Below are 72,089 nucleotides of genomic sequence, written 5' to 3' on the forward strand. Positions count from 1 at the left end.
CCAACTTTTTATTATGTCTTCCACGCTAAAGTAGCATCCACTAAGTAAGAACTGTTTCCATATATCAAGAGATGCACTCCGTCCTCCCGAAAAACTGAAGAATCCTCATAAATTATTTCCTGATGCTCCTGCACCTGCATCTCCGCAGCACTACAAAACGTCCCCATCTCCCTGTTAATCTTCTTCCTTGTCCTTTCCACTGTCCCTTCATTCACCACCCCACTCCAAACTCTCCTCGGCAATAACTCTGTCCAAACCAACCTTACCAATGGCCATATCTTCCTTAACCAGTTAATGTCCCTTTTCATCTTCCTTAACAATGATACTCCTGTGACCATCTCAGTAAGGCAATGTTGTAGCTGCAACCCAGTTGTGTCCCAAAACTCCTTTTTTCTGCCTCCTTTTCTTGCCCATTTTACAATTGAATGTCCATAAATCCATGTCTGCGACAACACTCCACGTCTCTGTGCCACATTTGCAAAATAAAAATTGTTGTGAGTTTCTCTCTGCCACTTCCAAACCCCCCACCCCCTGCACTTGTCAACGTTCCTAACCAGCTCCTTTCCCAAACTCTCTGATGTACCCCTTGTACTTGCCCAACCTCCAGCGCCTCAGACTTTTAACCTTCTTCTCTGATAGACACATCCTGCTACCCTCCGATGCTGCCCCCATCCTGAAAGAATGAATTCCAAAAACATCTGCTCTCTCCCACAAGGCCCCCAACGCCCACCTCATAACGCCCAAGACTTGTGCTGCCGACATTGCTGACCCGTCCTCGTGCTGAAAGACCAACCCTCCTCTTACCCCACATGTCTCCTTCCAAGATAATCCTCACTGCCCCTATCCATAAGCACCCAACAGCCCTTTCATTTTTGGTGTGTCTTTGATCTCCTGATTTTAATATCCACACCTAACTCCGAGAAATAAACATCCCTCCCCTTAGACCTCCTTCCCCTCTTCCCCCCCCACCAGTTCGGACACCCTAAATGCCCCAAAGAATAACCAAGTGAAACCTGTTGAAAACATGACCCCGTCCCATGCTGCCCAGCACGCCCCCTCTAAAGCCTTACATATCCTCACCAACAAAGTCGCTGAGATCGGTCTCCTGTTGTCCTTTTCCCTCCTGTTCTGTCTTGCCCAACCCTCCAACATTTTACGTGCCATCTCTCCGCCACTTGGCTGAAAGCCCCAGAACCATTTCCCGTAAAAAGCAATGCCTGCCAGTTTCCCTGATATCGTTGCCCTCAAACAGCCCTTGTCCATGTAGTTGCCCTCGACCATCCCTTGTACAAACACTCCAGTAGAAAGTTAATCACATCATCCCTTCTTCTCTCCTGCGCGTCCTCCCTGCCCTTCCAGCTGCGCGCTCCCCCATTATAAATTCCGACCATTCCCTTTTGCATGCTGTCATAGACGCCTGAGCTAGAGAACCCTCCACTAAGGACAGTGCTCTCATTTTCCCATCCGCCACAGCTCCTCTGGGATCCGATGCCCACACCAGTCTGCTCCTGGTGGCAGTCCACGGAATCTCTGCCACTGAAAATGAGATAATGCATCAGCGATACCATTATCCTTCCCTGGCACATGCGTTGCTCTAAACACCACATTCCACTTCATACAACGCAGTAAAAATTCTCTCATTAATCTAGCCACTCTCTGGTCTTTTGCCGACTGTCTGTTAACCTCATTAACCACTGCTTCGTTATCGATATTGAAATGTACTTTCTTGTTCCTCAATTCGCCGCCCCACAACTCCATTGCTACCAACAAAGGGAACAATTCCAAAAAGGCTATGCTTTACCTCCTCTCTGCCACTGCTCTGGCCACCTTTCTGCGCACCACCTTCCCCCGCCAGAAAACTCCAAAACCCCCTGAACCTGCTGCATCTGAAATGATTTGCACTTCCCACAATACTGGATCACTCTCTTGCCACATGGACACCCCAGTGAACCCTTCCAAAAATCCTAGCCAAATCCTGCAAGCTAACTGCTCCAGACAACCTCACCCTGTGTGGGCAGGCACTTAGCTCCCGCCATAGACCACGCCAGAGGCGTTGCTAGGGGGGGGGCTAAGAGGGCTACAGCCCCTGGTCTTTTGGTTGTAGCCCCGGATAGAATCTCTGGAGCTACAACCAAAAGGCTAGCTACCCCCCAATCCCAACAATTTCGACATCAGCGTAGCCCCTGGTCTTTTCCAGATCTTGCAACACCCCAGGACCACGCCATGTTTCTACAGAAAGTGTTCTCCGGGGCAACTACCCTACACGCAAAATTGAGATGCCCCACTAGCCTCTGCATGTCCAACAATGTCATTTTGCGCTCTGTTATTGCCCTCTCCAGCAAACCTACCAGCCTGCTCACATTGTCATGCGGCAAGCGTGAGGTCATGGCCACCAAATCCAATTAAATCCCTAAAAAAGTCAACCGCACTGCCGGTCCCTCAGTTTTGTCCTCCGCCAATGGCACTCCCAACTCCTGCATCAGTGTCTGAAAGGTCCCTAGCATCCTTAGACATTCTTGTTCTTTGCCCGCCCCACTAGATAAACAAAAAATCAGCCAAATAATGTAACACTCCTTCAGCTCCTGAGCTGTATGTAAAAACCCACTGTAGAAAAGAACAAAAATGCTCAACCAAGGCACATGAAATTATGCAACCCATCGGCAAAGCTTTATCTATATAAATGTGTCCTTCAAACTGCATCCCCAGCAGCCAGAAATCCTCTGTATGCACCCGTAACAAATGGAACGCTGCCTTCATATCGCACTTGACCATGAACGCCCCATGACCTTCCTTCCTCACCAAATCCACCGCCTGGCACAAACTCACATAGGACACCCCGCAACCTTCAGCTGAAATAAAATCATTGACTGACATGCCCTCCGGCAATGATAAATGGTGTATTAGTCTAAATTCGCCGGCAACCTTCTTAGGCACGACCCCCAATGGGGACAACACCAAGTCTCCCGTCAAATCTTTAAATGGCCCTACCACTCCCCGCTGCCACCTCCTTGTCTAGTTTTGCCCTCACCACTTCAACATTTTCCCATGCCGACTTCAAATTTTCCACCTGAAGTTGCAACCTTGGACCTTGGTAACCCAACCTAAAACCCACGCGAAAACCTTCCCCCAAAATCATGCCCCCTTCTCTCTCTGGGTAATAACTGAGCCATATCTCCAAAATCACAACTCTAACTGGAGTATAGGGCTTTCCCCACAACTCCCCATCCTGCACCTCGCCCTCTGTCCCCTGGTTGGAAACATTGTCAAACCGGATGCTGCCCTGCGCATCTGCTGCACTTGTGCGTAAATTTGCACATCGTCCTCGTGCAGCCTTCTTTATTGAAAGCCCAACATGTTGCTGAAGACTGACCCTGCCTCCTTGCCCACCCTCTCCAAGGTGGGGCGGCCATGAAATGGCCAGTAAGGCACAGGTAAACCACTCGTATATGCAGCGTTGGTGCTGGCTGCATAGGCGCCATCCATTGCAGCCAGGGATCTATGTCAATCTCTCCCCACACTGCTTTACTATCCTTCGCCATCCTCGCTCTAAACTCTTCATCGTATCTCACCCATGCAAAACCCCCAAAACTCGTAAACAACGTCTTTATTTCATCCATGTATTTCAATAGCGCTACACACCTCTCAGGATGCTTCTTGCAGTAAACACTTGGATATATACTAAAAGCTGCCGTGAACGGCACCTTTGGTCTTGTGGCCAACTCCGTCTCTTCTTCCTTAGACCCTTCCTTCGCTCTCATCTCCCTGTGCAGGAATTTAAAAACATCCACAAACTCCCCAGACCATATCCTTTCTTTTGCCGTCCCCATCAAATGCGCGTCCAGTGGCTTTGTAATGCCCATATAAGGCATCCTTTTGTCCATCCCTGTACCTTCCACAGCCTTCTCCTTAGGAACCTGCATTACCTCTGGAGCCACGGGCTCCTCCCCCTTGTCTGTTTGTATTTCCACTGAGGATACACTCTTCTCCATCTCCAAGGCCTCCGTGGTCCGAAACCCTATTTCCCTGCCTATCCCCCGTGCCCCAGCTCCCTCCCTACATGTCCCCCACCTCGTACCCGACCTGTGCCATGCCACTGCCCATTCCTATTCCTGCTCACCTCTTTATGCCTCGCTGTCACCAAGCCGCGGCATCCTGGCCTCCACTCCGACACACCTCATCTCTTTTCTCACTGAGTTCTAAAAAAAAAACATCAACAGATTCCCCAAACCAATTTCCCTGCTGTCCTCTTGCACTTCTGCCCTCCAACCTGACCTTCCCCTTCAAACCTTAAACCCCTTCTCACTCTTTCCCTCCCCTGTAAACCATTTTGCTCTTCATCATCCCACTGTCCAACATTCTGCTCCTCCCATTCATCATCCCCAATGAAATACCATTGTTGTTGTGAGCGCACGCTCGGGTAGGGCAGCTCCTCTTCGGGTGAGCCCAGGGGGTCCGCCCCGCCGCTACATTGACATCTTCTCGGTGGGGCCGTGCGACCCCTGCCTGCTCCTCTCTTCTTGGGTGAGGAGTTATTTCCTCCACCCTTTGCTCCTCTCTGCTGGGGGCCGTGCTGCACCCTCTAGTCTGCTCTCTGCATTCTTCCAGTGGGGCCGTTCTCAAGCCCTCTCCAACCGCCTCCTCAGGAACCACTGGGGATGTACTATGCCCTCCGACTAATGCCTTCCTAGGTGGGGAGGACGTTCCGCACCTTCCTCTTTCTTTACTAACCGACGGGGAACACTGCCTCCTCCTGCCACCTGCACTCTTTTGCAGGTATTTCCCCCTCTACCCCTCGAAACAGCTGCCCCTCTTGTGTCCGAGCCACCCCTAACCTCGCCCCTAGCTTGCTTTGTGCCCACCTCTGGCCCCACTCCATTAGAGGCCTCCCCCAGACCTTTGGCTCCCGACCCACTGCCTGACCCTTCACCTACCCCTTGACCAATCCTGGACCCTCTCCTAGGTACCTACCTCCTGCTCCTTCTGAACCCTTTGTCGCATACCCCCCATACCTGCTGACTGGCTACAAGCCACCACTGCGGCGAGGGCCCCATCTGATGCCACTCTGCGCTGCAGCCTACCCTCTCCGGCCCCCTTCAAAATGCCTGTGCGTCTACCAAGCCCTTCTTTCCAGCTCCCTGTCCTGCCATCCTGTTGCACTTGAAATAGTTCAAATGAATGCTGCTGGCCCTTGCTGCCCTCCCAACTAAGCTGGCACACCTGAGCCTTGATAGTAACTCCCTGCGGGGCCTGACCTCAATATATCTGTTGAAGCAGTACCAGGCTTCCTCCTGCAAACCTATGGGACTCCCCTGCAAATATAATTAAAAAAAAACAAAGGCTGCCGGATGATCAGCAAACTCCTGACAAGTGTGTGTCGTGTGCTGGGCGCCATGGTGTGGCATGGCACTGACCATGGTAGAGGGAGGAGCTTTATTTACAGCACTTCCGAAATACTATCCGTAATTTTAATGATAGATATTCTACCTAAATAACTGCCCGCCCGCCAAATCCACTCCTTGACTATTCCCTGCCCTATGCCCTACCTCACTGACGCTATGAAAACCAGGCCCCAACACAGGGAAGGCTCAGCAGCAGCGACCTGGATACATGACAAATCCTTGTCCCAACTGTTGTTTGCTCCCGAACCTTCCCTGCCTCTTTTATGGAGTGGCGCACTATATGCAGACCAGCTCGCTGGCCTGTGCAGTGCCCAAAATCACCCCGGGGGGAAATGCTTTGCGTTTCTCCCGGGGCCCCCCTTCTCAGTAACATGTCAAAAAAGAACACATGTAGTAGAAACATAACTGTATGTCACTGAACTCACAGTTAATCACAGGCTGGGGTAGTTTGCCCGGGGCCCGGCTCCCTGGCTTCCTCTCGTGTTCGATTTCAGGTGTCTAAGTCATAGTCCCTTAGGTGTAATGGGGGCCCTGTCAGTTCACGGTGGGGTACTGACTTTCGGGTTCCAAGCTTGGGCGGTCTCTCACCAGATGGCCATTCTATGTGGGGTTTTGGGCCGTTGCTCCTTCACGGTGTGGTTCTCTTGGGTTGTGATCTTCAGTGTCACTCACATCTGGCAGATGGGTTGCGCTACCCTCACTTCGTTCATACCAGTTAGTCTCTAGCCGGGGTGGGCCCGAGAGCATCCAAAAGAAACTGGAATTTCTTGTTACCAGCCCACTGTCAACTGCAGCCGTTACCTGCGAGCCTTGTATTCGGACACCTTGAGGGGCGATGGCTCATGGGTGAGGGAGGTCTTTCCCATTGGGTGGTGAGTCCTCACCAATACAATGTCCCTGACCACCAGTTCACGTTTTCTTAGCCCTCTGCATGTGTTCTCCTTGTGGATGGCGACTTCCCTCTGGGCATGTATGTTCTCATTGTCTATAGTCCCAGGAGTTCTCCCGTCCAGTTCGGGGAGGAACCTGCACGGGCACCTCTGGAATATGGCCTTTGCGTTGGCGACTTCTGTGGATCAGTGTGGGGTGGTTCTATATTCCAGCAAAAACTGGAATAGTGCTCTTCTCTTGCAGGTACCCTGACCATGCACATTTTTAAATGTTTTATTGAGGGTCCGCATGCTCTGCTTCTCTGTTCGCATGTGGCCACATGGGAGTGATCTTCCTGTGCGTGATTCCTCTTTCTGTCAGGCACTCTTCGTGGCCAGCGCTTTGGAATGGTAACCCATTGTCTGAGCATACGGTCTTGGGGAGCCCATGGGTGGCAAATATTTTCTCCATCACAGGAATTAGATCTTGAAGGGACAAAGATGGGACGAATTAGACTACAGGGTAGCAAGACCATTGGTAGATCATAACCAGGAGTCCCTCTGTGTGGAGCCAAAGTCCATGTGGATGCTCACCCATGGTTCTTCGCTCCTGGGCATACATTGGATGGCAAGTTCTGTTCCTTTCGGAGCAGCAGCTTGGCACCACCTACAGCCACGGATTACCTCATCCACTTATGACTCTAGAGCAGGAAACCAGCCTTTGAGCCTGAGGTGACTCTTCATCTTTGCAGCTCCATAGTGACCATGATGAGCCAGGGCAATTGCTCTTTCAGTCAATTTGGTGGGGATCACCATGTGGGACCCTCTCAGGAGAAGGCCATTGTCCGCAAATGTTAGCCCATTCCGTACCTTACACAATTGCTCCAGTGTTACTTTTGATTCCTGGGTCCTGGTTCATAGATTTTCGAGTGCTGTTTTCCACTGGCCTGATTCCATTGTTTCTCATAAGATATGGAAGCAACCATCATGTCTTGATGCGGCCTTGAGCTTTGCAATGTCCATGGACTTGGGAATCGTGCTTTCCGTGACTAGTTTCATGTACTCTTCTACCTCGGCGACCTCCTCATGGGCGGCTTCGTTCTCCACCTGCGGGTGCCGGGACAAATACTCTGCAGCGTTGTTCTTTCCAGGCCTGTAAATGAGGTTGACTCCATATTCTTGGAGTGCCAGTAACGACTTTTCAATTTGAGGTGGCAGTTGGCTGACCCGCCCGTCATGATGGGCAGCAGGGGTTTATGCTCTGTGACCACACTGACTGGTTTTCTTTAGATATATACACAGAAGTGTAAGGAAGGTTGCAGTCAATGATCAACCAGATGGCGAGTCCAAATGAGACATCTAGATATCGTACAGTTGTCAGCAAAGTAGATGTCCCTATATTGTGGCTGCCCAATATTATTTCAAATAGTATTACTTAGATGGGTCATCGATTATGCGCCAGCTTTCTGTAATTTTGTAAAGAAGAGACACTTTCAATCTTTGGGGTGGTTACTGATCAATTTATTTCAAGTTTTCTCATTTTGGTCTTTAATTACAGTTACTAAATTCTCAGTCTTTAAAGGTATCAAATTAGTAGCAACAGTTCGTCTGTGGTTTCTATTGCTGTCTTTTCCACAATTTTTTCCAGTAAAGACTTTTCAGAGACTACACGTGTTTCTCTGCTTTAAATTCAGTGGATCATCAGGAGGATTTACTTTAGTTGTATATTTTGTCTAAAGAAAAATTACAAAAATGAAAAAGGAGGGACATGTTGCCATAAATCAAAATTGGGTTTAGTCAGTATTGACTAAAATAACTCTGAAATATGCTTGTTTGGGATCTCAAATATTGTCATATGTTGTGCCTTAAAATAGGACATAAATCACCCTTCGAAGGTTCCTTTACACTCTTGACATTGTTGTGCCTTGAAGTTAGGATGTGATTCAGGGTTTCTTACGGTTAAAAGGTAACCCTGTGAATGAATGAGTTTGTTACAATTAGCGATTTCTCATTTAGAATAGGGGATGCATTGAAGAAATACTATTCAATTCTCTGTGATTTTTTAGCTAGTTGGGGCGTTTCTAACCTTAAATATGCTTGTTAAGGGATTCAATTGTCCCATAGCGTTCAAAAAATCGATCCGCTTTTCGGCTCTGTACTTACTATATAGGCGTCCACGCGCTGACCTCATCACGCAGTTGTAAGCGATGATATCATCGCCCGAGTCGCAAACCGGCCATGTTGAATTGGGCTAATAATTTTCCTTTGTATGTATGGCTATAGCGATACAAGTGCTAAATTTACACAATTTTTCTCTCAAATTTGTTTCCCAACTGATACAATCTTAAAGCCGAATTGTGCAGTTGTGCATTTGTGGGCTCGCTTCAGATGTTCCGGGTCTTCTAAAGGCTTATGGGGGCACTATTGCAATTGTCAACTTGGAATCATAGTTGCATTGCAGGACCTCTGTTGTCTTTCAAGCTGCCAATGCAAAGAAAGGAACCTCAGCGGTGGATCTCACTTATTTCGCACACTAGGACAAACCTCATTGGTTCCCTTGCTTGTGATTGGCGGTTGTATTGTAGTATGCTATTTGTTTCACTGAAATTCAAGGGGTAGATGTGCAGAAAGTGTATGAACATCTCCATCTGGTTTATGAGGAAGTTGGATTTCTGTTGTCTGCATGGGATACAGTCCCAGGAACAAGGAGATGGCCACCATGGTTAGCATGTACTGGTCAAATCACAGTGTGGCAAAGAACTTACACATTACTCACAGTGGCTAGTTTTCCCAGAGCTCTGGACCATCACCAATTAGTCTTTAAACATGTGAGCCAGCAGCCGTTAGTTTCTGAATGGACTTTACTGTGCCCACATCTATGTACCCTGGTGCCGGCATGTTTGGGATCTAGAATTGTGCCATGGTGCATTCTTTTAGTCTAGCTGATCACAAGACATGTACAAATGGGAATATATATAAGGCCACCATTTTTTTTTAATTTGTATTTATCAAAAACCATTTGATTTTAACTAACCATAGATAGCTTTCTCTTTATCATAAAACAAGACATAGACAATGGGCCTCATTACGACCCTGGCGCTAATGGGTTAACGGCGCCGTAAAAGGTTGCGGCGCCGTTAACCCATTAGTGCCTTACTACGAGGTCCCTTTGCGAGACCCGACCTGAACGGCTGGTCTAGACCAGCCGTTAAAGTAGGGACCCGCAAAGGGACCTTGGTGCTAAGTACGGTACCACAATTTGCGGTACCGTACTTAGCGCCTTCCCCATTCTCATAGAGCCCTATGGGGTGAAAATGGGAATGGGAAAGGGCCATGGTTCAATGGGGAATTACCGCCCCGCCAACCTTGGAATGGGGTGGTAATTCCCCATTGAACCATGGCAGACCTGCTACAACACCGGCACCAACCATGGCGCTAATAGCGCCATGGTTTAGCGCCGGTGTTGTAATGAGGGCCAATATCTTTTGCCCTCCGTTGATTGTTGGTTTTCTTTATCCTTTTCCTTTATCCTCAATCAGCATGAAAGCGTATTGCAAAATGTTTACCGTGGCAATTGCCCAGGCGGTTTTTTCTCTGCTTATTAGACGGGGCCACCAAGTTTCTTCGTCGCGCATTCCCTAGGGTTCCAGGACAGTTGCCATGTAGGATTGTCTTATGTCTTGTAATATTGGACATGAGGTGAGTAGATGACAAACTGATTCCACAGCCCCTTCGCCATTGCATAACCTGCAAATGTTTGTTGAGCTTATGCCTCTAATGTGTAGAATTTCATTCAACAATAGAATTAACCTTGTTTTTATGAAAAGCTGTCTCAACGGTTTACTCAGGAATTTTTTGTAGATTGCCCCTGGATCGTTGTATTTCTTTTGTAGAAATGGAAGGTGCGACAGAAGTTTGTTCTTTGCTGCTTGATCTTGTGTATTGATCCAATCTAGTTCCTTCAATTTCCTTTTTACTTTGAGTGGGTGCGACAGCAGATCTTCTTGAGAACAGGCTATGGATTTTAATTTCTCCTTTTTTTCTGTAGTCCATGATGTTAGCATTGTAGAGCTGCCTGATTTGATTTCGTTGGCCATCAGATTGTACAGAGTTGATGATTCCGGGAGGAGAATTTTCCTATACAGAGACATTCTGTTATTGTCCACCGCAGTTTTTAATGAAATCAGTCCCAGTTCTTTCCTGATCGCTGGTAAAGAGGTTGATTTAGGGACCGATAGCAGTGATCTCCAGAAGAAGCCTTCAATCCTAGTCCAGATTTGGTCCGGAAGCGTGGGCATAGCTATTGTGCCGTATATCAGGCATGGAGTGGCTTTTGTCTTGTAAAAATTTAGGGCTGGCAATTGGGGAAAACGCCCAAATTTGTCGTCCAGCATTCTGGCTTGTGTGGTCAAAGTGCGTGCTTTTGACCAGATAAAGCTTTGCATGCGGCTTTATTGCCTGAGTTATCGATCATGACTCCTAAGTACTTGAACTCTTGAACTGCTTCGATCGGAGTATTTTCTAGGTGCCATGTCTTGTTCGCGCGTGCTTTGTTTTTTTGCCCATGACCATTATCTTTGTTTTTCCTATTTTGATCTGGAGCTTGTTGTCATTAATATACTCCCCTAAGTTGGTTAGTTGACGTTTGAGGCCAATCGGGGTTTGGTCCATCACAGTGATGTCATCCGCATAAAGGATTCTAAGCACTTGAATTCCGCCCACCTTCGGAGGGAAGGCTTTCACGGCTTCCATTGAGTTCTTGTAATCTCCAATAAAAGCGATAAATAAAGCCGGAGCCAAGGGGCAACCCTGCTTTCCCCCCCTCTTTATTGGGATGGTTTCTGATAAGGTACCGTCTCTGTTGAGCTTTACCCGCATAGATGTTTTGGAGTATAAAGCTTTTATGGGTCCCATGATGTTCTTTGGGCAATTTGCCTCTTGTAGCTTATCCCAGAGTAGTTGTCTTTCGACCTTATCGACCTTATTGAAAGCCTGTGTGAGGTCTATGAAGGCTAAGTAGATGTTGGATGACCCTTCCAGTGAGTTGCTCTTCAAGAGGCTGAGGACCAAGATGTTGATTGAGGTCCCAGAGTTTTTCTGAAAACCAACTTGAAAGGGGACATGTATTGGTGCCGATTTAGCCCATTGTTGGAATTCCTGGAGCAGTAGCATGCCATAGACTTTCCCTATGTAGTCTAACAGCGCAATCGGCCTGTAGTTGGATGGGTCTGCCCTGTCGCCCTTCTTGAAGATAGGCACCACCACAGATGTTGTCCAGGAGTTCAGAACTGCTTTTGTGTTAGCGCAGTTAGTAAAGACGTTGCTGATGAATGGGTCCCATTCGTTTGGGAATGTACTAAGGTCCACGTTTGTCACTCCGTCCGGACCCGGCGCTCGTGAAGATTTTAATTTCTGGATAATTGATTTTATATCGCCTTCATTTGCGAGATTGCACCATGAAGAATTGGATTCTAGGCTAACTGCCTGAATTGATTCCTCTGCACCCTGGAAGAGTTCTGAAAAGTGCACTTTCCAGGATTCTTCATGTTCCCAGTTTGCCTATGATGGCATCGGATGCGCCCCAGAGGTTTTAATCAAAGACCAGAATTCTCTTGTGTTTTTGCTTCCCAACTTTCGTAGCACATCTTCAGAGTCTGTTTGGTACATGGCCGCCCGATGGTTTCTCAACCACGCTCTATGAGATTTTACTTCCATGCTTGCTTCCTTTAGAGCCTTTGGGGAGTTAGTTTGTTTTGCTAATCTTTTTAAACATCTCACTAAGGCTCTTTTTGCTGCTATGGTCTTGTCGTGTTGATGGATGTTTGGCTCTTTTTCCATAAATTTCTTCCTGGTCTTGGTTTTATACGGGCTCAGCAAGGGCTGATAATCCCGTGTTAATGTCCTGTTTGACCCCTTTCTTTCCATTTTTTCTGATAGTTAACGTTTAGGGTCTTTATTCTTTCTGCTGATAATTTAAGTCGATTTCCTTGCGTGTTGGGTTCAATTTTAGCTTCCCAAAGAAAATGTGGACGATTTTGGATTGCCCATGTGGCTTTCAGCAGGTTATGGTCACTGGCTTCAGTTTTAACAATTTCAAAAGATGTTGCCAGTTTGGACAGTTGTTCTGATACAAAGATGTAATCGATAGTGGCACTGCAGGTGTCTCTTTCCCACGTTGGTAATCGGGTAGAGTCAAGGAAGGCCTTGTCCAAATTATTGCAGCCACGAGAAACCATCAATTCCAACCATCTAAATCCTCTTTTTTCTGCAGGGGTCTTTGGTTGATGTTCTGTATCCCTGGTAAGGGAATATCTAGCATTTAAATCTCCGCAAATTATCAGGTGGTCCACTTTTAGATCGACAAGGATGTGGTCTAGTACTTTTTCGATGGTCTTAACAAAGTCGTTGTCTTGTATGTTGCGGGGGTTCCAATAGACAGAGATTATTGCCACAGGTAGCCCCTTTGTGGCTTTGGTGTTTTGATCGCATATGGTCCAGTGGGTCAAAACTGCCAGGTGGCTTGGAGAAGCTGATACCGTTTTCTGAATACAGACCCCACTCCCTGATCGCACCGCTAGCAGGATCCCCGCAGATGGCGGGCCAAAGCTCCTTTTGTGGCAGGGGAAAATTCAATGGAGAAACCATCCAGATGCGGTTTCTCCAGTAACCATATTTCCTGCAGTGTCAGAATATCAAAGTTGCCCAAATTTACATTTCCCTTTTTCAACAGATGTTGGAAGCCCTGCGTGTTCCAAGAACCCATCTGCAGGGAGGTGGGGGGCTGTGTGTGTTCCTTCAGACTGCCCTGTGCTTGAACCTCCTTGCTATGGGTTGCGGGTTGCTATTTCTTAGCATATGCGGATAGCGTTTTGGGCAACCAGGCCCATATCTGTTTCATTGGAGAGCAGGCTATTTTTGTTGTGGCCGGGTGCTGCAGATTTCCGTCAGGTACTGGTGAACTTGCTGGTGGTTTTGGGGATCTTAACACAAATGTCCCCCTTTCTTCTCTGTTTTTTTAGCCCTTTTCCATAGTCTTCGGTGGAATTGTAAGACTCTTTGGGAGCTCGTTACTGTCTCTTGTCTTTCTTCCTTCGATCTCCCGGATCTGACGGAGTGTTCCTTTCTTTGGTTCCTTTATCGGAGAGCTTTGTAGAGTAACGAGGGAGTCTTTGGGAGCTGTATTGTTCTTTGGGTTTAGGCGTGAAGTGCGTTGACTTGAGGCATGGAGTCTTGTCTGATCCCTCTTTTCTTTTGACTTGCTTGAGGTTGGTGTCGGATATGACTGAGAGATGGAAACCTCGCTGCCAGAGCTCTTCTAGTGGTTTGTTGATTGAATATGGCTTAGCACCCACCTTTATGTGGATGTAAGCCTTTGCCACTAATCCTCTATGATACGGTTCTACCCTGGTATAATCTTCTGCTCTCAAGCATTTCAGTGTGGTTATGGTGCTGAAAATGTTTCTTATGGTCCTCCTATTTAGCACCATCTTCTCACGATTTTTGTCTGATTGTTCTAATTTCAAGGTAACGATTTCCTGGTCTTGTTCTTTCTTGCCTGATTTATATGTAAATTCTTTATTCTTTGTTGAAGGTCTTTCCTTTCCGTGTTCTTTCTCCGTCCACTCAGACTCCCTTGGCTGTTTTCTCTGAGCGTGTTCATAGTAGGCCAGTGAATCTGGCGTTTTGTCTTTTCTCATACCCTGCTCTTTATTTTGTTCCTTTGAGATCTTCAATTCTCCATTCTTTGGTGTCTTCGGTGGATTTGCCTGATATAAGTGCCTTCTACTTGCTGGCTGCCCTCTCTGGTGATCTGCCAGCTTTCTGCATTTTGTTTTTTCCTTTTCCCCATAAAGGGCTTCGGGTTCTGCTTCCGACTCGCTCTGCAAAAGTTGACTGGCTTGCTGATCTGGTACCTTTCTGTATTCTGTCACCAATTTCCTTTGAAAAACTTCTGCTTCTTCTTCCGACTCGCTATGCGAGTACTGGGAATAGTTCATTGCAGATTGATCTGCTAGGAAGTTGCTGGCAGTTCTTGGCGAGTTTATCACATCAATCTCCTCTGTGATTTCCTCTGTGTCTCTTCTCGTTTTGGGCAGCTCTTTCGTTTTTCTTTTTCTCTTGATAAGTTTGTGTCGCTTTCTAGTTTAGGACCAGAGGACCTTTCCTGATTCTTGGCTAGTTTCAGTAAGACTTCTTTACTTGGCGTGTTTGATTTGCCAATTTCTTCATTGCTTACTTTTGAGAACCTTCCAGTTTTTTCTTTTGTGGCATTTTTTCGTGACCCAATACCTTCTCTTGAACACTTTTCCTGAGTGGTGGACTACTTTGGAGAACATGCCTTGAAGAAGAAGACCTCAGGTAAGTTGGACTTTACACCTTCGCTATTGTGGAGGTGGTTGAATATGCTATAGGTGCTTCTATTCAGGTCCTTCTGAAGGGTTGATTTATGTCGAGATTGCTCCGTTTGCGTGGATTGTGAGCACTGCGTCGCCTTAGTTGGTGGCTCATTGTTTGCGTTTTGACTAGCTGTTCTTATAGGAGATGCACATTCGCGTCTCAGTCTTTGTACCAGATTTTTCTCATTTCTATCACCCCCTTTGGTTCTTTGGTCAACCGCTGTTACATACCCTTCTAGGTATATAAGCTTGGTGTGCATCATGGCTATCATCGTCACCTGATTTCTCAAGCTTTCGTTAAGGTTCTCGTAGAGTTTACAGAAGGGATTCAGTGCGATGGTAAGTGCAGACATCTCTGTAGTCATGTAAGGTTTCTTTGACAGAGTTTCCTTAGCCATTTGGGAGCATTGGTCTCCGTAACTCTGACGCCTTAGGGATGGAGTTGTCAAAAGATCCTGAGTATTTGGCCTTGTTGGCGACAAGTTCTTTGAGTGGTTTGTCCCACTCTTTCGTAGTCGCTCCCCAATGTCGTCTAAGGTTTTGTCTTTTCTTTGTCTCTGCAGAGTTTCAAATTCTTTTTGCTTATGTGAATTTTCCGCCATTAATGAGTGTTCATTTCTGGTTTGGGATGGTCTTGCCTCAACGGTCTTTACCTCTGTGTCTTTGTTTGTGCTGCTTCTAGATGCTTGGGCATCACTTGATGGTTGATCTTGAGGATTTTTTGAAAGCTTTTGCCCGTCATCACAGCCTGAGTCTTTTTGTAGGGAATCTTTACTGTTCCTGCTTTCCCTCTTGGATGCCTCCATTGGGGATGCAACTGATGAATTTCTAGTGCCCACATCTTGCGTGCACATCACTTTGCTGCTTGGCCTCTCCTCTGATGGCAATTTTGGTGGATTTATGACTTTCGGCAAGGGGTAAGTGACTGCAGCTAGAAATTCGATGGCCGTGCTCTGCTTTGTCACAGAGCTGTCGGGTACTGCAGGGGTACATGTTTTCCGTATTTCGAGAGCTGAAGATGTTTCCTTTATAGTCTCAAGAATTTCACCATCAGAGAGCTCATCAAGGTGTTCGTGGTTCCTTTTGCCTTGGCTCTTGGGGACGGAATTTGCCAGAGTACGTTGCGTTGTCTTTTGAAAGAATTTTCTAATTGAGGATGCTTGCAGTTTTTTGTGCTTTGATAAACGCATGTGGGCTGAGTTTGTTCTCCCCGGCACCCTGGCACTTGAGGCCGTTTTATCTGATGATTGGCTGTCTTCGTTGTTATTTATCAGCTCATTTTTTGCCCTTTTCTAAGTTTCTTTTTTTCTTTTATGCAGGTTTTAGACCAGCCCCCTCCAGCTTCTGTGGTTCTGGATTTTTTGTGGCCTCTCAGTCCGTGGCGCCTCCCTCTGGAACATGCTCCTGTGTGATCTCTGCGTCTGGACCGGCAACACAGCCATTTCCACACGCTGCTCTGGCATCGCTCGTCCCTCCCAGCGGGCTGAAACCTTGCCCGCCCTGCGCACTTGCAGCTGGAGGAGTGGCCGCGGGGGGGCAGCAGGACCCGGGATATGATGTTCAATGGCCTGGGGGAGCCCGCAGGTAAGTGCGACGGCTGGCATTTTAGTGATGCCAGAAAGTCTTTCTTGTGGCGTATCACTGTTTACCGGCGTTGGTAATTGTGCTTCTAGGACTTTCCGGGGTGATTCCGGTGGGGGGGAGTCGTGAGCGGGTCGGACGGGGAGTTGCTCCCTGGCGTCAGCCCTCTGGCTGCCGACGGAGAGAACACGCTTCCCGTCAGACTCCGCTCACTCTCCCCAGAAGCCGGAGATATGTTTGCTTCTTCCTCCTCCTCCTCGGCATACATGAGCCTCGACTGGACCTTAGTGGGGTTGTTTGTCGCGCCATTTATCTGCGCCACGACTTGTAACTTTGCGTGTGGCTTTGTTGACAGCAGGGGATCTCCATTTTGTTTCTGCCGGTTTGGGCATAACTTCGGGGGTGCCGACTGGAGCCTGTTTCAGCTCTGCTGTCACTTCTTTTATGTCAAATTGTAGATTTGTGCTACGTAAACATCTTTTATCACCCTCTTCGATGTTTGCTACAATGTTTGAGTTGATTGAACTGATTGCGGTCATCGTTTTAATCCTTGTCGCCATGGTTATGGTTCCAGGCTGGCTGGACCAGAGACTGAGAGTGTCAAAGTTTGGCCCTTTGAGTCTCTGCAGCTGAGGTGGACTTGAAGCAGACTGGACTCACCACCGGACTCCGCGCCGCGCTCCGCGTGCCGGAGGGGTTTATGAGGCACCAGTTAGTGGAAATTAAAATAGGACAGCAAAACCGCATCGTGCAGCTCCTCTGACTCCAAAAGAAAAACAAAGGCTGGAGGCAGACTGGACTCACCACCGGACTCCGCGAGATCATTTATCTGAAAGTGAGTCCCATAATATTGTATTTGTTTCCACTTCGATCTGATGCTTCATCGTGGTTGGAAAATAATCCTTTCCTTACTGGGTGAAATCTATGATCATTGTTTTCGTGTCAAGGGTTTCAATCCCATTAAGTGCAATGTATGCATGAATAACATCCATCTGTCTCCGGCAGCCACCTAAGGTCTGGTTCATGAGGGGCGTCCCTTGACCCTTTTGGATGATGAGTTGGGGTTCCTCAGGGGTTTGCCAATACATAAATCGGCCCAGGTGTTATTCATTAGGGAGGCACTTACCAAAAACACTGATCAAGTCCAATGAACTGTTTTCTTTAATGATTCATCTCTCAACCAGGATGAATGCCACCTGGAAGAACATGAATCAAGGGTAGACTGGGGCTTTTAAGACAGTGATTTATTCGTGCCAGTGATATAAGTGACACAGTGGGAAGCCACAGTCCATGGTGGCTTGCCTAGGGTGAATCGCGCCTGTTTGAGATGCTTCTTGAAATTCTAAGGTTATTTGGGCTTGTTTTTCACACTCCTATTTTGTCTTATAAAAGTAAATGGTTGGTACATTTCCCTCTGATGTCTTATGGAGATATGGGACAGCAGTTGTTGCATTCCCGATACCCTCTCTTCTAAGTGTTACGTTATGTTTAAAAGCTTTTATATTGCACCCATCACCACATTAGAAACCTTGTTCAGATAGGGGCTTAATCTTCCCCTGCCCAGATTAACTTGACAGTGGTCTTTGGGAGGAAGAGGGAAGGAGAAAAGGCGAGAGGGTCAGGGAAGCAGACTAGAGATGTATAGGCAAACAGGGACATGTTGGTTGAGAGGCATGGTAAGAGGGTATGATGTGTAATCAGTGGCAGTGGATCAAACAAATGTTGATCAGGAAAAGAAGGAATATAACTCATGGTTGATGTCAAGACATTTTCTGTGAGGGCAGTTTCTAATTGAATGATAGTGTCATACTAGAGCTAGTCTGCGTATGTCTGTGTGAGGAACCATGAATGTGCTCAATCGTTTTCTTGAAAAGTGTAGGCTTCTTCACCAAATAGGGTTTTGAAACATTTCTCCAGGTGAACAAAGAAGATAATCTAGGGGCGCCAAGACAAGTGCCAGACCAAGAGTTGGCCATGTGCATGTGAATGTGGGGAACACAAAGCATGAGAGGGAAGGGGAGGAGTAGAAAATCGTGATCCTCCATTCACCATATTGGACCTTTACAGTGAAATAAGACTGAATGACCAACGTTGGTGTAGTATTTGGGAGTAAGCAAGCAAATCCAAGTAATATGCACGTATCTAATAGTAGTAAAATAGACCCTGAATTCCGTACCCAGGCTGTATTCAGCATACAGTGTGAGAGTCTCCTCTATCTAATTACACAGAGGGATGCATTCAGAACGTCCATCGCTGTCGTTGGTGATGTAGAAATCTTGGGCTCAATATAAGTATCCTCTCAGAAAGAAAGTAGCCATTCCAATATTGGCGAGCTGCATAGAATATGGAATTGGACTGGCTACTACACATAACAGAGAGCAGAACAGAGGACATAGGTTCCGCCTACTGCATGCATATTTGTAGCTATGCTTATTGCTGTCTAAAGGATAAAGACTTGAAATGTAGCTTAAGGTATAAATGAGGTAATGTAGTTATGGAGATACCCATCGGCAATTACAACACCTACTGGTAAAATCAATATGAGCACATGTAGGTGTACACTATCAAGAGTGAACTCCTAGAACAACAAGAGTAGCCACATAGTATGATTCAAATGGTTTGGCTGTGTTTCCTCAGTGCCTGTGGATTACCAGAGGTCCCTCTGACCATGATTCCTCCCCATATGTATTTCTCGGGTCTTCCGATAACCCCAAGAGATTGCTGGGACTCGTGTACAAGCATGGAAGAGTGTCTAGGGGTGGAATATGGTGGTTTGCGAGTGCTGGGAAATCTAGATATCTAAATGAAGGTCTTGCAAATCAAAGTTATACCATGAGCAAGACTTTAGGTGAGATGCTTTCTAAAGCCCATTGAGTGTGGGCAGAGGGATCATAGAAAAAGGGGTCTTCCCATGAGCTCCGAATTGCTGGGCATCACCTCTCCTGTCATAGAATCTAAAGAGTTGGCATCCAACTAACTTCAGAGCTACAGATCTGGCCATTGCTTCCTTGTCTAATTCCGAAGTGGTAATGAGAAATGTTGGCAAGAAAAGCCGGCCTGTAACACATGCCCCCACAAGAACAAATGCTCCTATCATAACTTCCCTACACCTGTCCAGATTCAGCCAACCAGCTGCCACATACAGCAAAAAAAGTTTCCTTGGTGACTTGGGCCATGGTATACTCCCTGCTTCGTTATCAGATACAGGAGAAACTCCCTACATTAACTCTCACTCAGACACACCCTATCCCCATTGTGTTCTCTCCTTTACAATGCCTTCCTATCTCTTGAAGCTTCTACACTTCACTCACTGCACCCTTCATTCTTCAGCCATGCCTCATAATGTGTTATACGCACAAGCCTCTCTAGTTCAAAGGTACACACCATACCATGCATCACATCAACATTCCATCAAGACATACCTGTGCTATGCTGTGATGACCCACAGTGTGGTAGGGGTCTGATGACGAGCTCCCAATCCAAATTCATCACCAAGAAAAACCCTCAAAGGCGCTTGAAATATCAGCCCACCCTTCAAAGTGGCAACCCTGCTGCAAGCTGCTTCAATGGACGTGGCTTCTCATCTGGTCGTTATATGGGAGGGAAGGAGACATGACATCTGGGAGTGGAGTCTGGCAACCGGAAGTTGCATTCTTTCTCGGTCCTTCTCACCTGGGAAAATTAGAACTGGCCCAGATAAGTCACGAAAGGACTTATTAGACTTCTGTTTAGCTGGGCTATGCAGAGTCGTTTGTCAAACAACCCTTGCCACTAGGTTTGCTACTCAACTATCACCTATCCATTTCTCAGCAATATTGCCCTAAACACCAACCGCATAATACCGCATAATACCCACTCCCCCCTCATGCAGCACACATCCAATGAGTATCAGGGGCCGGCGGAGTCCTGGAAGTTTGGGCAAAAAATGCGAAAACCCTAAAGTGTTAAGACATATTTCCTCTACACTATAGCTCAGTGAGTTGAGCACTCTCTCTGTGTTCATCCTGCAGGACATATTTTCAAATACTGGTATTGCTTACTCAGCCGTTCATTCTTCTGAGGTCGATAAATCAAGTACCATTACATTCTGAAATAATAGCAGCTATTGTTACAGAGATTTGAATCACTTAAATGTGTGAAGAGACAAAGGGGGAAGAAGAGGGGATGAGAAATTAATGTGTTCAACTTTTGGGCTGGAAGCAAGTAATAAACATACTAGCCATTCAGAGTCCATCATGCCAGTGCCGAATCAATGTCCTAGAACAGATGTAAATAGTGCCGCACTCATACATATAAGAGGCTGAACTCTAGGCACAGGTCTTTGGCTCCAGAAGACATCCCAAAAAACTGATTTTTAGGGCTTTCCTGAATTTAAAGTGGTTGTCTAGGCGCCATTTTTTAGGTAAATTGCTCCACCATCGCGGGTCAGTTTGGATCAGTCTGCAACACACTTGTGAACTCAAAAGCATGTTGAGCAATACCAAAATTGATCATTTTAGTGTGTGCAGGGATGAACTGGGAACCACAAGAGGCCCTGGAAATAATTTTCAAAGTGGCCCCATATTAACATTTTCAGCAAGCCCAATTGTTTTCCTATGAGAAAATGTGGAAATAAAATAGGTTAGCACACAAAAGAGGCCCAGGGTGCAGAGGCCTACTGGGAAATCTCCAGAGTTCCCTGTAGGCCAGTTGACCGCTGCTATTGAGGTATCGGTGTGTAGCACCTCTGCTGTAAATTCCCTTGTTTTTACCCTATTCTCACATACATTATATGTATTATATATTATTCCTAAATTGATTGCTTAATATACAAACATGCCCCTTCTGAAAAAAATCTGAAATGACAAAATATGAATCAATGATTCTATACCTTTACTTTACGCTACAATTACATTGGAGGCAGATGTTATCCACAACTTCATCTCGCTATGTAAGCATGCAATACAAAGGCTATTAATCTTATTTTACATTAGAAAAGTGCACATTGCAAAAAAGACTAAAATATTCACTATACAAAGTCCCACACTTTTGTGGTCAGCCTTAGTATTCAGCACTACTTAATGAAGATGTCTAAGAACTTCGAAAGTAATGGAATGTGTCGTCTCATCATAATATTTTAGCTTAAACCCACAAAAAGGAATACAAATTTTAATATTGAAAGTGTAATAATCTAGGATTTTATCTTTTGATCCTTCCATCTGTTGGACAAGTCATTTCGTATTTGTTTAGGGTTAAAGTAACAAGTTCAATATTTCAAAATACTGCTTAAACATTCAACTTCTCACTGTGGTTTTAAACATACTTCTTATGAAACAAAATCTGCAGGCTGTGTGCTAACTTCATCAAAATATACTTTTCAAGTCAATTATTTTTGTAACGTGCTTTGGAATGAAGGCAGGTGCATGATGATGCGGAGAGAATGTTGGTGTGCCTGAGAGAATGTTTGTGTGTGAATGCAGGAATGACTGTCGGGAGATTCCCGGAGTTAGCAGTTAGGAGAAGATAGCCTGGGTGATGGGAACCAATGGTTCATTGTTACAGCTTACCTTGTATCTAAGAATAAAGCTTACCCGAGGAACCTTGCTGAAGTGTCCTAGGAATCTGCTTTTCTGCACTGGTGACGAGGAAAAGGAACCCACGTGTGCAAAGTGAAAAAAAGATGATCAGCCTGCTGAGGGGGGAGTAGAAGAGAAGGAGAGGAACCACTGCCACCCATGTCAAGTAAGTCCCATCACCCAAGGAAAATAGAAGGGAAATTAACCCCAGGAAAATAAGCAAAGGAAGCAGAGCGGAGGAAGACTGTAGAGAAGGGCCTGCACTCCGAGAAGAAGACATTGGGGAAAAGTATAAGAGGAGTTGCGCAAGCCCCATAGCAGCATAAGGGCCAGGACATAAGAAAACCCTACTGTGATGAAGAAGGGAACATCTGACCCTGCATAAGTCCGAGAAGGGGGAGAGAAGCCCCAGTGCAATCCCCATGGCAGAGTAAAAGGGGATTTGTGTGAGCCGTGTGCAAGTCCCAGGGCACTTCAGAATCGCCAGGGCAAGAGGTTGAGATTCTGTTTATGTGCAGAGGAAGATGTGAAACAAATGGTCCCAAAGGTAACTTTTATCAGGGTATGCTGGTGTACGTTATGAGACTGTTAGCCTCCCAGCTCTGAGTGGGCCATGTGTTGCTCTGGTGAGAAGCGCTGTTTAGCGAAAGCAATTAAGGCGATGAATCACGGCACAACTTCATGGGTGTGAAGCTACATGTGCCACTGTTATCCTACCGAGGGTTAATAAGTCCCAAGGAAGCACAGGATTACGTGAAGAAGGTGGGGATGGCTCATCGTATGGGGGTCCGACGGTACTCTGAAGGAGTTCCGCAGTCAGCGGCTGTTGAGGCTGAAGTGGTGACGTCACTGTGTTGGTGGAACTATTGGTGAACAAATGGATCACTGTTACATGGTGCCTCTATGGGCGAGAGGTCCACTGTGTTCTAAAAGCTTTGGATCCTGGCCTTCTATAGTATTTGAGAAAGGGACCAAGGAACGTTAATTGTATTTACCAGTGTGTAGCGGGGCAAGATAAACAGCAACTCAAGAAACATGGTTGACGCACTGCAAAGGAGGCAGAGTTTTTTTCTTTTTCAAGCAATGACTTTGTCTTTTATTTCTGTATGCTGCGTGGGAGGACGTTGAAATGCCAGGTTAAGTGAGAAGCACACGGAAGTGAAGGGTGCAACAAGGGGTGTCTTAAAGGTACGTTAGAACACAATTAAACGAGACGAGGGTCAAGACAGGAAGAAGTTGGTGAAAGTAACAAAACACCAAAAAACACTTGCACACCAATTTTCAATCAGAATTCCACAAAGCATGGGTAGTAGTCATTCTTAAAGTAGGTTAGTGATATTTAAGGTGCAGGGGAGAAAGGCTCAGCCTTGGTATCTAGGCCGGAGTACAATAGAGAACAAGAAGAAATCCAAAATTTGGAGAACTGCGTCCCCTGCACACTTTCAAAAAGGCCAAAGGCCTAAATGGATTAAATGAAAAAGATTTTTTTCAAAACAATTACTCAGCAATGCAATTTAGTGTCTCTTTAGGATTCAGAGTTCCAGTGTGTAAAGGTTCAAGAAAGAAGGAAACCTTCCAGAAGTCGGTTTTCTTTAGAGAAAGATGGGCTTCTCTTATTTATTGATTTTTTCTAGTTGCCCAACGCGTCTCGAGATATCATTCTCTCTTCATCAGGGGCTTATGTTTCAAAATCAAATGTCACAAGCATCTACAAAAAACATATATAGGAAATAAATCAGATTCAATCATTTTATCCAAAACATTTTTTTACACCTAAATGGTAGAAAAAACTCATTATGCCTCAAACAGTTTAACTTGTCCAAGCAGAGCTTAATTTTAAATTGTTTCTATTTTTAAAACCTAGGATTATTACAAAATGGATAACATATCCTTTGTGTCATTGGCTGTCTAGAAATGCCTTGATCTCAAACATTTAGTAATCAAACGTTGTTTTTAAAGAAAATAACAGTGTATTAACAAAGGCCCATCTTGTGTTAGAAATGAAGATGGAAAGATAACAGGGTAAGATTTAAGTTGTACTATCTCACTTAGACTATGTGGGTCTAAAGATATTTTTGAAAAGGAGTAAGAGAGAGGGGGGAACTCACCCTTCTTCAACGATCTAAAAAAGGGAAGCTCTGTGCCAAGGCTGGGAGCTGGTATTCTCCCTGATGAATATGGTTCAGTGGAGACAGACAAGTCTCAAGTAATGAAAGCCAGTATCTGACTCCTAAAAAAAGGGAGTGCGTAATGTTAAAGTGTAAGAAAGAAAGTCAGAGTGTGCAAAGATCAGTTAATGATGGTAAAAGGATAAAGGGGCATCCATATTACCTTGTTTGTACAGACGGCTGTCCCAGAGCAGCAGTCGGGAAGCTCAGCTTTCCGACTGCTTCCGCTGCGGCTCTATTTTTATATGTTGAGTAGGTCCTGTGACGTCATCTGCGCGCGCAAGCGGCGTCACCCACACGTGCGAGCGGCGTCAGAGGTGATGACGTCACTCACGCATGCGAGAGCGGCGTCAGAGGTGAAGACGTCACAGAGACCCCACAATACACCAGATAGCAACACCGACAGTAGTGAAGTACTAAGCGGTGAAGTTGAGGACAGAAGCCATCCTCCAACAGCAACAACTTCGACTGGCAATTTGAACTCAGAAACTCTTGAAGACTCAAGACCAGGACCTGCAACGGACACACAACCACGTCCTTTTTTTAGGAAACGCAAAACAAGACGAGAACAGAAGAAAACTAGGGCAGAAAAAGAAATAAACAAAAACCTGGTCATCAACATTTCATCTAAGCAACTCACCACGGCACAAATTGAGACATTAAACTTAGGAATTTCCTTCATTCCAACCAACTCCACTACTTTCTTTGAAGAGGAAGTTAATTTGTTAAAATTAATAAGAAAAATGGAGCTAAAAGTATTCTTTAACAACATTGAGGAGAATCTACTACCCAGGGAAACTCCTAGGTATTTGGAAATGAAAAACAAGAGTACCTTTCACCCTCAAGTGAACCACCCTCTTATAAATCTGTTCAAACAAAAAACAATGAAGGATCTAAAACGTATCAAATACGTTCCCCCCAAAAAACATAACATTAGGAAACATGTGGAATGTTCCTGGTGTGTCTGTTCCCTTTCGTGGTTTTGTGTGTGAGTGTAAGAGAGGGAGATGTGTTGTAATGTGTTTGGAGTGAATGCAGGTGCATGATGATGCTGAGAGAATGTTGGTGTACCTGAGAGAATGTGTGTGTGTTAATACAGGAATGACTGTCGTGAAGGTTCCGGGTGTTAGCAGTTAGAAGAAGATAGCCTGGGTGCTGGGACCCAGTGGTTCATTGTAACAGCTTAAGTTGTGACTAAGAAAGAATACGGCTTACCTGAGGAACCTTGCTGACTTGTCCCAGGACACTGCAATCTGCTTTTCTACAATTATATAAAAAATAATGTCCATTAAAAGAAACCCAAACACTTTCTCTAAATGAATGGGGTGGTTAAACCCTCTAAAACGTACCTGTAGGAAGATCAAATGTTTTCTGGTGGGGATGTGGCAACATGTGAGATTCCTGCAGGTTTTGCAGAAGGTCCAACCTGGCCTTGGGTCTCAAGGCGAGGTTTGGATCGTGCTGTCTAATTGCCAGACCAGTGCTTCGATACAGTAATTCGTCCAGCCAATCAGTGGTCTTTGACATTTAAAAAGGTTTGAGGGTCTTTATAATTCCTAAATAGCAGTTTTGTCAGGAGTGCTAATTGAAATTAATACAGGGCTTGTTTTTTCCCAATTTTGCTTATATTTTTTTGAAGTTGTGTCTAATTTCTGTTTGTCTTTTCAAGCCTGTGAATTTGCTTCTTTTGGGTTTCTTTCAAAGGCTGATTCCAGATTACCTGCATCTTCTTTGAGCGATACTAGTTGCTTTAAAGGCCTCAGCAAATAGGAATGTCCATGAAAGAAGGATTGGATAATCCCAGCCAGCAGCAGATGTTTAGGAGGAGCCATAATCAGCATGTTAAGGTCTTCTTTTGAAAGGGCATTGCACTTGTATTTTTCTAATGACCTGGCACAACACATTCCGTCTTCCTTTGTATTTTTTTTTTTTAGCTGTGTTGAGAGGAGTAAATAGGGTAGTCTCACAAATTGGCGTTTTTGCAGGTGTTTTGGGGTGCTTTTAGAAGTTGAGAGTGTTGGAAGAGTTTTGTCACTTATGTTTAATCTTGGTGGTGTTTTTTGATCCATATTTGAACCCCTTTTGTCTTTTTGCGTATGTTTGTTATGCCCACTCTAATCTTCCCTTTCTGCCCTTACTCCCTTAAATAATTCAATTCAAAACATCTTTCCTTTGTGAAACTTATGTTTGAACCTGAGAAGTTTTCCTTTTCCTTGTCTGTCACCTTCCCTACGGTTTGTGCACTCTGATAACCGTTTCCCATTGTGTGAGTCTTGCATGAATCTCTTTGTTTGCATTTGGCACTTGTTTTGTGTTTCAGCTGATTGACTCGTTAGGCAATCTTAGACACATTAGGCTTCCTAAACACATTAGGCACCCTATGCACATTTTTGCTTTGCACATTAACAGCTAAGGCAACATATGCTTTCTCGGGGGTCGGGGGAGCTGAGGGTTGAAGATGAGGAGCTGGACTACTCCAACCTCTGTGTCAGGTGTGGAGGCAGCTAGCTAGGAGAAGGAGACAGAGGTGGAAGGGGTATAGATGGAGGTTGGAGTGGTGAGCTGCAAGGGGAAGCTGTAACTCACAATGAGAATGAGGCTGTTGTAGCTACAGGTTTACTCCACAAGTGCCTGCAGAACACAAACATGTGCCTTGACCTTCGAGTTAGCAGAGGGGAGGTGGTATCCCAGCAGGTAGAGACAGCCACACAGGTGCAAGGTGATAATGGTCAGAGGAGAGAACATGAGATAGTCGTGCAGCAGGAGACTGAAGAGCACCAGGCAGAGGAAACAGAGATGATCCTCACAGGTGACAGTTTAGCAGGGGGAGAATGGTGACTGTGTACCATTGTGAGATTGTGTGGAGTGGGGCTGGCAGGCTCAGGCTTTCAAGAGGTTGAAGACAGGTCAGAAGACATCCCCATAACATCACCACCCACGGGGTAATGGGTGCAGGATTACTTCAGTTTACAGAAAGGAAAGACTGTTGTGGGGAAGCAGGCGTTGTAAAATGCAACCTGTGCAAGAAAACGGTACAATGGTGTAATCCAAGCAAGGGAGTCATGGGCACCTCCTCGATATTCATCCACTGTATTTTGTGGCAAAAGGATGTGTACGGCAAGTGCACATTAAGTGCCACAGACAAAGTTTCTTCAGCATCCTCCTTCCCCGGTCACAGCAGCGACCATGGAGTGCTTGAGGTCACTAATAACTGGTCACACTGCGGTAAGCGACCCCAGCCTGCCCTAACTCTTGGTCAGCCCAAACATCTTAATTCTGCTTCCTGTCAGGCCCAACACAAATTGACCCAGCAGCACCATCAACTATTAGAATCACCTTACCACCAAGAGCAGCACAGCCGTGTGTTGGTAGAGGTAGAGTTTAGGGTGTGGCACCATTTGGGCATGAGAGGAGAGACAGCGTGATGAGGAATGAAGGCACATACAACCTGCATTATATAACGCTGGTGTGTACCTAGCTAACTACAAACTTGCTGAATATACATAGTGATTTGTTTGGATGCTGCAAAGGGCAAACATGTCATAGGCAATCCATTATTTATTTTTTTAACACTTTTACAGTTTTTCACAAAGTATATTACTACCAAACACTGAGCTTGAAGAATAAATGGTTACATTAAAAAAATAATATGCAAGAAATATAAATATAGAACCATAGTAGAAAATCTAACATCTAAACACCAAACTCAGATTCTCTAAAGTACAATTTAACACCACATAACAACAACACAACAAGACAAGTCAAGACGAAGGACAACACATAAAACTCACACCCACAGCCCAACCCCCCTACCTTTTCTTCCTAATTAAAATACACAACTCACACCTCAATATTCATTCATCAATTTCCATAAAATTCATTGAAAGGTCCCCAAAGTTCCTCATATACTGCTTCCTTTTGCTGCCTACACAACAAGCATTTCTCATACTTTGAAAGAATCTTCATATCATAAAGCCATCCCTCAATAAGAGGCTTCTTCCTTGTTTTCCACATCTTTAACACCTGTCTAATCGCTACCAGTAAGTTTCTGTTAATCCAATTCCTAGTTACATAATCAATATTTCGCCCGCATCTTGGAGATTGCAGAATCACGGATAAAGGGCTTCATGGAAAATTAATGATCCAAATTGCATCAATCCTGTCCAGCACATCCTTCCAATAGTCCATCACTCTATCACAGTACCATAACATGTGCAACAGAGAACCTTTTTTCCTTCCGACACCCCCAGCAACAATCATTTCCCACCAATCCTAGACTGCACATACGGATAGGAGTCCAATAAATTTTACTCAACACCCTTTGGTGAATGTAACGCAAGTTTAAGTCAATTTTTGCCTTAACCGGGACCTTCCAGATTTGTTCCCATTCCTTCACCAAAATGTCATTGCCCAACTCTTCAGACCACATCATTCTTAGCTTCTCCCATGAGGTCAACCAAGCACTCTCCAAAGGTATAAGGCTCATGATATCCGACACTTTCTGCTGCATTACAGAAAACAACCCACATATCTCTGGCTTCTGCACAAAGCGTGAGTCTAACATCTGCTGCCGTTCAGAAAGCAAATCCTTCAGTATTCTATACCTTCGCTGTTGCCTCCCACTCAGTCCACATTTATTGCTCAGATTATCAAAGGAAACCATTTCTTCATCATCATTCCAGACATCGCCAATCACCAGAACACCTCTATTACTCCAACTTCTCAAATTCAACATTTTATTATTAACCTGCAATCCAGGATTACACCATAAAGATGCATATTTATACATATGCAACCCCTGACCATTATCTGTTATCAACAAAACCAATGCATCTTCACATGATGTGGTTCCAACATTTTTCTCTCTAACTGTACCCACCAAGGCACCAAGTCTAAATCATCATTTGAAAAAATAAACAATTTGTTTAGTAGGAAACCTTTACAATAGATCCCAGGATAGGATAGCCAAACCCACCATCTTGAAACGTTCGAATCATAATTGCACATGGAATTCTAGCTCTTTTCCCAACACCCCACAAAAAATCTTGAAAGACTTTGTCAACACGCCCAAGAATTCTCTTCGTGAACTTTAGAGGACTCGATTGTAAAAGATATAATACCTTCAGAAGCAACATCATTTTAATTGCACTAACTTTTGCCCAGACACTTAAGATAGTACAACGCCATTTCCTAATGTCTTTTTGGAGAACCTCTATTATTTTATTCACATTATATTCAACAAGCTTATTAATATCCCGAACCAAATAAATCCCCAAATACTTCACACAATCACTTTCCCATTTATAATCCCAACCCAACAATCGATCACAATTAGCAGTAACTCTCACTGGAAAAACAACAGATTTTCCCCAATTGATTTTATAACCCGACAACCTCCCTACTTCCCCAATCATATTCTTCAAAACAAGTCCACATTCCCCCGGATTATTCAAGACTACCACCACATCATCTGCATATGCCAAGACCTTAATTTCACCACCTCCTATACATAACACTCTAACATCAATATTCTGTCTGATATAGGCCAACAGGGGTTCCAGAGCCAAATTAAAAAGGAAAGGAGATAGAGGACAGCCCTGTCGTGTACCCCTAAATATCTGAAAGGAATCAGAAAACCCCCCATTCACCCAGACCCTGGCTGATATATCTGATTGCAGAGCCCCTATAGCATTGATAAATAGTGGCCTAAATCACATCTTTAATAGAGTATAATTCAGAAATGTCCAATTTACTCTATCGAAAGCCTTCTCTGCATCAAAAAAAATTAACAAGATCTCACTAACTTTAGACTCTGGCAAATTCATAATATCCAAAAGAGTCCTAATATTATCATACCCGTATCTATGTCTCATAAAACCTGCCTGCGATCTGTCAATCAGCCCTCCTATATGTTTATCTAGTCTGTTTGCCAAATTCTTAGTAAAAATCTTCATATCTTCATTCAGCAGCGATATAGGGCGATAATTGCAGTGTCCTTCCCCGGTTTTAGAACAACTGTTACTACAGCCTCCCTCATTGATGGACACAAAATACCTTCCATTAAGAACCGATTGTATAACTCACACAATTCCGGTGCTAGCTGTACATCAAAACAATTATAAGATTCAGTTGGTAAACCATCTCTACCTGGGGATTTTCCATCTTTTAATCCACTTATTGCTAATAATACCTCTAATACAACAATTGGTGTGTCAAGTAACTTCCTACCCTCCTCGGCAAGGATGGAATATCAATCGTCCCAAAAAAACTCTTCCAGATCCTGCAATTGTGGTGTAAGCTCATCAGTGTATAATTCTGTATAAAACAAATGGAAGCATTCACCTATCTCTTTCCTCGTTACTGCTACACCCTCAGTGCCTTTATCTATTTTACGTAAATGAGATCTTTCCGAAAAAACCTTCAGTTTGTTTGCCAACAGCTTACCCCCTCGATCTCCTCTTTCCCAATACTTTTGTCTCATATAAAACAAACCTTTCTCCATTTGAGATTCAATCTCAAGTTTCAGGGCTTCTTTTACCTAATTCAATTCTACTCTATCTTTATTATTTTTTGACAAAGAATATTTCTTTTGCAGACTTCCCAAGTTAGTCTCATGCTCGAACAATGTTGTTTCCCCTTTTGTCCTCGCCCTAGCAGTCCAGCTCATCAGTTCCCCCTCTAATGAAAGCTTTAAAGGAATCCCAAACCACCAGACTATCTGACAAACTTTTATTATCAATGAAATATCTTTTTATGGAATCACTCAACGCTTTGGAAGCGTTCTCTCCTTCAAAATGAAGGGCTATAGTTGCCACCTACAATTCCCTTGTCTCCCACCATCAAAATTCAACTTAATTCCCACAATCGAGTGATCAGATAAATTACGTTCCCCCACACTTGCTTCCACCACAGATTCCATCAATACGTCAGAAACTAAAACATAATCCAGTCTCAAATATGAATCATGTCCCCGGGAATAAAAAGAAAAATCTACATCTCTTGATGTAGGTCCCTCCAAGTATCTACAAGGTCATAAACATCCAAAAAGTCATTAAATTCCCTGCTCAATTTTTGCCCAGAAAAATTACACACAGAGGATCTATAAGCTTTACAATCTAAAATACAATTAAAGTCCCCGCCCAAGATAATAGATTCTCCTCTAATATCACGTAACATTGCTTCCAAAGACGCGAAACCTTTACCACTATTAACACATGGACCATAGACGGAACCAACATAGAGTAATCTTCACTCATATTATAAATCAACCAATAGAACGCGACCCTCCGTGTCCATACTCACTCTATCCACACATATATTTAAACTCCTTATAAACAGAATCCCTACACCTCTTGACTTTGATGTGTGACAATTCAACAGTATCTTGGCATATTTTGAGTTAGTCAACAAATCCTCAGATCCGGGCAACAAATGCGTTTCTTGGAGAAAAACAATATCTATCTTATCTCTCCATAGCTTAGATAACACTTTTTTCCTTTTCTTTCCCCATTACCATTCATATTATATAAACCCCCCATCTAGCATAACCTCAATACATGTTTATCAATAACACTCGCAAAGCACAAATTCATAAATGTCAAGTGCGCTTTTTCCAAAATGCTGATATTACTTTTCCTATCGCACAGGAAAACCTCCATTACAATAAACGAACAAGGTATGAGATAATACCGCCCCTCCCACACAGACAAACATAAGAACAAGAACAACACAAGGAAAGCATTGTTTGATCAAAGTCCGACCAACTACTGACCTAACTATTAGTCTATTATATACATTAGAAACAGTATTCATAACTATACTCCCAAAGATGTGCACCTCAATATTTGAATCTAAACGTACTTCCCTCCAATTACTCGCTGTGAGATAAGCACATTTCAAACATAGAGTACACAAAAATAATATAATCTTTATGGTTCCCTAAAAACCTCAGAACATTACAAAGATATTCTAAATCTGCATCCAGAGCCAATACATCAACAAACCCTCTGGAATAATCAAACACATTGCACATGTACCGTAATCCCATTCTGTACCCTTCTACCATGACCCAACCTCATGTCTCCCCGTTTTACACATTAAGTTTAAATAACTCCGTACCATCCACTCACCTCCACCCTAATTCAACAATACCTTCACACATAGCTTTAATTACTAATCAAGATGAAGACCTAAGCACTCCAATTTCAACATCTAAACCATTGCAATTTTAAATTATAATATGCACCAGGTACTGAGTATTGTATCGCTCAACCTTATATATAATTCATATTATCAAAACAACATACTAATGCATTCCTTCCCAAATAGTGTTTATATATGCTGTCAGCATGAAGTATAGATTGTTTACCAGAACCATCAGTCGTGTTACGGCCCATAACCTTTCATATTATCACCACAGATGTCCAGTACAAGTATTTTATTTCAACACAGGATACTGCCAAAAATAGATTGTTTCTGTTGAAGCAGCCATCACTTCATTTACCTTCACACACCAACTCTAAGTTACAAACTCTCAATTGTAGTGGTTTTCTACATGAAACAAGCCCCTATTCAATTGAGGTGCCACAGATCGGTATACAAGAGACAAGTTCCACCCATAATTCGGAAAACCACTATTCGACCATATTTCTATGACTCCCTCCTGACATGTACTGAACAGATTGTAATTCAATTATAACTACAAACAGTTATCTTCCTGCATCATTGTCTCATTGTCTTCTGCCTTGCCTATCATCATCAAAAAGAAGGCCTTTTTAAATTCAAATCCCAGTCACCAGAAATATAAGAGCACTCAGAATCAGAGCTGTAATATTAGTTGCACCAGCATTCTTTTGATCTCTGAAATCAGTTTTTTCAGAAGTCTGGTAGGTACTCCACAATGATTGCAGAGGGCCTCATTGGGCACAGTGACTGTGACCCATTCTGAAGAGTCTGGTATAAGGAGTCTTGTTGTGCAGAGATAGTGCAATCACTTGTCCCCTTTATTTACATTGTTCTTCTCACCAACCTGCAGAATCACATAGTGCCCTCCTGGTGCTATGGGTAGCGATAGATGTCTTTCTGGCATCGACACACAATGAGGGAAAGCTCAATGGCCTAGCTGGTCACTCATATACCTGGGGCGCCTAGGACTGAGTTTCTTACTGTTGTGGTCTGTGATGTGCTGGCGCAGTGGGAACCCAGGGCATGAACAAGAACAAGACTCTATTAATGTTTAGTGACGAAGGTATTTAAACTCTCTTACATTTGCAGAGCTGCATGTGTTATTGGAAGAATGCGAATAGAAACAGAAACTCAGGTCCAAGAGAGGTCTACAGGTCTACTGACAGGTCATACACAGAGGGAGGACAGCCTCCAGAGGACAGAACTCCCCTAAGAACTCTCTCGCCAAAATGGCTCGAGCCATTTTTATTTTTCCCAAAAGACAGGTTCAAACGTGCTCTGGTGCTGTGACTGGGACAATTCCGCTTGGATTCCATCCAGGACAAGGGTGGAAAACAGCAGCCCGTGTGAGTGGAGTTACACCCCATGTCGTCTGCCCCAGCTGCTCATGCAGCGACAGGTCTACAGTCTGGCTCCAGGGTAGAGAGGCCCAGCATTCCAGCCCATACTATGTCATTCCATATTCAGAATGTAGTTTGTTCGTATCACCGCCATCCCTGAAAGCGCGTGTCCCAATAATGTAGCACTCCATTGTAAACGCCAAGTGCATGCGCTTTATCTGTCAGTAGTGTTTCAGCTTGAAATAACAGGAAACTAGCGCTAAGTAGAAGCGGGGCGATTTAGATGGTCGTACATCACCAATGTACGGGATGTATTCAAACGAGGCAAATAAGCCTCCATTTGTAGGTAGCAGCAGAACAGTATGTTTTAAAAAAACGTAGTTGTAGAGGTGATCTGTACATTATGATATCACATTTCCAAAATAACGTTTCACCCCAGAAGTAATCAGAGATGAATCGGACTACAGCACTACTACTTCGAGTATCATTTACAAGGGAGCCATACAGTTGTAGTCATTTGACTATAACGTATAAACGATGTAGCGCTCGATTGAGCCACGAGTCCCAAACAAAGGCAGTCTCACCTCACAGTCTGCACATTCCGTTGTCCTCTTCATACTGTATGAACGCAGAACAACCGAAGACAAGCGGCACATGGGTAACATCGCTACAATGTTATTCAGAACCAGCCGCCATTAATATCTTTCATGAACGATCCAATGAGGTCACGTAGCACATAAGTCTGGCACAAGAAATCACGTATGTATGGGTCCCCTTTTCCAAAGTTTCGGAGGACAACAAGGATTTAAAGAATGTTTGAACCGTTAAACTAACGGAATCAGGATACCAAAAAATAACAAAACGGAAACAAATTTAAATAAATTTTGATATTAAACGTGAAACTGTGAGAAAAAAAAATAATAATAATAAGGAAGTCCACAGCAGCTCAACTTTTCTTCTTTATCTGTGCAGACCTTTGTGAGGAAGTCAAGGCAGTTTCCATGGGTTCCAAGTCTAAATCAGTCAAAAAAGCTCCTGCATTTTTACAATCATTAAACGAATGAACCTGACCTTCAACCACAATCCGTAGTATTGCAGGGTACATCATATAATACATGAGTGTGTTCATCCTTGCCTTTTCTTTTGCAGTGTTGAAATATTTCCTTTTTGCCAGAACATCTCTGCAAAGATCATTATTTTGCTTCCACCCCACGACAGATCTCCAATTTCACGAGCCCTCTTGAGAATGAATTCCCTGATGGGGAATCTTAGAAATGTAATGATGAAATGTCTGGGTCTCTGGCCAATGGCTGGTTTTTGGCCCAAAGATCTATGCGCTCTTTCAATGTCCAATGATGTTTTTGGGTCCAAGTTGAGCATGGTAGTCAGAGTTCTTTTCTAAAAATGTTATAGGGTTCCCCCCTTCTACATTTTCAGGAAAGCCAGCAATCCTCACGTTAATCCTCCGAGAAACAATTTCCTGCTCTGACAATTTTAGAGACAGTGGGCCTCATTACGAGTCCGGCGGTAACCACGGCGGTAAAATCACCTGGTTACCGCCGGACTCGTATTACCATTCCGCCTCTGTGATTCCCGGAATTACCGGGGCATTACAACCCCGGTTTTCCGGGAATCACGGAGGCGGAATGGTGTTGATCTCCATTCCCATCGAGTCCAATGGGGATCATGGAAACACCGGCAGCAGGTCAGACCTGGCGGGAACATCACCTCCCGCCTGCAGGAGTCGGGATCAGGCGGTCCAGAAAGAACGGTGGCGGCGGGTTTACCGCCACCGTTATTTCCGGGCTGCCTGAGTTGTAATGAGGCCCAGTCTCTCATTTTGAAGCTCCAGCTGTCTCACTTGATCAGCAAGCCGCAATGTTTTATCATCAATAGTTGTAAGATGATCTTCAACAGCTACAACTTTAGTTTGCATACTCAGGTTTATTTCTTCAGCACTTATCATTCTTGCTCTGATATCAGCAATATCTGCAGTCACTTGGATGAGCAACTCAAGCAGTTTGTCATCCCTTCTGCCACTGACACGATCATCTCTTCCCTTTTGCCTCTTAGCAGGTTGGGTGGTTTTAGTGGAGCAGGGAGTCTCAGCCATCATTAGGAAGTTATATCTACACAGGTGCAGGAGCTCAGCACTTAAGCTGCCATCTCTGGTGCTGGAAGTTCCGGAATTTACTCATAAATATCAATCAACATAAATTCATAGTGCTTCACTAAAATCGATTTCCAATCATTTATCAAATACCCTATATGGCTCTGGAGCTGCCTCCTGTCAGACTGACTGGAGCCTTCCCAGGTGTTGTGTGTTGTGGGTACACCCTATGGGTGGGAACTGCATGAATGGAGATGGGAGTCAACTCACATTCGCTGTTGTGGGTGTCTGTTTCTGTGTGTGTGACACAATGAATGAGACAGTCCTGACTGAAACTGACATGAATGCAGTGTAGTGTGCGAAAGGCTGGGAGCTTACCCCAATCCACATTAATTGATATGGGTGTCTGGTTGGGGTGAATGGCTTGAATGCCTGTGAGCCCGATTGGCTGCCTGCCTGCATGAATACCCTTTTGCGTGATTGGCTGACTGAGCCTAGCTCAGGCAGAGTGAATGGCGAACAGATGTGTATATCTGAAGACACTAGTCAATTCACGGGGAACACCAGGGTTTATCAAAAACAAACCGGTCTTCCCTGGATTCGAAACTCAAAAAACATACAATGGGACCAGTTGTACTTATAGTCTTCCTTTTTGCAGGGTACACACTTAGAGACTAGCAAGCTTCCCACTGGGAGATTAGTAATTAAATAATCTCCCTGAACCTACTTGTTTTATTTCGCATTATTAATTACAATCATACATGAAAAAAAAGTTATACTACAAAATGCATATCAAAAGTTACATTTTTAGTTTTTTATCAAAGGTTAATACAGGGTTCTCAACTAACAATAATGCATTCATGACGTGATTTAACATTTTATTCAGCTTTTACCTAGATAGGCAACTTGTACATATGACTCATACAAAAAACCAACAGACTAGTTACTACAACTAGACCTACATAGTGCAAAACAGAAAACAAAACACACATTAATGTACAACAATATCTTCACACACTGTAAACATTAAATAGGTGCCAAAAATAAATTATCAATACTAAAATATACCCAACATGTCTCTTTCCCATATAAGGCAAAATAATTTGATTTATTTAGGGGAAATTCTTCAGGGGATTTTACTGATAGGGTAGCTGTGCTGCCAGCATTACTGTTTCTTATTAGAGTAGTTTTTGAAAGGTTTACTTCTCTTGCTGTGATTCTCTGAGTTACTATTTTGACTCGGTGAGTGGCGCAATAGTGGTCTTAATCCGCTGTCCCTTCATGACATTGAGTTAACAGTCCAATGTGTACAATGGTTCTTCTACCACTCGTCGTTATCAACCTTTGTGGTGGCTGTGATGTGCTAATAAAATAGGTGCTAGGATCAGATGGAGTGCGCATGTGGTGCTCATCTGGACTCCCAACGGTTAGTCTGTATGAGCGATTTACTGGTGCCTATGGAGGTATGCAGCGTACAGGATCCTTTAGCCTTCAGGCTGCAAATTCGATAATGTTGATCTCCGACAACTTCTCAGACCGGCGTTTCACCCATTTGCGTCTGTGCCGTGGCTGCTCTGGTCCTGCTCAATCAAGTGTATGTCTGGGGACCTGTCACATTTGTTCAGAAGCTGAATTCAAAAGTGAAGCAAGAAGAAGCTGTTCCTTGAAGCCCAGCCCAGAGAGAATCTTCAAAGGAGACCTCTCCCCGAGCTATGACGGACCATCGTGCAAACTGCTACTCTTCATTGAGGTACTCTGCAAACCAGTCCAGTGTGCCTGCCATCTGGAGAAGGGGTCTTCGTGAATCCTGAATAGGAGTGCCTGGACATCTTGAGTCAAAGAAGTCCATTGGTGTTGCCCAGGGTCTGGAGGTCAGTTTCGTGACTTCTGGAAGCCGTTGTTGTTTACAACCCAGAAGATGGGGTACTCTGGCATAGTTCTGCTGGACACCTGGAGCTTCAAAAGTTCCAAACTTCCTAAGATCGTTTCAAAGGACATTCTTGCCATCACCACTGAACACCTTTTCCTACTGGAAAGAGTCCAGAGTCGCTGAGTTCCGAAGAAGGTCCATCATTGTGTTTCCCACCACTAAAAGCTAAGAAAGATGTCTGGAGGGTCCAGACTAGGAGAGGGACCGAGGACCTCTCCAGTGGTCGAATCCAGGTCACCAGAAGTCATCCAGAGGTCCATACTGTGGCTGCAGCAGTGATGAACTGAAAGTGGGAAAACCACGATATTCCGAAACCTGACACCAAAAGTGAGCTATGCACTGTCACCACCATAAGTCATTGAAGGGTTGCAGGGTTCTTACACACAGCTGCCATGCCTTTAAGGAGCCCACAGCAAGTTTTATCTTCACAGGACTTCTACAGTTGGAGAAATTGTTGACCAAAGGAGAGCAATGCGAAGAGCAAAACTGCTGTACTTCAGAAAGACTTTGGTTCAATTTTTCTTGTGGACTCAGCATCTCAGTGGCTCCTTCTTCCAAGGGGGGGGTCCATCATCGGAGGGTGTAATCAAGTGAAACTGAGAAACTCTGCTACTTCGCCTGCCAAGGCACCAAAGGTACTGTGATGAGGAAGAGCATCTTCTAGCTTCAGAAGTCGTCAACGGGTCACAGATTCGTCTTGGATCCTGTTCTCCTGCGGCCTCTCAGGTACGTTGGGGGGTAAAGCCTTTTAAAAGAAAGCAGAAGGTAATTGAACATTATTGGACCGGGCTATAAAAGACAAGATAAATTACTCCCTAACCTTTCCCTTACAGGTTTCCCAGGTGGGGGGATCTTCACACAGAATTGTATATCTAGTCGAAAGAAAGATAAAGCTAATGATGGAAATATAGGTTCAGTCCGCAGATCCCCAAAATTCTTGTTAAAAGTTCAAAGGACAAGTGAATCTGGCTTCAAATCCCAATTTATTGGTTACTAGACAGCCGATACGTGTTTCGATCCTTAGGGTCGTTCTCAAGGCTGTACATTAGTCAGAAATTGATATATGCAAGTACAAATTCATCGCTTTGGCGTAAAGCGTTTAATAAATCAATAAATACAAATACAAAATCATAGAAAAAATGAAACATCCCAACCACAATGAAACCATTGAAAAGAGGCAAAATGACATACCAGTATTAGGTGCACAGTTGAAGCCAATATAAAGTAAAAAAAAAAAAGGAACAACAACAGAAATAAAAAAACAGTAGACAAAAAGATCATTGAGGTTAGTATGGCCTGTGGGGGCATCATTGCTGTAAAGAGTCAATTTACACAGTATATATAAAAATGAGCATGTGGGAAGCTGCTACATACCTTCACTCAAAATATATGATGAACAGATTGTATTTTCACAAAAGATTTGTTGCTTGCAATGATAATGGATTACCCCTTAATGCTAAGCACCTTACTAATGGAAATGGTTTTCAGGATTGATCTATTAATACACAGTGGAAATACAAAATGAAAGAAATGAACTAACTCACACTCGAATGGGTATGTGTTGTTAACAAAGTAGATGATTAGCTAAAAGTGAAGTGATGTATCAACAAATTAGAATCTTGCTATGTGTAAATTGTTTCTATTCAATGGATATGTTAGTCACAAAATGTACAATACCTGAAGCTAGTTAGCCCGTATGAATTAAGAGGAAAAAATCCCCATGGCTGTTTGTGAGGAAGAAGTCAACAATAGCGCCGTGTGGCACATCCATTGTTATTCGCGGCAAAATGCGTGACGCGCCTGCGTGCGTGACGTCATGAGCACGTTTTACGGGTGATGTCACATGCGCACGGCCCGTAATTGCGTGTCATAGTATGCGGCCTGTGTATGTCATAGTATGCTGCCCGCTAGTATTATATGTAAACATTACATCTTAAAGGTAAGCATAGGAAATGACCTGCAAGTACACAAGTGCATACTCCTAAATACCTATGCCGTTGAATAAAAAGTCATCTATTTGGATGCACAATAGGTGTAAAAATCATATTGTATAAGGTGTCCAAAACAAAATGTTTATTCGCAATTCGAGGGCAAATCAATAACGCAAAGATATTCGTGTATACCTAGACACTAGTTATATAGTACTGATGTGTGGTACGAGTATACTAAGGTGTGCAGATTCCCACATCTCATTTAGGTTATAAGAGAAAACTTCTCAATGCTTTACATTGTAATGTGACAAAGGAAAGGAGGGGCTGCAAGGGTAAATGTGTGGCATCTGAGAATACCAGCTTGTTCCATAGGTTTGAATATTATACAAAAAATATTATACAAAAAATATATGTATATTGTGCACATATTTTACAGGGAAAGAAATTTAAATTAACCCTTGTTAGATGCGTGGCCATTAACTGATGTATCAAAGGGCAAACATTATAAACAAATAAATAAACAGACAAATCCTTGTTCCTAAAGTTCAACTGTTATACAAATACATTATGCACATATTTCACAGGAACAAAGTCAAATAAACCCTTATTGGATGCATCGCCATTGTCAGATGTATATAGGATCAAATATTATAAGCACGTACATAGACAAATCATGTATTTTTTGAATCAACACTATCACAGCAAATATATAACCAAAATTGCTGAGAGATAAAGCATATGTTGTCAAGTGGCAAGGCAAAGCGTTTTACAAATGACATATGGATAGCAATGTTAAGCAAAACCATCTAGCACAACCTCAGAGAAAGACATGCATTTCATGGTCCGAATTTAGTCCAATTGAATTACATCTGAAATGACAGATAAGTTTGCATTCAAGTCTCCTAAGTTTCATGCAAAGATTACCACCAAGTTTATTAGTAACCTAGCCAATCCCAAAAATCGTATGTCTGATTAGTTAGCTAATTGATGCTCTGTTTGCCAGTGTAAGGCTAGTGGTAAATTGACACCGGTTTTGCTGAGACTTGATAAATGTTCTCTAATACGATCCTCAATTGCCTGATTGTACTTCCTATGTATATTTTCTTACAAACGCAAATAATTGCATAAACCACAAATTTAGTCTTGCATTTGATGAAATCTCTAATTGCAGTATGTATCCCATTCTGATCTACAAAAAACTCAAAGAGAGCATAATCGAGTTCTATCAGCTATAGATTCTCTCAAAGAAGAGATTAAATCTATGCCAAATCCTGAAACTACAAAAACAAAAAACTTTGACACAATGAATGAGGTTCTTAGGGAGTATCAGGACGAGATTAAATTAAGAAAATTTTGTAAATATTTTAGGGATGACCAAGATTATAGGCAAGATCGTGTGTATACCTTTCAAACAAAATATGACACGGCTCCATCCAGATCATGAGGTAGTACAGCTAATACTAGTCCTACCAGTTCTGACCCTGATTCCGATACAGATACCCCGCCAGCCAGCTCTAAGACTTCCAAATCAGATAGTGCCACTGCTAGTGGCAAGGGTTTTTTAGAACAAATCAGACGCTACAAAAAGGGCAGCCAACCTATCACTTATACCAAACAAGAAAGATTTCAAAATCCGCCAGTACAAAATATGCAAACACCTATTTCCATGCCAGGGGCAGCAGGGGAGGCAAACACAAACCTAGAATCAGGACGAACAGGAATTCTAACAAGAGCAAATGCCAAGAAACAGCTGAACAAATGACTCAGGCCAATCTAGTTGTTAATCTTTCTAACTACAATTTGACAAATGATCAAATGTGGGTTCTTAATAAAGGACTATCATTTGCACATTCTAAGTGCACAGACTTTGTCCAATTTCAGATTGACCTTTTCAAGTTTATCAGGAAATTAAAATTACATTTTTTTTTGCAACACAGATTAAAACATTTGTCTCTAAACCACAAGTACCTCGACTCAGCCAACATACCATGCTGGATATAGATCATATTGATACATTAGTATCTCTCACCACAGACTTACCCCCAACTAGAGAACAAATTATGTCAGACCTACATGTCCAAACTAGGCACTTGGACATTAAAGAGCTCAAACCGACATCTAAATTTACACCAGTTTTTGGGAGTGACACTGTCATAGACACTTTCCACAAGGCAATGACCAAGGATCTACATACTATTTTGGATAATCCATCAAATAAAGCACGACACTCTAATCTGGACGCACGAGAAATGCTAGCTTTGAAACAACTAGAGGAAAATTCCAATATTATCATCAAGGAAGACGACAAGGGGGGCAACATTGTGATACTTAACACAGAGGACTATATTCAGATGGGACTTAAACATTTTGAGACACCAGATTGTTATATCAAACTCAGCAGAAATCCCACCAAACAAATTGTACTCAACTTACAATATTTGATTGATCTATGGTACACATTGGGATACTTAACAGATGACGAGAACAAAATTCCTTATTATCACTGATCCCACAATGCCGACTCTGTATTTTTTGCCAAAAATACATAAGCATTTTGACAACTTGCCAGAGGTAAGGCCGATTATGAGTGGTATCGGATGGGTGACTGAAGCCATTTCGCAATACCTTGATGAGATTTTTCAGCCCTTTGTCACTCAAATGAGCACTTTCATTAGGGATAGTACACAAGTTTTGCAATGTTTACAAACCATTACATGGCAACCCTCTTTTCGTCTGGCCACCCTTGATGTTGCAGCCTTATATTCTAACATCAAACATGACTTAGCCATTCAAGCAATTGACTGTGTTTTTCGTAACACATCAGCGTCTTACTATTGCCATATACAAATAATTAAATCTTTTCTCGCATTTGCCTTGGCAAACAATGTATGCCTTTTTAGCAATGTATATTACCTTCAGAAAAAAGGTGTTGCCATGGGTGCTAAGTTTGCGCCGTCTTTGGCTAATTTGTTCATGTCACATTTCGAGGAAACCCATGTTCTTGACAAACTTGAATTTAAGAACCAACTGGTATGTTGGAAAGGATACATAGAAAATGTTTTTATTATCTGCAAGGCACCAATAGCTCATTTGAAGATTTTGTTACCCACATCAATACTAACAGTTTGGGAATTTCTCTGTCCGGGCACTCAAGCCCTACTATGATTACTCTTCTTGATTTTGAAATTTTTATTGAGCATGATACACTGCATACAAGAACTTTTCGGAAACCTACATCTGTTAATGCCATCTTACCTGCTAAAAGCTGTCACCAAAAAGTGACTATACGCAATATCCCCTGTGGTGAATTCTACAGAGCAAGGAGAAACTGCTCAAAAGATATAGATTTTCGTACTGAATGTACACAGCTTACTACTCGTTTTAAGCAGCGTGGTTACTCAGTTTCTTCACTATGCAGGGCATCTCATGAATATCAATCTGCTAAACAGGTGGATTTGTTGGGTACTAAATCCAATGTGACCATTCAACAGAGACCTGTATTGTTAATTACCCAGTATACTAGGCACTCTTCAACTCTGTACAAACTTGCTTCTAAACATTGGAATCTGTTAAAACTGGATCCAGACCTTATACCATATGTCTCTGACAGGCCCAATTTCATTTTCACTAAGGCGAATACCCTTCGAAACAGACTTAGTCCTTCTTTCCGTGATCTTCCTGACACAGAAAGACAAGCAACATGGTTGAATATAACAAAAGTTTTTTTACAAATGTGGTAATTGCAACCAGTGCCAATATGCCCATCCCAGCTGTCAGTTTTTTGTAGATCCAAATGGGATACATCCTGCAATTGGAGATTTCAACTTAGGAGACTTGAATGCAAACTTATCTGTCATTTCAGATGTACTTCAATTAGACTAAATTCGGACCATGAAATGCATGTCTTTCTCTGAGGTTGTGCTAAATGGTTTTGCTTAACATTGCTATCCATATGTCATTTGTAAAACGCTTTGCCTTGCCACTTGACAACATATGCTTCATCCCTCAGCAATTTTGGTTATATATTTGCTATGATAGTGTTGATTAAAAAAAATACATGATTTGTCTATGTACGTGCTTATAATATTTGATCCTATATACATCTGACAATGGCGATGCATCCAATAAGAGTTTATTTGACTTTGTTCCTGTGAAATATGTGCATAATGTATTTTTATAACAGTTGAACTTTAGGAACAAGGATTTGTCTGTTTATTTATTTGTTTATAATGTTTGCCCTTTGATACATCCGTTAATGGCCACGCATCAAACAAGGGTTAATTTAAATGTCTTTCCCTATAAAATATGTGCACAATATATATATATATTTTGTATAATATTTTTTGTATAATATTCGAACCTATGGAACAAGCTGGTATTCTCAGATGCCACACATTTACCCTTGCAGTCCCTCCTTTCCTTTGTCACATTACAATGTAAAGCATTGAGAAGTTTTCTCTTTTAACCTAAATGAGATGTGGGAATCTGCACACCTTAGTATACTCGTACCACACATCAGTACTATATAACTAGTGTCTAGTTATACACAAACATCTTTGCGTTATTGATTTGCCCTCGAATTGCAAATAAAAATTTTGTTTTGGACACCTTATACAATATGATTTTTACACCTATTATGCATCCAAATAGATGACTTTTTATTCCGCGGCATAGGTACTTAGGAATATGCACTTGTGTACTTGCAGGTCATTTCCTATGCTTACCTTTTAAATGTAATGTTTACATATAATACTAGTGGGACGCATACTATGACATACACGGGCCACATACTGTGACATGCAATTACGGGCCGTGCGCGTGTGACGTCACCCGTAAAACGTGCTGACGTCACGCGCGCAGGCATGTCACGCATTTTGCCGCCAATAAAAATGGATGTGCCACACGGCGCCATTGTTGACTTCTTCCTCACAAACAGCCATGGGGATTTGACCCCTTAATTCATACGGGCTAACTAGCTTCAGGTTTTGTACTTTTTGTGACTAACATATCCATTGACTATAAAACATGTACACATAGCAGGATTCTAATTTGTTGATACATTACTTTACTTTTAGCTAATCATCTACTATGTTAACAACACATACCCATTGGAGGGTGAGTCAGTTAATTTCTTTCATTTTGTATTTCCACCGTATATTAATAGATAAATCCTGAAAACCATTTCCATTAGTAAGGTGCTTAGCATTAAGGGGTAATCCATTATCATTGCAGGCAACAAATCTTTTGTGAAAATACAATCTGCTCATCATATATTTTGAGTCAAGCTATGTAGCAGCTTCCCACATGCTCATTTTTATATATACTGTGTAAATGGACTTTTTACAGCAATGATGCCCACACAGCCCATACTGACCTCAATGATCTTTTTGTCTACTGTTTTTTTGATTTCTGTTGTTCTTCCTTTTTTATTTTTACTTTATATTGGCTTCAACCGTGCACCTAAAACTGGTATGTCATTTTGTCTCTTTTCAATGGTTTCATTGTGATTGGGATGTTTCATTTTTTCTATGATTTTGTAATTTGTACTTGAATATATCAATTTCTGACTAACGTACAGCCTTGAGAACGACCCTAAGGGCCGAAACACGTGTAGGCTGTCTAGTAACCAATAAATTGGGATTTGAAGCCAGATACACTTGTCCTTTGAACTTTTAACAAGAATTCTGGGGATCTGTGCACTGAACCTATATTTCCATCATTATCTTTATGTTTACCTGTACTGGTGTTTACTAGGGGACACCAGTGGAAGTCTATCATTGCAGCAGGCCATACCCCTGTATCTTTGTGGTATAAACTAGTGCACTGTCTTAACTACAACCCCCAGCTCTCCTTACTCTCTAGTCGAAAGAAAGCATCTGCCACTGTTCACAACTAACCTGACTTTTTTTCCTATTCTATGCTGATACACCTCACTTAAGAATTCACATGCCTATTTAAAATTGTCTGCAGTTAATGCATTTATTACTGAATTTAAATATTGTGTGGTACCACACAAGGTGTTTATATTTGCCATTCTTTGAAGAAGTATTACAAGTACAAAGTGTTATTATTTATATGTATGGTAGAGTTAGCAACCTTATTTTATATAAAGAAGCTCTGTTATCACCTAACATAGTGTGTGGACATTCCTTTGTGGGGGCTTTGGGGAAACACTGTACTTAAGAACCAGCCTATATAACCTCCTGAAAGCTTAAGCCTGGCAGCTGATCCACCATTACCAAATCGAGAGCCTTGCTGGGGTGTTATGTGCCTTTAATCTACCATATAGAGGGCAGAAGTACAGATAGCCCCCTCCAGTCTACACAGTTACATTGGAAGATGATATAACCACATCTACAACCCAACACTGAGTGCCATCTGGGGTGTGATGGTGTTCCATGAAGTGTGTCACCAAGGGTACTGCAGTGCTTTTGCACCTTATCTTAGACTGATGTTCCGAGGATCTTTCATGAACATGTCTCATATTCTGGCCCGCAGGGGGTGTCAGTACAATAGACCACCTGTTGAGTTTTACAGTTGGTAAAATGTTCAATTAGCTGCTCGTTGGCACCTAAAGAGAATGATTTCATTTTTGTTGTGAAGTGACAAACAGTATATGTTCCATAAGGTTAAAGTCCCAATATTGGTGTCATGTTTCAGAGTGCTCTTCCGATTGGGTTTTTTCTAAACTGCAAATGTACCAAAGATTCACACAGGTTTTTTGATCAGTTGAGTGCCATTCTAGTTACAGGTTCATCAGGGAGATTGAGTTGGACCAGGGGCCAGAATGTTTTAATTATGGATCGTAACAGAGAGATATTTAGTGTCAGGGGTTTTGACCCATGTTCAAGTTATTATGCTGCAACATTTGGGGCTGTGGGCTCGGAAAATCCAAAATGGCTGAAAAAGCCCACATTTGCCTCAGAATCCAGGAAAACTGTGCAGTTTTGCGCACACCAAAATGGTCGCCTGACCTGCCACCCACCAGTGCGAGCGTGATGGGCCAGAAGCGCCATGAGTGAAGCGTGGTGCCAAAGGAAAAACAGCAGTGCCTGTTAGCTCAGAAAGCGCTTTGAAATCACCTTTGTTTCTCTGAAATGCAAGCAAAAAATACCTATTTTAAACATTGCAAGATATTCAAAAATCTCACTGAACACCAGCAGACATTTGGCAGAATGTAGTCTTGTGTGCATACAAAATCTGGGAAAAGAAAGAGCCTAAAATAATGTTAATAATGAAACTGGCTGAGCTGTGGATGTCAGCAGCTTATGTTAAATTGGACTGAAAGCCACTAAAATCTAAATGTTTAAAATAAATGAGTGACCTACTGTTGAGTGTCACATAGTTTGCAACTGTTAAATGTTATTGTTTTGAACTTAGAATCAGCATTCTAGCTGCATGTGTAAAAATTGTAAGTTTGATTTGGATGAAGAAAAACTGGGAACAAAAGTGACATTTAGCTGAAGCCTTGCTTAAAGAGATTGAATTCTGCCTGGCAACTACCCCCGACAGGAGTTGAAACTTGCTCAGCCACTCTTCCCAGGCCTGGCCTGCATTCTCCTGCCCTCACCAAAGGGAGATGACACCTCTCTGATTGGATTAGGGGAGGAGCAGCTGGGGACTGCAGGAAACTGAACAATGAGCCTTCCTTGGCTCAGGCAAATGTTAAATTAGGGGGGGTCGTAAATGGCTTCCTCTTGAGAGAAACGGGGAGGGGCAGTGCCTCTGTGAGCAACTTGAGTTGGAGGAAGTGGACAAACCAGAAATTCCACCATGTGCTTTGGGAAACCACACCCCTCTGGGCCAGAGCATAATTTTAAAAAGATGGATAATTCATAGTACGGACTTGTCAAAATTATATAATTAATATCATTATTCTTGTGATTTTTCTGTGCACATTTTAAGAGGTGTTAGGACTCTGTACCATGTTCTGAGGCAAAACCCCATGAATTATGGAGATTGCAGACACAGGGTTCACGCTAGAAAAATGAAAATTTACTGGAATATGTGTAGAAAGGCGGTGTACATTTGGTAAAAATCCAATATTGGTAAACCAACTAAAAACGAGAATAAGTTGCCATTTTTTAACCCTGGCTCTTAGAAACATCAGAGTTGGAACAGAGACCTACCCAAAGTAATATATGATATGTACATGTAATGTCAACCACTTGTGTATTTGGGAAATATGTTTAGTTATGAAAATGATTTTCTAAGGTAAAAGCAAAGGGGAGTGTTATTTCTTTGGAGCCATAAATATGACACCTGATGACATAGGATGACTCACTGCTCCCTTCTCAAATCAGGTCAAAGAGAAATCCTTGACCTATCAAATCATGAGTGGGTTGGGCATAGAAAGTTAGCATCCACACCCATTTTCAAAAGACATAAAAAGAGCCACTGGAAGCCGGACAGGGACATTCATTTTCCAACCTTCAACTGAATTCCTGCGCAGCACGCTGACCGAGAACTCCAGAATCCAGAACTTCAGAGACCCAGACTAACTCCAGAACAAAAACTCCAAAGAGCTGAACTCTTCAGCAGGCCTCAAAATCCTTTGCAAACTATTCAACCGCCGGGCTGTGCGGTTTTCTGCTTGCTAAGAGTCCTGTGCATCAAGAACAGAATCAGTACCCAGAAAGCAGTGCGGTATCCAGAATCCACTTGATCCAGACCAGCAGGACCAGAGACCCAGACCAGACCGCTGTGAACAGAACCGGTCCCTGATTGACCTGCCGAGCAGAGAGAACCACAGCTAAACTTGTTGACCAGATCCATGACGAGGCCGTTCCTTTCAAATTTATAGTGTGAGTACCCAGCTAGAACTGTGCAGAACCCATCTCTTAGCTAAAAATAATCTGATTCAAAACATTTGAACCTGTTTAGAACTGCATCATAAGAAATCGTGTGTTCCTCCTGTTGATTCAAACCTTTCAAAGCGCATCTGTCATTCCTAAACTGTAATTTCATTTCTGAAAAACTACCTTTACAAAATCGTCTGTATCTTTGGAACCGTGCATCCTAGGAACGAAATTTTATTGTAAAGCTAAGATTCCCAGATTTCCAACAAGCTCTAAACCGACTTGCTACTCCTTATAGCGCCTCCGTAATTGCGCTCGACGCACTCGAAAAAAAATGCCGCGATTTGACATTTTGCTTCATTTCATCCACGTGTAGAAAGATCTGTCCTTTGCTTCCATTACTGAAATTCGTTTTCAATCTGATAATCCCTCATTAATCATTGTTAGTGTGGACCTGAACTAATTTAAAGTATCTCTCACTCACCCTGAACCTCGAGAGGGAATTAAAATCAATTTTAGCATATTTCACTCCCTTGCAAATCACCTGAAAGTCTTTTGCCTGTGTTTCAAAATCATCCCTAGTGCTATAAGCTTGCTAGGGGGGAACTGATTTCGTATTGTACTGTGATTGTATTCCTGACGACTGTGTGTGTTACGTCCATCTCCTTACCTTGCATAGGGGGGGGAGTGAATTGTCAGAGAAAGAGTGATCATATTATCTTTTGCTGAAATCATATCAAGTTTATTTCTGTACTGCCTTTTATTCATCTTTGCATCTCCTTGAAAACATACAGCATTCTCAGCTACCTTATCCTCTATACTACTCCTAAGTAATTAAACCATTGTGCTAGTATAACATCATCCATTGTTGATCACTGTCAGATGTCTAAGTGTGATATAAAATATTAATTTATTATAAAAGTGTGATATATATCTATTGTTTAATTTTTCAAAATAAACCTTTTTAATTTGCAAAACAAACCTACTTCTTGGTTCAGTGGGGTCAGGGGGATTCTAAGAGTGGGGCGTTATACAAGGGTTCATCATCCAGATTATAACTTGTCATAAAATAAATAAATAAGGGCTTCCCTTGAGCAATCCCAGACAAGGCACTGACTTAGTGGGAATGCTTGATTGAGTCATTAACATTAGTAACATGCATACATATGTCATTCAATGATCAGAACCGGACCTGTCTTTCGGTGTCAGCAGGGAGGTGAATCAAGCCCTTTTTTTTGGATTGACTCACCAGCTTTTTTGGGTAACGCCTGTCTTTCAATCTCTCATCAAGTTGATTTGCATGTAAGTAAAAATCTTCTAGAGAGGTACAGTTCCGACGTGCCCGTTCGTATTGTCCATATGGTAAGTTGTCTTTGAAGCATTTGGGGCGAGAGCTTTTAAAATGCAAAAGGGTATTGCAATCTGTGATTTTCTTATATAGAGAACATGACAATATTCAATTCACATTTATATTTGTTAGGTCCAAGAAATTGATCTGGCTAATATCGCTTTGTCATAGTAAATTTGATGTGTGAGTTACTTTCATTAAGCCACTCATGAAATTGCAGAAATGTTTGGTGTTTGAATACAATATCATCAATATATCTCTTCTACTTGCTAATGTTCACGTGGAAGGGATTACCTGACCCAAAAACAAATTGGTCTTCAAAACTGGCCATATATAGAACAGCCAGGCTTGGCGCAAATGCTGCCCCTATAGCCGTTTCTGCAAATCTGTGGGGAGAATATATCATTGAATACAAAGAAATGTTTTGGTCATGTATTGCCTGTCTCCTGCCAGTCAGAGGGAGCCGGATCCTGTGTCTGTGGTAGCTGTCATGAAAAGATTGAGCAATCCCCTGACTCGGAAATAGGGTAGTAAGAGGGAAGACCTGGAACACTTTGCTGGTAGGTGGAGCCAAATACATTGGGGAAAAACCTTTAGTTTGTGGGTGTGGTATTAGGACTACATAGTTGCTCTGCTGATTGGACAAGCCAAATAGAGTTCTTTTTTACTGGCAAACTTTGTACTAAAATGAGAACAGTGATAACCATACTGTCCACAGTTGTATGCTTTAAGCCACCTATCGAGATGCAAATGTTCTAATCTTCTGGTAGAGCCCAAGAGAATAAGATTGAAGAGACGACTAAGCTTGTACTAGGACAATGCAATAAATTGCCTTACAAAGGCTAAAAAGACTTGGTGTGCCTGCAGAACATGGGCATGTACATTGACCATGTAATTGACCGGGAAGAGGTGGTACCACAGTAGCTGCAAGATGAAAGTCCAAAGTTGCAGGTGGATGTGCAGAGAAGGGAGCAGAAGATTAGGGTGCTGTAGGAGACGGGGGAGCACCAGATGGAGCAACTAGAGATGGCCCCACAGTAGATGACTCAGTAAGAGATGCAAATGGCATCCCAAGGCTGTTTTCCTAGTCTTTGCTGATGTGAGATATGGGGGAATGTGACTAAGAGTCTGGTGATGGGGATGACACCTGTGCCTTGAGCACGTGCCTACACGTCCATTGTTATGTGGACATTCCTACCCTCACATTGGTCCAGTGCCATCCCCTCAGCTTCCATGGCATGGTTGTCGAGTCATGATACTAAAGTTCACTTTAAGCACTGCCAGCTTGGAATTTCCCACTGGGAATTTTCTGCAAAAGGAGTAGGGCAGTGAGCCTATTGACACCAATACATCAAGGTTGTCATTGAATAGATAGTTTTGTTGTGTCTTTTTTCATAATTTGTCATACAACATCATGCTTTGATTCCTTTTTTGGACTGACAATATCATGCTGAGGTGGTAGATACATGAACTTTCGAATTCCCATGGACTTCTTCATCAGTGGGTAGTCGCAGATCTTGAGCAACGAAAAAAACAACACTGGACAATTCATTCTCATAGAAAAGAGTACACATGGAATGCAGGGCTAAAATGGCATACATCTGGCTACAAGGTTGGTACACATTGAACTCGATTCACAATCCTAACAGTGCTGGGTATCACACTTAAAAGGCACTCATAATTCATCAGAAAAACTGTGTAGATATGTTCACAAAATTAGGCCCAAGCAAACTGAAAATGGGACCTAGTAAATTCGAAAGATTACCATGTTGCCCTACAAAACACATTGAAATGAAGGATTCAAAAACACAATTTGGAAGCATGGTGTGAATTTACCCTTCACGAGGTACGGAGGTATACTTAAAATGCGATTGTTGCAGCCAAATTTCAGTTCTTCTAAATAAAACATGTCTGCTTCTGGCATTCCCACCCATACAATCGACAATTGAAGTTTTTGCAACATTCTCAAAAGCCTCAACACGAGAGGGTAGGTCCATTGAGGGTAAAATAAGTTTTCTGTGTACCTGGAATCAGCAGGGAAGGACGCTGTTCTGACAGGGCGTGTGGAAATCTGTGAATCTACAAAACTCTCTTGTGTAATGGTGCAGGATTGTTGCTCAAATGCACATACCGCCTGCAATTGTGAAGTGGGAGGCTGGCCTGTCAGCTTTTATTCTGACCAAGCTTGTGGATGGTGCTGCTTCATGCGGACTCACGAGGAAGAGGTGCCCAGATTACTCGCCAGCTTCTCTCATACGATACTTTTCTTTTAAAAATATGTCAGGTGGCAAGATGTGCTTTTTGCTTTTCTGCTGTAATTTTGAGATTGCAGCTTTAACCTCGACTCCTCCTTCTTGGGGTCTGCTTGATGCACTTGCCACTGTATGTTATTTGAGAGCTATTTATTGAGGAGTCAGTGCTGTTGATGTGACTGACTGTGAAGTTGTACTACTACTAGCATGTATTCTTTTAGGCCCATTTTGAAAGCCTGCACATGGGCGCACATGGAGTACCTGAAGCTTGTATCCTGTGCATAGTACTTGTACTTGACAATTGCAATGATTATTCAATATCTGCTCCTTTGTGTTCTGCCCTGTTCACCCCCTGCTATCTGCACTTTCAACAAAGAAAAGGTTTCAGAGTTTCAATCTTGAATCAGAAGATGGAGCATATCATGTTCATCATGTTCTTCATTGTTGCCTGTTTCAAAGGAAATCAGTGGTTGGGAATTTTCAGGAATTACATTGTGTTTAAAATCTGTGGATTGCTCTCTTTGTTTCTAGAGTGATGTTATCTCTTCTTCCCCTTATGCCACGATGGTGGGTATTCGACTTCCTTCTTCTCTTCTCTGGCCCCCCCCCCAACTCTCAACAGAAGCAAATTCAACAAAATGCAACAGAGGTGCGTGCATAATTAAATGTCTTCCCATTACGTCAGATTCACTTAAAGCAGATTCCCCTGTTCTTTGTGGTGGAAGAGATCTGCAGGTACTAATTGATAGCTGCACCCAGTGCATTGCCCCATGCACTATCAGGGTGTCTGCAATGGGTTCAAAATACCTTCAGCTATCCCTCTGCAAATACCTCCCCTCTCGAGCTCTTCGTTCCTCTAGCTCTAACACCCTCAGGGTCAGTTGTTTTTCAAAGAAACAAGCTGGGGGTAGATCTCTGTCTTCGGCTGGGGCCTCCCTCTGGAAGAGCCTCCCTGCGACTCTAAAATTTGAGGAGAACCATCTGTGGTTCTGGAAGCACCTCAAGACCTTCCTCTTTGCTTCTGCCTTCGCTCCCCTTCTCCCGGGCTGATCTGTTCTCTCTTGGCACCGTGTTCCTGGCCACCCTCTGTCCTCGGGGCCCAGGAACCTTTTCACCCTGTTCACCCTGCCACCCTCCCGCACTGCCTCCAGGGCACCCCTTGCACTGGGGTCGGTATCTGTACCCATACAGTCCCCCCCTTTTTCTTCCTGCACTTATGAGACCTACCCTGTCTGCTGCCTTAAACCTAGGACTTGGCAATTGCTGGCTGCACTTCCACCGTTTGTTACCTTTACTATTTATTTATTTATTATTATTTATCTGTTTCTCCTTTGCTACGCACTTTCCACTTCTCCCCCCTCCATGCACTTTTCCCCTCCCCCCTCCCATGCACTTGCGCGTTTTCATTGTCAATGGGCCTAGTAAGATCATTGTTTTGTTCTCCCCTGTTCCCCTCCTTTGCCTTGTCGCGCTCTGAAACACTTGTGTACGAGCGCGATAGAAATAAAATATCAATTTCAATTTCAATGTGAACAGCCATTGTTGAAGCAGGTGAAAAATGCCTCAACAGATACGTTTGGTGTAACTTTCCGCCTAGAAAATGCACGTGTGCCTAAAACCGCTTAGTGAACTTCCCTGCCTACAAACTGTATGTGTGACTGGGACAGTTTTGGTGTACTCCCCCGCCTGAGAAATTCACGTGCCTAAGCATGCTTTGGTGCACATCTATCCCTTCAAAATTCACACGAGCCTAAGACCGTCTTGGCATACTCTACAAAATTCTCATGCGCCTAATATTTGCTTTGGGGTACTGTTCCACCTATCATAATGTATGTGTGCCTAACACTGCTTTGGTGTGCGCCTACACAATCCAAGTGTGCCTATGACTGTTTTAGCATATTCCCACACCTACACAATACGGTTCCATACGATAATTCTGCATTTTGAAGGCCACACAAAAAAAAGACACATTTTAACAATTAATTCTGTGTGGTCTTTACATGAGATATTAGCACTATTTGCAGTGGATTTCACCCGCACTGGGCACGCGAGGAAGCTGAACCCTCGCCGCACCCCACTCCCATCCCCTACCATGTGGGCGGGACTTCCTAGAAATTGTGGGGTTTCTTAACCCTGAGCCCCAATGTGCTCCCTGCCACCTCCTTTCCCTTCCCAATACACTCCTCCTCAGACCCACCACACACACATTAACACGCAAACACTCACACTTACCTGCTCCCCCTCTCTTATCCGCCATAAACATTCCCCATCATCCCCCTCACTTGCACATACAGACACACACACACACACACACCAGAACACACAACACTTATCTAGGATGCCCGTGTCTTCCCTCTTTCAGCTGAGCCACGCCTCTCAGGTCCTATGTGCGCACACTCGTGTGCGGCGAAGGCCATGGCGAGTCAATTTCGAAAGATCACTCCGAGTGGTCTTGGAACAGTCTTTCTAAATCAACTTTTTTCCCCAAAAATAATATTGAGATTGTTTCACTCCATACCGTAAAAGTGTTCATTGGGTTCCCACTGGTTTCGGCTTCTCTTGTTATGGTGTGCTGTCCCTATTCCCATAAATCATGTGCCCCCAACCACCTCCAAAATGTAAATTTAATAATACTCTAACCCATCTACAACTTATCCTGACTACCTCCAATTCCAGAAAAAAAAACTGCACTAACTATCCAAAACTCCATAGTATCGCTTATTCCTCAAATGTCAACTACAGAGTCTCTCGAATATCTGCTTGCCTGCCTTTATATAGACACAAGGCTGAACTCCATTGAACCACTTGTTTCAAACCTTGGCCAAGTCCTGGAATGTTACACCTGGTCGAACTGTGGACATTGAAGGGGTTTCAGTTTTAAAGTCCCGCCCACGCTTCTTACAGCATAATACACAGTAGCAGGGAATCCTTCTCATTGTGTACCACATACTGTCCATGCAGTGTATCCTCTAGAGTCATCACCCCAGAATCAGACTCTAAACTGTGAGTGCCAGTCAATCACCTTGATATCTTGACTTGATGGAATGTCTCTCTTGCAAATTCCGTAGTTCACACATCTCACACTAACAAAGATGTGGGTATGTAGCTACTAAACACTGCCCTTATCACTGCAGTGGCGAAGAAAACGCTCAGCATGGCAAGATGACATGTAACATATTTTCCTTATCCAAACGTGGATAGCAATCACATACTCGTTTCAACCTGTTTAAAAGTCGTCAGTGTGACGCAGGTGAAAAACTCTGAGAATTTTGAAGCAAAGATAAGGAAAACTAGACACTTGTGTGGTTACGACAAGGAAAAAACGCGAGCAAACCCCATTATATGCAGATTAAATGTTGCATTCCCACACCTTTCACCCATCACACGAACATAAATTAACATGCACAATGTCACAAGGTAACCAACCATATATTAATGTATGCTGAGTGCTCACCTCATTACCCTCTCCAAAAACAGAAAGTTAACTTTCCAGAGTAAATGTTTTAAAAGCATATTGGTAAAGAGTGAGCGATAGATAAGAGTGATTGTTCAATTAGCTACGATTTTAAACACTCAGAAAGCTTGCCAAATGGGAAACACAAGAATTTCAAATGAGCTCTTTTGGATCACAAAGCATTGCTTTAGGCTATTGGCCACAGCGCCACTTAAGATCAAGGACATACCTGGCACCTTCTCAAAGCCACAGGCTTGCAAACATGTTTTTTTTCTATTTTCTCTGTTGCTTCAGGAATAGAATGCATGCCCGGGCTGTCTTCGGGAACCCTGAAGTTTCAGATGAGATATCACGCAGCCCTTTTGGTGCAAAGGGGCTGATTGACAGAGCTTTTGTACTGCAAGTAAAGAGGATGCACAAGTGCATTTAACTCACCTGCTCCAAACAAAAAGTCCCCAATTCATAAAGGGCTTGTGAATGCGCGTATGTGCATGCACTCGATCACAGGCCACCGCTGCATACACTTCGGGAAATCTGGCTTACGTGCTGTTGTGCATTCACACACTTGAATGCATATCCAGTGTTCACACATAGGAGGATGCGCCACGAATTCCACTGTCTTTTTTAACCTAGGCATAGGGGGTGGACAAGGTATATAGGAGCCATTTGAGACCCACAAAAGGGGAGTAGTAACATGGAAATGTATTTTCTTTTTTACCATTTCTCCATGTCAGGTAATTTGAGTGACAACACCAGCCATGGCAGCTTCTTCTGTCCAGGCCAACAACTCATGACAACATGTGCTATGTGTAAGTTTGTACAAGGCTTTCTTCCACCCTTTTTGTTTTCAATGTCCCTTTTATAAGACACATGCATTTGTGGCTCTGTCAAATCCATCCCTCTTCTGGTGATACTCCAGTTGAAGTGCAGGCATTTCACTTGCCACTTAAACAGGAAGGCAGAATGAGAGCAGTTAAGCTGTATTCCCCTTCTGCTGTGTTCAGCACTTGCTGTATTCGGTCTTTTTGTATACAAGATCTAGATTTTAGTTGTGGCTCACTAGTGGGTACTTTTGTGCCGCCTCGTTTGGCTAACTTAATGCTATAGAAAGGTGGCTGTGGAGACACAGCAGATGCAACACATAGTTTAGGGTTGGTCCTTTAATTTAATGCCAGCCATTACTCCATGACAACTTTTGCCAAGAGCAGCTCACATCTCAGTAGGATGTGCCTAGTGATGGGATAAATAGAGGACACAATGGGAGCGGGCCATAGTGGGGTGGTGCTCTTTTCTTCTCTGTCTTGCTCCCCTGTGTGCCGTCCAGTCTGCCAAGCCCTACTCCTCTTGCTTATCAAGCATTGTTTTGCCCTATTCAGCTCCTCACTTCCCTGCACAGGGGTATCATGCTGCAGCATTTCACTCCTCTCTGCGTGTCTCCCTGCTGTCAATAACCGTGGTGAGGAGTGCATGTCTAGGAGACACTGTGGCATGCGACATACAAGCTCCACTGTAATACCTATGGGTGGTGGAGGGCATGGGAGATCATCAACACACTTTCCCACAATTTAACCCATCTTCTTGCTTGTCAGGGCAAGGGCAGCTGGGCAATATAGGTCTGGGTGAGTCCCATGACCCTGCACTCTTCTTCCACGATGATGTCCCCTTTAATACACATTTGTTGCTTTCTATTTTGCACACTGGCCCTTTTGAGGAGCCGGGTGTTGAGGGTGCAAGAGGCAAGTACCTGAGCAATAGAAGGCACTTGTTGCAATGGGATAATTACCCAAGCATTTGATTGCAATCGTGGTAATAGGAAAAGTACCAAAGCATTTGATAGCAATGCTTGGCAATGGGCCAACCATCTAGATATTTGAAGATGATCCCAGCCAATGAGGTGTATGTCTGGCCATTTCAGGCACTGTCTGGCAATGGATTAGCATCTGGGCACTTAATAGCAAACTTGGCAATAAGAAACAATCCTGGCATTTAAGGTCACTGAATTGTTGACTACAATCCTTGTCAGTGCGTTATGTAACTGGACATTCATTGAATAATCATTGGCAGTGTGTCAAGCACATGGGCATCTGATAGCAATTCTTGGTAAAAGTGTATAACCCTGTGCATTTGATGCTAATTCATAACTTCACAGTTCTTATCATTTTATGGCAATGGGTTAATTTATTTTCATTTAATGCAACACCTTGGCACTGTGGTGAGAACGTGCCCATTTGATGATAGACAACCACTGGCAATATGTAGAGCAACCAAGGAGATGATCTAAAGTGATTTAAAGTGTTGCTACTGAAGCATAAACATGACATAACCCTTAGAAGTATGAATTATAGTGTGGAAAAACATTTAATAAACAAATACACCAAAGTTTCAAAATGGAGATGTACGGGTTTGGAAATCATGCCTTCTTACCCAACAGCACCAAATGATGAGAAGGAGGCTTATATAGATACATTGGGACACATTCCGAGTTGGTGGTCCTGTAAAAAAAGTGCCGGTGTCAGTGGATACCAGCACTTTACCAGACTTCCAGACTATGGACTTTGTCGGTGGGGCATCTGAGTTACCTTCAGCAAAATGCTGGGGGAAAGACAGGTGCTCTACTGGCCAAAAAAGGCCATGGTACCGCCACCGGCATTGCCGGTGGTGGTAATGATGGAGAATACCCTCATGGAGTCCTAATGGACTCCATGAATGAGGATTTACACTGTACCACCGGTATTGTTCGATTAGACCGAAAAAAAGGTCTGACCGTGCAATTGGACCAAAAATGCTACCCCCAAAGGTTCGAACACCAAATGTTCCAACCTTTGGTGGTAGTATTGCAGGTAAGTAAACAAAAAAAAAAAGACTGCGGGGCTGCGGGGGTGTCCCCCGCAATACCCCGCTCACTATACTTTGCAGTATAGTGAGCGGTGGTTGTGGGGGTTGCGGGGGAAACCCCTGCAGCCCCCGTAGTATGTATGTGTTCGCATGAGAAAGGTGCAAACCTTTGGTAGTTCGCACCTTTCTTTTGCGAACTTTCTGGTCGCAGCAAAATCAGCCGCGGTCGGATCACTTAGAATCGTACCACCGACAACCGTAATCTGGCGGCAACCCGGTGCTGGTAAAGGTAAGTACCAGATGACGGTTTCCTGGTGGCTCTACCGCCAGGATACCGGCATAGTCGGAATGAGGCCCATTGTTTTTAACTTTGAAAGTTCGAGAGGTCTTGACAAAACTACAAATTGGTGCCAGTGTATTTAATTATATCATTGCTTAGAGCATTACTTTTAATTATTTTCATTCATGGGATTTTTTTATAGGTCATACATTTTAGATCTGGGTAGTACTCCCTTACTAGTATTTCCTTCATGCTTTTTGACCTGCAGACAGTAAGGCCTTGGTTTAGTTATTGAACATAGAGGAAGTTTAGTCATGTTATCATATGAACTTTCAGTTGGATTGCGTCTCAAACTGAGTACTACTATAGTGAAGTTGGTGCTCCGTCATTTTTGGTTTTATTTCTTATTTAGTTCACTGAGGTTCATAACATGTTGCCAGATCAATAGTTATTTTTCATGTTATGTGTCAAAGCGCTTGATAAGTGGTGCCATCTTTGAAGCATGTTGTGCAAAATGGATCCTTGTTGAGAAAATGGGAATTGGTGGAATTTGTTACATTGAAATACTGAACGTTACATGCCACTTATCAACGTCTGAGATCCACAGACTGGGTAATGATCCTTGCTGCTGAGTGAGGGCAGTGGCTTAAGTTGTTGCATACATTATTTCAGGTTCAATGCCTGGCAATGAGTCAAGAGGGCGGGCATTCGATGGTGATCTCTAACGATTTGGCGACTACCTGTGCACTTGATGGCAGTGACTGAAAATGGGATGAGAACCTGGGCATTTTATTGCAATCTCAAGCTCCGGGGCAAGTACCTGGGATTTAGTTGGGAATCTCTGGCAATTGGACAAGTACCTGGTCATTTTATAGCCATATTAACAAGGGGGGTCCTGGGAGTCCCTCTGTCAGACATTAGTCCTGGTTACTAGAGACTTACCCAGAATCTTTAGCTCACTATCTTTCACAGAGAAGAAATATCCCAAACATATCAGGTTTTGTCCTGCCCTGGGGCAGTCCAGCACCGAAATGCTAGGCAATTCTCCTCTTAACAAGAGTACCAACAGTGTTTCAGTCTGGTTGGACCTCATCAGTAGGGTGGATCTGTGCCTCTCTAAGAATAGTGAGCAAGGGGTCCACGTCTGCATTCCCCTAGTAACTTAGTGTGAGACCCAAAGTTACTTAAATATGCAAATTAACAAGGGGGGTCCTGGGAGTCCCTCTGCCAGACATTAGTCCTGGTTACAAGAGACTTACCTAAGTTACTAGGGGAATCCAGACGTGGACGCCTTGCTCACTATTCTTAGAGAGGCACAGATCCACCCTACTGATGAGGTCCAACCAGACCGAAACACGTGTCTGGGGTTTCTGTTGGTACTCTTGTTCAGAGGAGAATTGCCTAGCATTTCAGTGTTGGACTGCCCCAGGACAGGACAAAGACTGATGTGTTTGGGATATTTCTTCTCTGTGAAAGATAGTGAGCTAAAGACTCTGGGTTAGTCTCTAGTAACCAGGACTAATGTCTGGCAGAGGGACTCCCAGGACCCCCCTTGTTAATCTGCATATTTAAGTAACTTTTGGTCTCACCCTAAGTTACTAGGGGAATCCAGACGTGGACCCCTTGCTCACTATTCTTAGAGAGGCACAGATCCACCCTACTGATGAGGTCCAACCAGACCGAAAAACGTGTCTGGGGTTTCTGTTGGTACTCTTGTTCAGAGGAGAATTGCCTAGCATTTCGGTGCTGGACTGCCCCAGGGCAGGACAAAGCTTGATATGTTTGGGATATTTCTTTTCTGTGAAAGATAGTGAGCTAAAGACTCTGGGTAAGTCTCTTGTAACCAGAACTAATGTCTGGCAGAGGGACTTCCAGGACCCCCCTTGTTAATTTGCATATTTAAGTAACTTTGGGTCTCACCCTAAGTTACTAGGGGAATCCAGACAGTGGATCCCTTGCTCACTATTCTTAGAGAGGCACATATCCACCCTACTGATGAGGTCCAACCAGACCGAAACACGTGTTTGGGGTTTCTGTTGGTACTCTTGTTCAGAGGAGAATTGCCTAGCATTTCCGTGCTGGACTGCCCCAGGGCAGGACAAAGTCTGATATGTTTGGGATATTTCTTCTCTGTGAAAGATAGCGAGCTTAAGACTAAGTTTCTCGTAACCAGGACTAATGTCTGGCAGAGGGACTCCCAGGACCCCCCTTGTTAATTTGCATATTTAAGTAACTTTGGGTCTCACACTAAGTTACTAGGGGAATCCAGACATGGGCCCCTTGCTCACTATTCTTAGAGAGGCTCAGATCCACCCTACTGGTGAGGTCCAAGCAGACCGAAATGCTAGGAAATGCTCCTCTGAACAAGAGTACCAACAGAAACCCCAGACACGTGTTTCGGTCTGCTTGGACCTCACCAGTAGGGTGGATCTGAGCCTCTCTAAGAATAGTGAGCAAGGGGCCCATGTCTGGATTCCCCTAGTAACTTAGTGTGAGACCCAAAGTTACTTAAATATGCAAATTAACAAGGTTGTAATGCCCCAGTAATGGCCCCTTCCCGGGCGCCGTAAAATTCATGACTCCAGCTGTAGACGTGCCGGTATTTACCGGCACAGCTACCGCCAACCTCATAATGACCCCCATATTCTTAAATCTTTGACTGTATACCCCTGTGTTCATATGCAGAGCGCGCCTTTCAACCAGAAGTCTGCATAGTCTGTGTATTTGATTGCAGTGGTGGATTGTTAGTGTTTTTTTATTAATTGTCTGTCCTTTAAGTTTGATTCATGTCTTCTCTTCTCATAGAATCATGATGTTACATCTCTTTTATTTTGGTGTCAGGGTACTATTGTGGTTTTGGATGCTTCCATACTGGTCCCTCTTGAGGAGTAGACCTGTCCTTGGGCCCTGCTACATTAAGAGGCAAATGTATTTCATTTATATGATTGAGATTACTGCTGTTCTAGTGGTAGTGAGGGGCTCGGTATGAGTTTAGAAACCACTACTCACCTCTGTACAACTGCAGAGAAGTAGGCATTTCATTACAGTTATCCTGCTTGAGAAAGCAGTGGAGCTACAGTTGCAGGCCTACATGGAAAATAAACAGAACTTCGATCGGCTACAGGTTAGTTTTCGACCCTGGGGAAGGTTGGAGTCCATGGCCCAATCCCTTTTTGATTACTTAAAAGGAGGAGCGGGTGCTGGAAGTTTCAGAGTCCTGTACTGCTTGACTTACTGTTGGCCTTCGATGCAGTTCATCATGCAATCCTACTCTCCTGTATAGATATTGAAATCAAACTCAGTGCTCATGTTTGGATCAATTTCTTTCATAAAGAAAAAACACAGAAAGTCACATTCATACCTGTTGACTCCCAAACATCTTCTCTCTTGCCTTAACATTTTAGAATGTACCTCTCCCGCTAACCCAGATGATTTAAGAATATAAAAATATGCTCATGATGTCCAGCTGGTGTTCAAAATCCAGCCTCTCTCCCCTGAACTGCCCCTAATTTTGAAACATGCCTACTGTATATAGAAATGGAGAAGTGTGGCGGATTGCCGTTTGGCAACGGTGTAGTAGTCATGGCCGTTTTGATTTTCATTAATTTAATGAAATGATGTGGGGATCAGATTCCAATTAAATAAGCTCCATGCCAAAAGCATAGTGTGTTCTTGTGCCTGGCTGCATCAGTAGCCTGATCTGCAGCACCTGCTCTGTCAGTGTCACATAGCAGGTTCAGGGGTCACAGGTGCCCATTAGAGCTGCAGTGCCAGCAAACTGTTGTCAGTGCAGGGGCTACATTTAAGATATGCACCTCTGTTCCAACACCATGTAATTAGGAGTCTAGTGCCTGGTGGCAGAACCATTTTTAAATATAAGTCATACATGAATTAGGGTATGGTGGATGGCATTCTCATAATTATTAAAGCCACATCATCTTTACGTCACACATAGTCAGGATTATGTGTATTCTCCCCAGACAGGCTGGACCTTGCCAATTCTCCCACAACTGTAGACTTGGGGATTGCCTCTCTTTGTTCCTTTGTAAGGATAGGTAACACCTTCACAGTCACTCCACAGAAAGCTTGCCTGGGGACAGGAATCAAAGAGCACACCCATTCACAAAGGTTTTGGCTGCATACCAGGGTACTGCATTTCAAAGGCCTTTGTTCCTATTCAGAAGGAAAGGGGGCGTGGTCTGTACAGATGATGGAAGAATCCACCATGTTGTTTTCCCCTGCCTCTCTCTCCTTTCTGTCCTTTCCACTTCCTCAACAACAAAGCACATTGGGTGTGATGTCAAAAGGGCAAAATCAACTTATTTCAAGAACAGGGATTCTACCCCTAAAGCAGGCTAGCTTTAGACCAATCACCTGCAGAATCTTCTTTTAAAAGAAGGGGTCTCACACAACTTCTTTGATTCACTCTTGAACATAAACCTGAGGAAGAATTAATTGAACCTCTGTTGGGAGAGTTGATCTCTCCAAAGACGTCCACCAGTGAGGTGAAGACTGAGTGTCCAAGGCAGAGGTAAACTCTGTCCCCTGACCATCCCCAGGGTCCATTGGTGATGACCTGCCGCTCGGCCAAGACCTGCCTCTCTGCCAACCACCACAGTATCCAGGAACTCACTGTGTTGTAGGACTACTGCAGTTGTAGACCAGCCTCCATAGGGCTTGGTAAAATGTGAATAAGGAGCAAAACATATCTTTGAGCCCCTGGATAGGGTCTCAGAGCAAACAGAGGACCAAGACAGCCAGGAAACCTGTGTACCTACTGACAAACCATTTTGAGCCATGATTCAAGCTCGTTCAATGCCTTCAAACTCACAGGACCTTCCAGAGCTGCTGTTGGCACTCTACCTCATTAAACCACCGCCCCAGTGTGTTGCCTCACCATGCTATCTGAGTGCATTGTTGCCCCGGCCTGAACAACATGCTCATAATTGCATCTACCACCTTCAAACCACCGCACAAACTTTTGCTACCGATAGACATCAACTGTTAAACCGACCCTGGTTGCCCATCGAGCCCTGATCATAGAACACCCAAGTCCCAGATATCCATCCACCAGAACAGGAGCTCTGGCCACCTCTGTCCAGGCTGCAGGAGCAGCTTGCACAGCACCTTTCACCCTACTGGTGTTAAGGTAAGCCAAGGATTATTGCCACCACTCCTGAATCTATTTTTGCACGGACACGCAACTTCGTGCAACCTCAGCCGTAATTGCTGGATGAGAAAGAATTTCGTCAGGAGATCACCAAAATATTCGCTGAAACACTGATCTGTATTTCTCATCGGAAGGAGGTAGCTTCCACCATTGAGCACCACGAGGTTTACCCATTTAAAGATGGCCGCTCCCAAAACCTCTGCATTCTCCTATTGAGCCGTGTTTATTGCAGCACCCTGATTGGCTGCTGCCCATTCATCAGGCCAATCAGACCTCGCCGGCAGGCGAGCGCCGGCCCTCCGAAGAAGGCTCTCTGAAAAAGGCTCCTGGCTGAGCTGACCGAGCGCAACCAGTGCTTGGCAACGTCCCCCTGCCCTTTTCACCCTCTGCCTACTCAGCCCCAAGTACTGTTGCAAATTTATCTGTGCAACCGTACAACGTGGTCACCATCTCCACATGAGGCAGAATGCAGTATCCAGACCTTCTACGAGGCGCTCTCAAGCTTGTCTCGACTGTTACTTGGACATCTTCATCATTACGGTAATTAGCACCTCTATACACGTTACCCCGCCTTCTCGCCCCTAACTTCCACTATATTTGTTCTGCCGCGCCTCGTGTTAAGCTACTGGATGTACCAGCACAGCTTGTCCAAGATGCATGACATACCCACAGTACCCAGCATGTATGCATATTTGCATCTTAAATACTGCCGTTGACTTCCAACCCACCTGATAAATATATTTTGCACTAATCCACCATCCAAGGCGGCCCGCCTCTCCCGCCTACCTGCTGTTTCGGCTCTACTGTTTGTACCACTCTCCCGCCTGTACCGGAGTGACTTCCACTCGATTACACGAGGGCTCACAGCACGCTCAATGCCTATTGCCCAGACTGCAATGCTGCGGTATACTCAAAATGTACTAGTGCCTCCTTCATCTGATTGTCTGCCTTGCTACTGATCACGATGCAAGTTTATTAACTGTTACTACCCTTGTTTGTAGCATACCTCTCATTTGCTGCATGCACCATGTGAATACTTTAGTGCCTCTACACATCTTCTGCTTGCCGAACCAGCCGAACAGTCAAGTCCATTAATGCATCTCCTATTTCGCCTGTGACTGTGCCTATCCCTGAACTAGCCTATCTGCTGCCCACTGTGCCCGTTTCTGAAATAGCCTATTTTTGCCTGTTTTTGCTGTGACTGTGCCTATCCCTGAACTAGCATATCTGCTGCCCACTGTGCCTTTTTCTGAAATAGCTCATCTTGCCTGTTTTTGCCATTGTGCCTATTCTTGCACCAGCCTTTTTGCAGGCCACTAAGCCTAACCTGTATTGACCCACCTATCACAAACCATCCTGCTCTCTCCCCAATCCAAACCATCCTAAGTCAACTGTGCCTGACTACATTCCAAGACTCAAACTACCTGTTCATGGCAAACCTTTAGTTCACCACTCTCACCTTGACGGCAACTCTCGCCCTGCTCCACCTCAACACACCCCAACATTCCACACATACCTCGACTATGGAGCACACCAAGACTAAACAAATCGACCAGCCAAATTGCGCCCTTAGTCCCCTAGAATGGATGTGCAGATTTGCTGCCCCCCCCCACGCCCTGGATCCCGTGTCTAGTGAAGGACAGAAACCTGAGACTCGGCTCTCGGTTCCTACCCCCTAAATCACTCACCAAAAAGCACCCCCAAACCATGCACAACCAAGTTCAAGCCAGCACCTTGGACATCGCCCAAACAGTCCCTGCTGGCATCACTGAACACCTCATGATCAAAGGTGCTCTCATCAATGCCCACTCTCTGGTCGCCCATGCGCTAGACATCGCAGACCTCATCTCCGCCAACAACCTCCACTTCTTGGCTATCACTGAAACATGGCTGCACCAGGCTGCTGGCCCAGCTCTATCCCTCGCCATCCCAGAATTCTACTCAATACTCAGGAATGACAGGGACTCAGATAAAGGAGGTGGAGTAGCCTTTATCGCCAAAACATCCCTTGGCCTCAGAATAACCCCTCCTTTCAGCTTCCGGTCCGCAGAACTATTGTCAGCCAAGCTTCTGCTCTCTGCCACACAAACCGTACTTCTGCACCTCATATACAGACCCCCAGGCCCCATCTCCTCATTCGAGGAAGAGATAGCCGACCTCCTGACCACTAACACCAAAACAGGATCTCAAATCATCCTACTAGGAGACCTTAACCTTGGCCTCGGCGATCCTAATGATGCCAATGCACTCTCCCTAGAAAATACAATTTCCCAACTAGGGTTTAAGCTCAGAATCACAGCCCCAACACACAACAAAGGCAGAACCCTGGACTGGTTAGCAGATCTCAACTGTTCCACAACCATCCTTAAAACGAGCCTATTGCATGGTCAGACCATCACACCATTTCCTTCTCCATCCAAGGGAAGTCACAACCAACCTCCACCCCAGCCACCATCCCGCAAACATGCACCAGGAACAATCGCAACATCACCCTGCAGAACCGTCACCCTCTTATCCACAACATCCTCACCCCGCAAATTACGCCAACCTAGATGCGGATAAACTCGCTGACCTCTATGATAAAACTCTTGAATCAGCAGTAGATATCATCGCCCCTATCAAACTCATCAAAGCTAAACCAGCAGCCCACTTGAACAAATGGTTCACCCCGGAGCTAAGAGTCCTTCGGAATACCAAGTGAGCTGCAGAAGCCACCTGGAGAAAAACTCCTAACCAAGCCAACAAAACACAACTCACAATAGCAGCTACCACCTACAAAACCTCCATCCTCAGGGCCAAAAAAGAGACCTACGACAATAGAATTGAGAGCGCCAAATCTAAAACCAAGAAGCTCTTTACCATCCACAGAGAACTCGAGTTGCCATCCGCACCATCTTGCCCCCCCCCCTTTCTCCTTCTTATCGGTATCTACTGAAGAAGTGGCAAACATCATCAAAGGCCTCAAGCCCTCCAGATGCCAAGGGGACTCATGCCCAGCCCACATCATCCCCCCATCATCCAGGAAGGTGCCAACAATCTGGCCCCCTTCATAACCGCCCTAATCAACGCATCCTTCAAATCAAGCTCAGTCCCTAGCTGCCTCAAGGAGGCCTGGGTCATGCCCCTTCTAAAAAAAGAAAACACCTAGACCCTAACAACCTCACCAACTACAGGCCTATCACCACTGTTCCCTACATCCTAAAGATCTTAGACAGAGTGGCCTACCTGCAAATCCACCTGGAAGTGAACAATCTCCTGGGCCTTAGACAATCAGGTTTCAGACCAAGGCACGGAACAGAGACATCACTCCTTGACCTAAAAATCCAAATGGACGAGGCAAAGGATAAGGGCAAGCTAGCCATTCTCCTGCTGCTTGATCTCCCAGCAGCCCTTGACCGAGTCGGCCATCAGATCCTCATGGAACATCTGATGGCTTCAGCGGCTTTCTCTAACCAGGTGACTGCCTGGATCCAATCCTTCCTAGCCAATCGAACCACCCAGGTCTTCTCCCCGGGGGCCTCAGCCCACCCCATCCCTATCCTCTGTGGCATTCCTCAAGGTTAGTGCATTTTGCCAACCTTATACAATATCTTCAACAAGCTATTGTTTGACCGCCTTGATATCCTGGGCATCACTTACACAAACTACACTGATGACACCCAGGTTCTCATCTCCCTATCAGAGTGCTACGAGGGAGGACTCCACTAAGATCAACAATATTTACCTGGAGATCCAAGCCTGGATGGCAGAGCATGGCTTGTGCCTCAATGACGAGAAAACAGGGCTCCTTCTTGTCGGCTCTCAACCACGGCTAAACAAACTGGACCCCTGTTATGCGTCCATCAACATACATGGTAACGGTAACCAAATCTCTATGGCCAAAGAAATTAAAACTCTCACAGTCTATTTAGACTCCACTCAAAAAACAGGTGAACGCCACAGCCTCAGCCACGGCTTATACAAATAAGCTCATCAACGCCTGCAAACCCTTCCTCTCTCCATCCAGCTGCATTACCCTAGCCAGAGCGCTAGTGCTCTCAAAAATTGACTACTGTAACACTCTCTTTCACTGCACCTCAGAACGCAATCTGAACAAACTGCAGGTGCTTCAGAACAACGCCCTAAAAGCCGCTCTAAGTATCCCGCGACACGCTCATATCTCCAGCATCAGACAAGATGCTCACTGGCTCCGTGTACCAGACAGAAGCACTCTCAGATCCCTTGTTATCGTCCACAAATGCCTCTCCAATGACGCTCCCAAATACTTGGAAGACAAGTTCTCTAAACACACCTCTACCAGACCAACCAGAACACCATACTCACACTGCCTCTACATCCCCAAATTCGCCCTAAAAAAAGCAGCCGGCTCCAGCTTCCCGGTCCTAGCCGCCAAAGCTTGGAACGCCTCACCACTGAACCTCAGAGCAGAACCCTCCTTTTGGAATTTTACAGCCAAAACTAAATCTTGGCTCGACAACAAGAATTCCACTGCCATCTGATTCTCTTCTTAAATGTACTCTTCTACTGTCGACCATCATGTAACCCGGTCAATCACACTTATTGTTATTTTTACTGTATGACTATACTATGCTGTAACCTCATCTAAGTCTCCAGCGCTCAGTTACCCCAGGGTTCGGCGTGCAGTATAACTAAACTAAACTAAACTAAACACTGCATCGACCGACTTGCTCGAACCGAACAGCATATCCATTCTCTAGCATCTTCACCATCGAACCAACATTAAACTGATCCTAGTACCCTTATGACCTGCAGCTCCTTAAGTGCTTGATCAAACAGATCTAGTAGAACCATGCATCCAGTCTCCAGCATCTTCACAGTAGAACCCAGTGGGCCCTTACGGTTCGCCCCTTCTCAAGCATTGAATTAAAAACTCAGCAAGTCCCATGTTCCAACCCAGCTCTGCACTGCTCCCTATCTAGAACCAGGTGACAGCTGCTCTCGAAGTGCGGAATTACACACTCAGACCAGTACACTGTCGAACCATGTGAGCTGAGCGTGTCATTGCCCCGGCTCGAACCTGAAGCTCATAGTTGCACCACCATCTGCGAACTGCCTTTTTGTGGAACCAGCTGCATCTTTGCTGCAGATCTTCATCAGCAGTGGACCAGACTCTGGAACCGTGATCTTCGAACACTGCACTTGAGCCATTGGACTCCAACTGCATATCCACTCATCAGCCTCTTCACTACCAAACCAACACTAGTGGCCCTCACGATCCATACTTTGAACCACAACGAACTTCAGCTCAACCCATGCTAGATACCTGCTCTCCATCTGGAACAACGCTGCCGACACAATCAATCCTGAATTAATGTGCTGGAACAGCACCAAAAAAGCCTGGTATGATACTGTCGAACCACCAAGCAACATAAGAAGTTACTATTGACTCTAAAGTCCATGTTGGGGCCCTAGAGACTGGTAAGGCAACTAAATCCCTTCTTACCTTCAAGAACATATCCTTAGACAAGAACATTGTGGATTTTCTTTTTTTTACCTTAAACACCTGATTCATTACCCAGAGTACTGCATTGTGCTATCTTTGCTCATTATCTGCTCTTTCCTTAGGGGTGGGTTTTGTGTTCTGCAATAAAAAAACAACCATCTGCACAAGTGCAGATGGTGTTTTTTTTAATAAAGTATATCTATTTTTTTAATAAAACCTTGATTCCCTTTATTTTGGACTGTGCTTTTTGGGTTGCTACTGAAAAACATTCACACCCCTCTTAAGAGCATAGCCTTCCCTCGGCCCATTTTACCACAAATGGTGAAGGAGGTATATCGTTTAGGGCCTGTTTTACCTTTATGATTGTGTTGGCTCGTCATTTGCAACTGTGTGAAAGCTGAGTGGGCATTTTAGCCCCAACTCATTCTTGTACTCCTGCAGGTCAGAATCCAAACCATCATAAGGAGCAGCATATTTTACCATTTGAACCAGTCCAAGACAGACGTTTTTCAGGTAGCAGCGCACAGCACCACAAGGCCAGCCTAAATCATGACTCATGAACGGTGCATGCACCAGGATCTCCGCAGCCAAGTGAAAGTTCGGATGATTATTTTGTACACAACCATGGCCCAACAGGTAGCAGCCATATTAAAGAATACATTCTACAAATGTAAAATGCTGAAGGGCATTTTTCCTTTCTTAACAAGGACCAGGCAGTACGAGCTCTGGTATTGTGCCCTTTTGACTATCACAATATGATACCTTGGTCTTCCACAATGCATAATTCACATGCTTTAGTGAGACCACAATGTGGCAGCCAGATGTCAGCTGTGACTGGACAAGTTTAAAAACAGCACCCTCGGCCTCAAATGTCTGCACTGCTGACCAGTCAAACAGTGTACAGAATTCAAACCTATCTGTACAGGGCACAATGCCTCCTATGACCCGAGCGGTGATATACCACAGACAAATGTGAACATTTCACCCAGAGAACGGCGATGAGCCAATCAGGTGGCTGGAACAACGGGTGAGAACATACATTCTCATCCCGCTGTTCTAACCAACGGAGGCCCTTCTCCGGGAAGCGCCATCTTTTTTTTCTCCGAATGTGAGGATGTAACAGAGAGCCTCTCCCTGTTGCCTCCAAACTCTCCATAACAAACCCAATCCCTTCCCCCTCCCTCTGTCCCCACTTACCTGCTGGGCTGGAGCTTTATGCTCGGACCCGGTGCTACCTCCCGCTCCCGGCCGCCAAAGATAAGGAAAAAGGGACTTCATCCTTTTTCCCTGTGGTGGCGTCCATCTTGTTTATTTTCTTTTCTCCTGGAGATTGGCATAGCTTGCACAGCTAATCCTCTGAGGAAAAAAAAAACATTTGCACCCTGGATAAACACTGGGGTGCGAATGGCTTTCGCCCCTGATGTGGGGGGTGAACATGGCCTTTAACAGCCCCAGCCTAAACTGAGGCCCTTGCGCTGGGGGCCGTTAAAGGCCTTGGCCGCTCCCCAAAGCAGGAGTGAAAGCCATATTATTCCCCAGCCTTACTCTGCACGCTCTTTCCCATTTATTTCCCATGGCCCCCTGATTCAGAAAGACCTCTGTAGGCAGACATGCCATCTCTATTCTCGCAGCAAGAAATCAGAATGCCCTACTCATTACCATTAGAAGAACAGAAGAACAACTGCACTTTCGGAGATTCCAGAAGACCCATCTGTTTTTTCTAGAGTAATATGGTGGCAATAGTGCTCAATGATTCTTCAGTGAATGGAGGCTTACTACGGAGGCAGTAGTCGGATAACATAATTTAAAAATGAGAAATAGCTCCACAAAATTCTCCTTTCTTCCGCCTCTGTATGCATGAAATGATGAGAAATGGCATAACAAACACACACCTCCTTTCTCTTGAATCTGTGCTTGTCATTTAATGAGGAACAAATTCACGAACACTCAGCTTTTATCTCCTGTTTTTCAAAGGACTTGGCATGGATGTGGATGGGCCAATGATACAACACTGAGTATGAACTGGATTCCTGCAAACAGGAAATAAACATCACGTATCCTTACTCAAATGTACAAACCTCACTAACAACTTTATTTTAGCAGCTAAGTTGGTGTGAGCACTACATTGCAGCCACAACTAAAACCAAACACGAGATAAAAAGCATAGAGAACCAGTTGCATTTATTTAAAGACGCAAGTCATAGGTCTGAGTTTCTGGACTCATGGATTCCAGAACAATCAGAGGGCTGACCAGAGGAAAGAAGAGAAGATGAAAGAGTGTCAACACATGCAAGCCAGGCTCTCCGCTGATTCTTCATCCAAGATGGCATCAGGATGAAATCAGGAAACCACCATTGGGTGGATCAATAGCTTTCTGCACAACCCTGAAGTGTAGCCGTCAATGACTCTCGAAAAGCAGTGTGCTACCTGGATCAGTGTCACCCTGGCCACTTATTACCTTTCCGGCATCAGTCCAGTGTTTTGGATGGAGCACTGTGGTCACTCCAGATCTCAGCAGCAAACAAAACTGCATGCTAAGTGATGTGAATCTGAGGTATGGGAAAACAGCTAATATAGTAGGACCGCCGATGGGAGCAAGCCGCATGATATAGTTGCCTCTTCCACTCCCTCGCCAGCTGTCACAGCGTTAAAAGAAACAGCACTTGTCGGAGCTGTGGACATCCTCGTCAAATGCCACTGGATCTCCTCTGCCTCTAAAAGATGGTGCATCCACGATTTGAGGTTAAGGAGAGGTTGCTGGATGGTCAACACCTATACTATGTACTGAAAGGATTACGAAAAAACACGAAAAGAGAAACATACATGAAACATATTTTAAATTATTTTCCTGGACATTTGCAATATTTCTCTACTGGCAATACATATATTTTGCTTCTATTTATTTATTTAATGTGCACAGACTTAGCTCCATAAAACAATGGTGTGCTGTGTAACTGTAGGGCTTACAAACATACATTAGGTGCTTACACAGAGATGGGTCCTTCAGACACAGCATTTAATACCA

Source organism: Ambystoma mexicanum, chromosome 2p (assembly GCF_040938575.1).
Source record: "Ambystoma mexicanum isolate Mex_15411 chromosome 2p, UKY_AmexF1_1, whole genome shotgun sequence".
In the NCBI taxonomy this organism is placed as follows: Eukaryota; Metazoa; Chordata; class Amphibia; order Caudata; family Ambystomatidae; genus Ambystoma; species Ambystoma mexicanum.